At 43.6% G+C, this 72,089-nt stretch overlaps 1 long non-coding RNA gene across 2 annotated transcripts; it reads right to left on the reverse strand.

The window, feature by feature from the left end:
- Positions 1 to 6,637: 6,637 nt before the first annotated feature.
- LOC112237097 lies at positions 6,638 to 49,590 on the reverse strand. Of its 2 annotated transcripts, none has more exons than XR_006083279.1 (5): positions 49,363 to 49,590; positions 47,972 to 48,070; positions 36,840 to 36,977; positions 9,758 to 9,831; positions 6,638 to 8,816 (listed from the first exon to the last, which is right to left on the reverse strand). It is a non-coding gene; the product is annotated as an uncharacterized LOC112237097 (long non-coding RNA). The 2 variants fall into 2 exon arrangements; XR_006083278.1 differs by having other exon boundaries at positions 6,638 to 8,883.
- Positions 49,591 to 72,089: the final 22,499 nt, after the last annotated feature.

Consider the following 72,089-nt stretch of genomic DNA (forward strand, 5'->3'; position numbering starts at 1 on the left):
GGAAGAATGATGACAGGGTATTGTCGTTTTACAGTGATGGTTTATACATACACATGTATATAAATATAAAGTCAAGAGAGAGAGAGAGAGAGAAAGGGAGAGAGAGAGAGAGAGAGAGGGAGTGTGGTGGGAAAGGAGAGAGAACGAGAACACATCAGTCAGGGATAAGACACATGATGAGAGGGCGGGCCTCAAATAGGTAAACAACTCAATCATGTGTGATAAGTGTGGGCTTTATCAGGGTTGGGCAAGGCCAGACTAAAGAGTCCCTGTGAAGCCCATGGCGAAATACTGGAACACATGGCTGCTGTTCCACAGGCCTCCACACACAGTGCTGCTCAGGTTAATGGTAGTCTGGCTGGTTCCTAGCCAGGCATTTATATTAACTCTATAAACCAGGCTAGGACCACTGAAACACAACGTACCCATGGACATGGAACGGATCTGGATGATCCCACCATGATACAACAGCAAAGACTATTGTATTCCCCATCAAAGAGTCCTATACAGCAGATGAGAGTGGTGGTTGTTTACCAGGAATGGAGGAAGGGAAATTATATCATTAGAGAGAGAGAGTGCAGCCTGGCTGTCTTTGTGCAGTGTGCTTTTACTTGGACTGCCTCCATCATTCATGGATGGGCCCATTTGTGTCTGTGTGATTTCAGGTGCTGTTACTCAGTGCGCTAAAACCTTCATGCCGCTAGAGCAAGATTGCCACTTTTATGAGAGAACATGTTGTTTTGAAATAAACGCTCGGCATCTGATACGTACCGCAGTGTCAAAGGGCGCAATGAATGTGAAGGGGCTTTTCAATAGGGCAGCAATCTAGCCGCATTTCCCATTCATACGCCTCCATTAAAAGAGATCCACACTGGAGTGTCTCTTCCAACAGCGTCTCCATTTTCCATTCAATCACCCAGCGCCTGTCTCTTTTCCCCATTTCTAGAGACAGGTTTATCCTTGTTGAACACTCACCATGCAACACTTGACATTACATATCTATTATGGAATAACTATAAGGGAATAGCCTATGTAATTACATTGTGCCATGTATTTGAGTACAGGTGTTTTATAATAGAACCAATGTTACTTCTGTTTTCCAAGAAATACAAAATGGTGATTGCTAAAAATGGAAGGCTAATTCCACCCTACAAAGGTTTCAGTAAGTCAACCACTTATTCACAATCACAGGGGAAATGTATTATGGCATATTCTTAAGAAAACAACAAGGAGAAGTTCAGAAACAAGACAGTCATAGGAAGAGCAGAAAGGAGATTGAGAATGTGACAGGGAGAAGAACATTCTGTTTACGTCTGCTGAGAGACTGAGCTCTTACACAATGAAATATACACTGGCTATACCAAACATTAGGAACAACGTCCTAATATTGAGTTGCACCCCCCCTCTTGCCCTCAGAACAGCCTCAATTCGTCGGGGCATTGCTCTACAAGTTGTCAAAAGCATTCCACAGGGATTCCCCCATTCGTGTCAAGTTGGCTGGATGTCCTTTGGGTGGTGGACCATTCTTGATACACACAGGAAACTTGAGTGTGAAAAACCCAGCAGCATTGCAGTTCTTGACACAAACTGGTGCGCCTGGCTCCTACTACCATGCCCTGTTCCTAGGCAATTAAATATTTTGACTTGCCCATTCACCCTCTGAATGCCACACAATCCATGTCTCAATGTCTCACAATCCATGTCTCCATGTCTCACAATCCTTCATCTACACTGAATGAAGTGGATTTAACAAGTGACATCAATAAGGAATCACAGCTTTCACCTGGATTCACCTGATCAGTCTATGTCATGCACTTACACAGTATTAAGCTCTTGAAACTCATGTATGTTCAAACATTCATCAGACACCTTAACAAAGAGCATCACCGGCCTGAACACCCGCTTGTAGCCAAGACACTCATTATTGTTCCATTCACATAACTAGAGGCCAGAGATACAATGCTGACTGACTGAGGGGATCGAATAACATGGCTTCTATACTGAAGAGAAATCTAATTAACTCAACAAATGAACTGATGGTATAACACTCTATTGAGCACTTCTGAAGTGCTCAATGGCTCTACTCATCTTACGAGGAGCTATATTCATATATTCATTAGCAGGTTCATTTAAACTGCCGCTACTGCAGTAGTACAGGCACTGAGCCCTGCTAACGAAACACTAATTACAACCTCTTGCATAGTCAACACTATGAAAGAGACTGACATATAATGTCATCCTGCTTAAATGAGTCACCAGAAGAGGCCATTTATGTGTCTTTGTACTGGCAAAGTGCTCAAAGACACATCCATATCACAAGGAAAACAAAAGCCATCGTGGTAAATAATGCTTTGGTCATTTATTTTTTCGAACACACCTCTTTGATACAACATTGTGCACGTAAGTAACTTGAAAACATGATGAACACCACTGAACCATTCACAGTTAATTAGGCCTACACCTTATTGGAATTGTGGGAGTCTGAATGCTGTATACATTGATATGCTGCATCACAATACTGCTGGTTAGGATACTGTGAAATTATCTACTACATTGTTCGGGATAGAATTACAGCCCAAAACTATTTTGGGGTTTCAACAGGAAGTGTGTATTCAACAAGCCAAAGTAAACATCTGCTGTTTGTATTATGCAGTTACTAGGTTTTAGGATTTTATTTGTATACTTATTCTTTTTATTTTATTTAACCTTTATTTAACCAGGAAGGGCTCATTGAGATTTGAAATCTCTTTTTCAAGAGCATCCTGGCCAAGGTAGGCAGCACCAAGTCATTACACAATTACAGACAGACAACATGCAAAACTACAGGCAGTAAAAAAACATAGAATTCACAGGAGTATCACAAAATCCTAAAACAGCAAATTAAAAACATTGACAGGTCAGGAAATCAGCCTCAAAATCCTTCATCGATGATTTAAAAACACCAATCGGGACAAGTTCTGTTGCAAAAGCAGCAGCTACTCTTCCAGGAGTCCACACAAAAACACGAAACATGACATAATACAGAACATTAATAGACAACAGCTCAAGGACAGAACTACATACATTTTAATATACTTGCAAGCACAAAACCTAAGCAAACTGCAATCATACATTATTTTGAGTCTCGTTGGTCCGTTCGTGCATTGTTATTCGTATCAAGTGTGCTTATGAAATAGTTGAGAAACTTGGTGATCAAGACCTCCAAACAGTTTGAATCTAAAGCAAAGGTGGGCCTATTTCCGAAACAAAGTATCCTTTTGGAAGCCCAATGTCATGTCTTTCCGTTTCTGTCTCTCCCATTTCCCTTTAAATGCAGTTTTCTTTGCTTTCCCAAATGCCCTGAGTTTTTTATTTCAGTCTGTGGATATATACAAGTGGCAATGGCAGGCCGCTCAGCTGTCCTGTACAGACCTCCAATAGAACTTCAAACCAAAGTTAAATCAGATTTTAAATTGCTTTTCTTTGGCTTTTTCAGAGAATGAAATGAAATGCTATTCCTGTTTGATGAGAGCACAAGAAGTGTGGAGGTATTTTCAGGGCTTTAAATCTCCTTTCCCACTTATGCCAGAATAGCTCCTCACTTCAGTTTAACACACAAATAAAAACAAGAGCAACAATTTCACTGACAGGGGCCAGGTGAAAGTAATGTGCCACATAAAATAATGAGCAATGTGACTGTGACAGATTTTAAAAAACAGGGCAACTAAACTGTGAATTAACAATTGCTGGTCTCGTTAGAGAAAATGAGTGGGAAATGGATATAAAAATACAGACCTAGTTATATTTGACATTGCTAATTTAGCCAATGACTAATACTAGTTTGCTTTGTCAATTATAGTCTCAATTGCACTTTGCAATTTCACTTCATGAACACTTGGGAAATGTAATGAAAAAAACAAACACTGCAAATTCCATTTGTTATACATTGTTCTTGATGACCTGCAGCTGATATTCAGAACATGTGTGTTGGTGTGAATATTCAACATTTCATTGAGAATCTCATTATCATGCATGTGAATAATGAAAGAGCGGCATAATTAAACCAGCAGTTAAACGCTAATTCCTGATATAATTGCGATTGCAAAAAACACATACGTACACACACACAGAAAATCTTTCCAATCACACTGCGCCAATATACACAAAACAAACGAATGTGAATCAGAAATGACAATTGAGAGCAGCGATGAATTAAATGGATACGGATAATGATCACGGCGCTCTAATTAACAGTGGCTGTAGCAGGATCCGAAGGCTGTAAGTACAGTATAGCCTAGCGAGTGACAGTCCAAGCCCGAGCCATGGGCACACACAGCACGGATACAGAGAAGCAAAGCCAATATTCCCACGGAAGAATCTTCTGTCCTTCCCATACTGAGATCTGATCACTGCAATGGAGAATCCTGCACTGCCTGGAGTCAAGGTGACACACCCTGTGTGAGTGTGTATTTGAGCTGTATACCAGAAAGCCATCACACACTCACAGACACACACACACACACACACAGACACACACACACAGAGACACAGACACACACACTGCGGTGCCCGCACTATCTCTGAACTGTAAAATGCTTAGCTGCTACCAGGAAAGCAGAGAGGAGTAGGCAGCAGATGCCCCTGGGCTCAGTGGGAGGCGGGCACACTGGTCCTGTGTGTAATGGGGGGTTCTGTCCTGGCACACATACACACAGCCTCCCCAGCCGCCATCCAACCATCCGTGTGAGGGACACATACAAAGAGAGGAAAAGCCACCAAGTCGCCAGCAAAAAGACGAGGACAGAAAAAGATGAAGGAGTAAAAAAAAGAGAGGTCTGGAGGCCCTGAGGAGGAATGTCTTTCTCAAAAACAGCGCAACCGTCCAAAGTTTGTCTCTCTCCGCCAAACTCCACACTACACTGTAATGCAGAAATGGGCGTGTTTTTCTCCAACGCATGTCGTCTGTGCCTTTCTGTCTCTTCAACAATGTGGTATTGTCACTTCAGACATTAGCCACAGATCAAGTATGCAAAACAGGCCGGTGATTACAATAACCCGGGGTGAGGAAAAAAACAGAGACAGAAGCCTGAGGAGGAAAAGGCTCAAATAAAACAAAACTGTTGGGTTCGGATCAGACAACATGGATGCCTCTGGGTTTTCTCCTAGTTCTGGTCCGGGTTGTAGCAGCGCTGAGGTGAGGAGGACTTGGTTGGGCTGGGTTGACATGTTGCAGCCTCGGGTACTGGAGGCTGTGTGGAGGGGAGCCCACACACATGCCTACAGATACAGCCTGTCTCTCCCTCTCCTCTCCTCTCCATCCCGGCAGACGCTGTTCTGCCTTCTTCAGACTGACTCCTGAGGAAACCCTCCAGATGAGGATTAGCTACCAGCTCCTGTGACGGGCAGAAATCTCCAAAAGCGGGCATCAAAGAAAAGCCAGAAAAGGCAGGACCATATTCTCTCGCAAAGACAAAACAAGTCAAAAAGCACAGGGGCTCCCCTCAACCGGCCCCGCATTAGTGTCCCTTAATTTATTATAGAAAATGTGCTTCTGCTACTGTTCCTTTGTAAAGGGGGTTTATGTGCCCCTCTCACCACGTCTTCCATCACACCAACCCTCCCCTCCCCTTCCTTAGCCTGCCTCCTTATCCCCCATCAGTCTGCCAGACAAGTTGTTTCCCACCCAGCCATGGTACACACAGCCACCAACCCTTTTGTGAGAATAGAGTGTGTGCTTGTTTGTATGGGTATGGTGTGTGTGAGACTGTGTGTGTCTGTGCCAGTCTGGAGAGGAGGGGAGAAGAGAGGGTGTAGAACAAAAATGATCCTCTCTGTAAGTTATGGGAACACTGAGACAGACGCAAGCGCTCATAAATTATACGCTTAATTTGCATATTCCTGTCGTAAGACATTATGCAAATAACAGAGCATTTGCATAATGGATTCCTCTTGTTGCCTCAGTTGCCTCATGCTCCTTTTTACTTAATAATGACACACAAAAAATGAAAGGGTGTGAAAGAGGAGAGAATAGCGTGATTCAGCCCTGTGGAGTGGTGTGCCAGCACCCTGTCTCACCATCCTATCGCAGCCTCCCCAAAACGCCAGCGCCAGACGGAGCCGCTGCGAGGAATCTCACTGCCCCACCAAAAGACAGAACAGGGAAAGAGTCAACACTAAGAACATCAGCAATTAAACAGCTTATGACCAGACCCATATCAAATCTAAACACAGGCAGGGAGAGAGAGGGAAATGATAGATTACAGCTAGCCTCTATCCTGAGGCACCTGGTAACCTGGCTCTGTGTGTGTGTGTGTGTGTGTGTGTGTGTGTGCGATTTATCTACACATTGCTGTGTCTTAATGAGTCTGTTCTACCTTGACTATTAATGCGAGCAGCAGCCTGGTTAATTAACGGCACTTGGCAGACCCCTTTCAGAGGGAGGGGGGCATATTATTTAATAATTAAAACCTGCCGTCTCTCGTTTTTAACCTCATCAGTTCCGTTCGGAACGACCAGAAAAAATAAAAGACAGAAAACGGTGTGGCCAAGATAATTACCTAATCAAATATGACAGACATAGCTAATTCAGGCTAATTCTCAGCAAGGCTCCCGAAATCGCTAATGACAAGAGAGAAAAGATCATTACCGCAAGGTACATAAGGAGCGCTATTAGAAAAATGACCAAAAACATGGCAATTTATTTACAACTTTGATTCGTTATCCATTTAATCCTAGAAGTTCTTTAATAAAAATGGTAAAAGGCTAAACAGATGGTCATAGAAAAGAGTGGAAAGGCAAGACAGGACAGGAGAGTTGGTATCTGCTGGTGTGAAAGTGTGTTAGTTTAGAGAGAGAAAGAGAGAAAGGGACAGAGAGGGTGGAGAGAGAGAGGGAGGGTGAAAAGGGGAGGAGAAGGGTAGATAGAAAAAGGGGTGGGAGGTGGTTGCAGGAGGACTTTGATTATTTATAACAAAATGCCATTGCAACATCCTGCGGTGGGATCAGACAGCAAAACGTCAACTGCGATCAGCTATAGTCCAATAAGCAGCCTGAGATCCTTCCCAGCGTACAGTGGGGTAGGGGCACTGCTCACTCACGTCTATAACACTACACTACACCAGAGCTGCTGGCTGCAGGGCTGGCTATCTCTCTGCTCCTCTACTAGCGCTAGCCAACGTGGAGGCTAGCTAGGGCAAGGTAGAGGCACAGGCGGTGCCAGGCAGAAGGGGGCGCGGGCGCAGGGCGCGACACACAGCTAGCCAGCCTATGGGAGATCTAAAGAGCAATTCATCAGCTTTTAGAGTCAATTAACCCGTATGTTAATTAATGTCAAGCCTATAGAACAAAAGGGGGCTCGGGGGTGTGGGGCTAAGAGAGTAGAACGAGGGGAGGGTAAGAGAGGAAGAGACAGAAGAGAGGGGGCGGGCGAGTGAGAGAAACAAGCAGCGAATGCAGATGATGGCAGAGAGAAGCTGGCACAGTGCCATCCATTCAGTGGTAGCGCCAGGGCGGACTCGCGTTCGCTCTCGGGGGTAGGTGGCTAGATGTAGACAGGGAGACAGAAGGACCCCCGCCTGATTTGGCAGCTAGTGCCATGCCAGGGGAGGGACTTTTTTGGGGGAGTGTGGGTGTTTTACAAATAGTAGAAGTTTGAGTGCGGATGCGGATGGGGTTCTGGAGACAAGGCTCAATGTCAAGTCAATGCCACCGCAGAGGAGAAGAGGAGAACATCTGCTGCCCCAGATTACAGAAGAAAGGAGCCTTCTGACGATGGGAAGAGAAGAGCGGTGCACCTGGAGGAATTTCAGGGGACACCTTGGGGGTTGTGATGGAGCGCTTGGCATAGCATGGTGGCAAGGAGTGGGGGGAGGAGGTATCGGTTTGAAAACAAAAAACAAAAGATGATAGGTGGCCCACAGCGCAGGATGCTAGGGGGATGGCGAAGGAGCCAGGGACAAGGGGAGATGAAGGAAATGGGCTCTGCCACAAGGGACTGGTGGGGTAAGTCGAAATTCGAGAACAACCAACACAGAGAAACTTGCAGCTTGTGGTGTTGTCCTAGAGACGACTGAGGGGTGGGACAAAAAGAAGCGCCCCCCTCTCTCTCTCTCTCTCTCTCTCTCTCGCTCTCCCTTCTCAAGCACAACCCCTGTGCCAGGCAACCAGCCAGGCAGCGTACGCCATGCCAACCTGCTCATCGACAGTCGCGGCGCACCCTAGGAAAACACAGGAGATGAAAAGGCACCATGTCTTTTTCATATGGAAGGTGGCGTTTACGGATTTGCGGGAAAGTCACCGCTTCTGAGGATGCCCGAGGAGCGCGGTGATTCGATACCCACGATCTTCGAGAGGTGTACCAGCGGGAACGCGGTGGCATCTGTCGCGGAAAAATGGAAGGGGGCGAGAGATGGTACACAACGATCAAGAGCAAATCAACACGATTGGGCATCCGTCGCGGGTTGCTTGGCAAATATGAAGAAAGCCAAGTGCAAACAAAGACCATCAAGTGCTTCAAATGACCAATTAGAACAACAAAAGTTTGCTCTGTTAATTAGCGCGACGGACGAAATGAAAGGAACGGGAAAGATTACAAACAAAACAAAGAGGGGAAAAACAAGACAAAACAAATCAAGCTGTTCTGTGGGGAGGGGAGGGTGTGAAGCTGGTGCCTGTTTTTGTGCCAACCCCCCCACCCCCCTCCTCCTCCTCTAACACACCATTTTCATCCAGCTCTCATCAATCCGGCCGGCAGCCACTGCGATGAGGAATGTCTACCATGGGCACTGCTGCCTGCCTCCATGCCGCAGACCCTGCCATTCTGCCAATCGCCTGCCTGCCTGCCAGCCACAAGAGAGGAGGGAGGAAGAAAGGACCTGAGGGACTGTGCCAACGTCTCAACAGCAGCTGTTTACAAAGACACACACACAAAAAGAAAAAAACGGAAAACATGAGGACGCATACTAATGAACCGCCAACACATTATAATCAGCGGACAGACAGGAATTAATTTACTTTTCTCTCTGCGTTCGTTTAAATAGTTTTTGTTTTCGCGAGAGAAAAACTTATCGCACATCATGGTTTCCTCCAGGTGTGTGGGATTTATGCGTGACAGGAACAACTTCTTGAAAAAAGGAAAAAAGAAAAGGCAAAAACAGAAAGCATGAAAATCTACTTCAGCAGCAAGCTAAGCTATGCCAGAGAGGCAGGCAGGCGTGTGTGTGTGTGTGTGTGTGTGTGTGTGTGTGTGTGTGTGTGTGTGTGTGTGTGTGTGTGTGTGTGTGTGTGTGTGTGTGTGTGTGTGTGTGTGTGTGTGAGATTTATCTACATTCACAGCAATCACCAGGGAGATGAATGGCTCAGGCTGTAGGCTCTATACAGCATCCACCAGTATGGGAACCAGACTGAGGCGAGGGGATGCCACACAGACAACAGACATGCTGGAACTCAGTGGAGGGGGCAGGGGCACAGGAGGCAGGGGGACAGGAGCAGCAGTCCCGGCCACAGACACACACACTGGTGGGGTGGGGAGGGGAGGAGATACCCTACCCCAGCCAGCCTGCCTGCAGCTCCGCCAGGCGGGGGTAGGGGGGCCGTGGGAACACTTTCGGCACCCCCTCACCCACGCTTTTTAGTTTGCCCCCTCCTTGCCAACCAACCAAAGGAACTACAAAACTCCACCCTTCCAGTGTTTTTATTGGTGTAAAGTGGAAGGGTAAACTATGAGGAACCGATGCAGAAGGGGTACCAAACAGTTCGGGTCACGGGTCTTGGTACTTACGGGGACCGGAAAAACGTTGCCGTGGTTCCCACGAGGTCCACTGGCATCAGGCACAGAGCCAAGGATCGGCGCCGCTGCAAACAGACAGGTTGGAGGGTTTCGTTAAGTTCACTAATTGCACCGGAGTAATTATAACAATTAGCAAGGAAGAAATCAACATCAGCCATTGGTCATCACAAATGGATATCCCAAACTTTTTTTTCCCTCTTGCTGGATTTTTGTTGGACAACAGGGCACGGTTGTGGAATATGAATAATTGAAGAAGCCATCCAAAGGGAGGGATTATAAGATCTTTGTGCTTCATACATTGCCTTGGCATACACCACCAAGATGTCAGAGCCAGGCTGCCACCAGTAAGGAAAGGCTGGTATGGATGGTGGCATCTTTTTGGGCATCTAAGCTGCGGTCGCTTAAACCTGCGATCCAAATACACACAATTAACGGTTTAATTCGTAATTCTGTTGTGTTTTTTCCCGTAACCTTCACGGCGGAACGCGTGTGGATATTATAATCTTTTGGAGCTAATGAGGTTTGGATGATCGGCCTTTTATTTAATTCCAAGGGGGATGTTAATTGCGCCACGTCTTCATTACACAAATGGATTACCAAAAAAAGAGAGCTCGCAGCAGAGCAGGAGAGAGAAAGGGGGGAAATTGAGAGAGAGGGAGAGATTGAGAAAGGGGGGATATTTTCCTTCCTTCTATAATAAGACAGCATTCAAATAATGCAACACTACTCGCAAACAAGCAGAGAAAAGCTCCTGCAATGCTTGGCAATGCTAGTCTCTTCAAGTGCTATCCTGGAAAACCTGGTCTCTGCCTCCTCTCCTTTCCTCTCTGCTCTCTACAGCTCCAGTCCTCAGCTCTGGGGACTTTGCCTTCACTTCTCTGGATGTGGATCTTACAAAACAGGAGTGAGAATATACCCTGCCTGGAATTTAATTTCTCTCAATTGGATATTATTAGTGTTCTCCTATAATTAGTATTGAGCTTTGTTCCAGTGGTGTCTGTCGTTGGCGCCGGGCGAAGCGGAATGGAGAGGAGACAACAGACACTGTGGCGGGCACAGGCTAATGTCCTCTGTGCTTAATCATCCTTCAGCAGAATGGTTTTATGCATATTTCATTTGCATATCATTAAATCGCTAAGGCACATTGGCAACTGGCAGCGGAGAGCGAGGGAGTGGAAATGGAGGAGCCCAAAGTGTAAAAAAAGGAAAGAGCGACTCATTATGCGATGGCAATCTTCAAAGCCGTGTGCCTGCTATTCCAGCAACCTGCCAATTGGTTTTAATTGAACGTTAATTAAAAAAGTGGGCGCGCTCAACCTTTCCAACTCGGATTAATTGAGTGTCTTCCAATCTGTGCAGCAAGGACTCGTCATACATACAGTATATGTGTGTGTGTATGTAAATTATGTGGATATCTATGGTTATAGTAAATTATTACAGGGCGACTTGAAAAAAAAATGTAATCCCTGTAATTACAGCACCTTTTCACGGAATGGATTTTTCCCCCACTTTTTTTCGCAGACGACTTAGTGGAGAACAAATCGCAAATATGTATTCTGTGATCTCTGGATATCATTAATACAACAAAATCATGTTGACGAGGAAGCGGGCATTTTACTCTTAATTATAGTTGACCTGCTGTAATGGTTTAACATTCTCTACTTGGGAAGGTGGCAGCTGCTGCTGGCAGCGGGCGGGCAGCGCCAGCGAGTCGGGTTGTGGGACCAGGGACCAGGGGAGCTGAAACCTGGTGACTCGGGGCACAGAGATAAGCAGGGAAATCGCTGGGGGCATTCTGTCGCAACCCTTCACCATGTCCTTGGGAAAAGACAAAACCAACCCAACTGCCCAAATATGCCCCCCCCCCGTCTGAAAAATAAATGTTGTGTAATTTATGCGCAAATTAATATGCTTGCCTGGACTCTGATTGCCTGTATTGAATCATTACAGGCGATTAATCCATTGTTTCTGATTCCAGAATGTCCCCTCCTCCCACCCCCCCTCTGTCTGGTGCACTGTCCTTTTGTGATTGGACACAAGGGGTGCATTGTTGGCTCCCAAAATACACACACACACACACACAATTAATTAAGGCGTACAGATTGTGGACCGTTTCTGTTTCCCCCACCGTCTGTTTCAGTTCAACATAAAAAACAATCGTGGGACTTTGCTAAAGATGTTTATTTGTATTATTTTTTATTTCACACACTCTCCTGTCAATTTTCAGCATGATAATCTTTTTTTTTAAACTAATAATAAAATATATATCTCTTTTTTTTTTTTTTAATTTTATCATAAATCCAGTTAAAGTTACAAAGAATGTTGAGGCCTTTAAACCTAAATAAAGGAGGATCTGATCGTCGCTGCGTCGTTTAATTCAAAAGAAACGGCGTAACTCCAGGTAAAATAAGCCCCGTGCAGAGAGAGCAGCGCCCGCCTGGCTCGGCTAATTGTGGATGCCCATATTTCCAGACTTCCTGGCTAGGTCCGTCCCCTTGCGAGGCAAATCCCCTCAGGCCATATGCAGGAATATTAAAATGAAGCGAGCTTCACGCGCCGCACAATTAGCCATGTTTAGTAATTTGAGTAATGAGAGCCGGAGGGGTAGTATGGGCGGAGGGGCGGTACGGCGGGGAGCAAGCTGGCAGGAGAAGCCCGGCGCAGCATAGCGGGTATCAGCCTGGCGCTCTGCAGCCGCAGCACATGCAGATGTCGCTGTAGTTCTTCCAAAAGCTTTCCACCAGCCAGCCAAGAGGGAGGGGAGGTAACGAGGTTCTCGTTTGGCATCACACACACCTCCGCCGTATGTTTTAAGGAGTCATGAGTGTGTGTGAGGGAGGAGTGTGTGGGAATGAGGCTGGCAGCTGGGGGCGGAGGAGTTAAGATGAGTGAGGGTGGGGCTGATGAGTAAGAGGTAGGGGATCCCTGTATGGAGGAATGTGGACATAAATAATAGTGGTGAAACGTGGGCAAGGTAAAAACCGAACCGACAGGATGACTGTGTGCTACTGAGCGTGTCACATGGTGTAGGCATTATGCAGAGTGCTCATATTAATATGCATAAGGGGCCTCTTTATTATGCAGCAGGCGCGGTGCGACAAGGGGGTAATATTGGTACGCTGTGTAGAGCAGCTATTCTCTGGTTACAGTCTGGGAATGTTATCTTTCTCTGAACAAACATAGCCCTCACTTCCAAATGTGTAATTATCACGCATATCCATGGCGTTCCATCTGAAAAGAAAACAAAACTCAAGTGGTGGTGATTTCTACCGCAGTGTCCGATTGACTGGCATGTTATGACCTGCCCCCGCCCACCCATACCCTCCTCCTACAACCCCCCCCCACCCCTTACTAGTCCTTCCATTTCATCATTTGGGAGGCACATAATTTGGGAGGCACACGCATCTCAGTGCTAGAGGCGTCATTACAGACCGTGGTTTAATCCCGGGCTGTATCACAACTGGCCGTGATCGAGAGTCCCATAGGACGGCGCACAATTGGCCCAGTGTCGTCCGGGTTAGGGGAGGGTTTGGTCGGGGTAGGTCATCATTGTAAAATAAGAATTTGTTCTTAACTGACTTGCCTAGTAATTTTTTTTTTTTTTTAAGTGAGGTGGTAGGGTCCAGATTTCATGAGACTGGTTTCCCTGGCAAACAACATCAAACAAAACAAACCAAGCAACCTCATGGGACCCCATAAAATATGGAGCAATAACCCATGAGAAAGACTGATAGTCAGACAGAAAAGCCTTCTTACACAGGGGGACGGCACATACAGCCTGGCACAACAAGCCAGTGTGGTCACCATAGTGGGTGCAGAATGATGGGGTAGTGCCAGTGGCTGGCAGGCAGGCAGGGTTTAGGGAGCTTTTAGTCATTCTACCCTCCAACATCACTTGACCTTGAGAGAGGAGGTCATCTTGCTGTAAAAGTACCACCAGAGCAGAGCAGCCAGTCCCCCTATCCCAGAGCCCCTTGGTCATTAGTCACCTGCTGCAGCACAGAGAGGCCAGGCATGGCACAGTGCATGGGGACGGGGACAGAGACACTACAGCCTGGTTTCAGTGGTACGTACAGTGGGGCAAAAAAGTATTTAGTCAGCCACCAATTGTGCAGGTTCTCGTACTTAAAAAGATGAGAGAGGCCTGTAATTTTCATCATAGGTACACTTCAACTATGACAGACAAAATGAGAAAAGAAATCCAGAAAATCACATTGTAGGATTTTTAATGAATTTATTTGCAAATTATGGTGGAAAATAAGTATTTGGTCAATAACTAAAGTTTATCTCAATACTTTGTTATATACCCTTTGTTGGCAATGACAGAGGTCAAACGTTTTCTGTAAATCTTCACAAGGTTTTCACACACTGTTGTTGGTATTTTGACCCATTCCTCCATGCAGATCTCCTCTAGAGCAGTGATGTTTTGGGGCTGTTGCTGGGCAACATGGACTTTCAACTCCCTCCAAAGATTTTCTATGGGGTTGAGATCTGGAGACTGGCTAGGCCACTCCAGGACCTTGAAATGCTTCTTACGAAGCCACTCCTTCGTTGCATGGGCGGTGTGTTTGGGATCATTGTCATGCTCATAGACCCAGCCACGTTTCATTTTCAATGCCCTTGCTGATGGAAGGAGGTTTTCACTCAAAATCTCACAATACATGGCCCCATTCATTCTTTCCTTTACACGGATCAGTCGTCCTGGTCCCTTTGCAGAAAAACAGCCCCAAAGCATGATGTTTCCACCCCCATGCTTCACAGTAGGTATGGTGTTCTTTGGATGCAACGCAGCATTCTTTGTCCTCCAAACACGACGAGTTGAGTTTTTAACAAAAAGTTATATTTTGGTTTCACCTGACCATATGACATTCTCCCAATCTTCTTCTGGATCATCCAAATAATCTCTAGCAAACTTCAGACGGGCCTGGACATGTACTGGCTTAAGCAGGGGGACACGTCTGGCACTGCAGGATTTGAGTCCCTGGCGGCGTAGTGTGTTACTGATGGTAGGCTTTGTTACTTTGGTCCCAGCTCTCTGCAGGTCATTCACTAGGTCCCCCCGTGTGGTTCTGGGATTTTTGCTCACCGTTCTTGTGATCATTTTGACCCCACGGGGTGAGATCTTGCGTGGAGCCCCAGATCGAGGGAGATTATCAGTGGTCTTGTATGTCTTCCATTTCCTAATAATTGCTCCCACAGTTGATTTCTTCAAACCAAGCTGCTTACCTATTGCAGATTCAGTCTTCCCAGCCTGGTGCAGGTCTACAATTTTGTTTCTGGTGTCCTTTGACAGCTCTTTGGTCTTGGCCATAGTGGAGTTTGGAGTATGACTGTTTGAGGTTGTGGACAGGTGTCCTTTATACTGATAACTAGTTCAAACAGGTGCCATTAATACAGGTAACGAGTGGAGGACAGAGGAGCCTCTTAAAGAAGAAGTTACAGGTCTGTGAGAGCCAGAAATCTTGCTTGTTTGTAGTTGACCAAATACTTATTTTCCACCATAATTTGCGAATAAATTCATTAAATATCCTACAATGTGATTTTCTGGATTTTTTTCTCATTTTGTCTGCCATAGTTGAAGTGTACCTATGATGAAAATTACAGGCCTCTCTCATCTTTTTACGTCGGAGAACTTGCACAATTGGTGGCTGACTAAATACTTTTTTGCCCCACTGTATATACTGTACCAAACTTTAGATGAAAAGTCTAGAAGATTCTATCATTGGTAAATAACTTAGTTAGCAGATGGCTTGTGTTCACCTGGGATGTGGCCAAAGTGACCAGAGAGACATACTGCTGCCTGGTCACTTCAAATACAACTATCAGATGACCTAACCTATAATGAAGAGTAGTTTCCTCCTCCTCTACCAGATTTAATAAAGCCTAATAAATTATTTATTAATGAATTAAATAACTATTATATATGAGACATGGGTAGGCAGGCATAGTCTCTAAATAGCCTAGCTATCATGTGCTTAAATCCATCCAGTGCACTATTGTTCCATTGTGAATAGGGTTGACACACTGACACCTAAAGCACATTTCAGGTGACTTGCACCGTGGGGCTCGTCACCATGTGTAGCCCAGTCAGCCGGCCACAGAGGTTTACAGCCTCAAGGCCTCTACAGTAAACGTACAGCTGCATGTATCTGTGCTACCATTAAAGAAGTGACAATGTGACTATATCCTCCCAGTGACTGATGACCATTCACAACCAGACAGGCCTTCTCAGGTATCAGGCTCTGTCCCTGGCTCAACACTGTTACTTCAGGACTCTCACTCTTCTTCAGGCTAACCTTGTTCAACACTGTTAATAATGGCTGTAGAGGTTGTTGGGATCAGTGGGCCTTAGCAGGGTCAAATGTTACGTGGTCAGTCTGCCTTACATCCAGGGGAGTCCCCCCACAACAACCCACAGCCTCTAGCCTCCTAGACCTGGATTTCCCAGAATACGTTGTGGGAATCATTGGGACAGAGTCACTGTGTCACCATCTGTAATTCAATGCCATCTGTAATTCACAGGGGCTGAAAGAGAAATCGGTGGATATTAAAATAAGCAAATTAGCATGAGCATTAGGCAGCAGGTAAGCATGCTTGATGTTATTGAGTGAGAGTGTCTGCACCTCAAATAGACTGATACACTCAGATGCTCTCCAGCACAACCCAAAGAGCCCTCGACAACCCTCCTCCACCATGCCTGTAGTGTTAATACACACAGCTAAACGGAACTCCTGGTTTACTAACCACTCTTCTCTTCTCCCTCATTTTCTCTCTGACTAATGAGTGTTCGTTAGGCCAAACAGGGGCACTGGAACCTCACCTAAACATTTCCTCAGCAGCACCGCTTCACCTTGTGGCCTCTCACACTATGCCGTGCGGCTACGGGGAACGCTGCCTACTGTTAAATCTGCACCCCTGTGTGTCTGCTGCAGCTCAGGCCCAGCTGAGAGCTAACACTATCTCTTGAACCGCTGCCCAGTCCAGGTCTGCACATTACTTGGTTCCTGGTAATTCTATCAGATTAGTATTAATACGGTGTCACTGAGGCGATCGAGGTGACCCGCACTGTCTCACTGGCTTAATATAAACTAGCGTGAAGGTCAACTGTCAATCATCTGGCACAATATGATAATAAGCCTTTAAAGTTGGGTAGAGGATGTTATTAGCAGAACGACCAAATGACTGTCATAACCGTGGAGCTGCATAGGGGTGCATTTACAGATGAGGCTGGGGAGGGTCTGATTCAGACTCCATTCCTCTGCTAGAACAGTATGAGAAATTATCCTGAAATGCATGTTGCATCCTCAACATCAACAGAGAGCAATAGATATCCCTGAACTGGGCCCTCATACAGTACAAGCTAGTATTCATACTGGAAGTTGTAACTCGTACAGTAGACTATCTATACTTAGCAACATCTCAACTCCCCATCTGGTCTTAATGAGTGACTGGGAGGGAGGCCTAGTGAAAATGATCTTGGACTAGCAGGAGGTGGTGTACAGTAGTAGTCAGCTGACCATGGACGTGCTACAGCAGCAGAGCAGTGCTTACAGCAGAGTGGTTGTCAGAGAGAGATATAAATATAGACACCGTGACATCACAGCTTGACTATACTGGCTGGCCCCATGTGAAGCTGCTGCCTGCCCTCTTCACTGGGAATAGACTCCCTGAGAGGAGGTGTACAGTACACACAGGCTGACTGAAGGGGAGGAAGAAAGGAGAGCCTGGTAGAAGTACTACCTGAATGTCCATCCTCTGTCTGTGTGCCCAGTGAGAAGGTGACAGAGAGATAGTGTGTGTGTGTGTGTGTGTGTGTGTGTGTGTGTGTGTGTGTGTGTGTGTGTGTGTGTGTGTGTGTGTGTGTGTGTGTGTGTGTGAGAGCTAAGAAGACAGCAGCTGGGAGGATATGAGAGGCCTGACATGGTCTCTGATCAGGCCTAAGAGAGAGAGCAAGGGAGAGAGAGAGAGAAACTGAGTGTCTGTGCTGAATCCCATAGGGCCTGAACCGGGCGGCTGGCAGGGGAGCCATTACACGCGTGTCTCTGACAGCTCACTCTCTCATTACAGCAGCAGGCTGCCTGTAGTCCCCATGCTGCTGCTGCTACTGTACTGTACAATCTCATCTACCACTACTACTGTCTCCTCCTATACATACTCATCATCACAGCTTCAGCCACCACTACTAATCCCACTGTCTACTACGGACTCCCCAACTCACCTCCACCACAGCTTTTACAACCACCACAACCCCATGCCATGGATTCTTTCTATGGTGTCTATGATCTCTCTCTGGTATAAAGCTGCCAAATAGAATCTACCTCACCCCCTGACTACGTGTGCCTTGGCTCATAGACACACCTAGGCTACATCCTCCCATCATGGCTGTTTCAGTCAATGGAAATGCTGATTTTACTTGGCCATATTCTCTCTGTCATTGACACCCAACAGCTGCCAGAGGCCCAGTGCAGCGCTGCATGCTGGCCAGCCAGAGTCCATCCCAGAGGTGAGCCTAACCCTGGCCTAATGGATCTACTGCAGCCCTGATCTAATAAGACCTAATAATAATGGAGTCCTGCCGAAATACTCAGCCGCTCAAACCGACACGGGAAGCACTCCAAGTTACGTGTTGCACAGATTTTACAGTTCCTGTCAGGAGAACCCTGTCGGCAGAGAACTCCCCATGAGATGAGAAAAAGGCAAGAGGGCCGCTCATAAGAATAGACTTAGGCTGGGAGACGCATAGCAATATGACCTCTGCTGGCTGAGAAAAAAATTTGCTGCCTCCACAGTTTACTGCTAAAGGGCAATGACAGACTTAATTGGATCGAAAGAGACATTTCTTCCGGTTTTTTTTGGCAAATCCCGCGGCTGAGGTTAGAGAAACTGCTCAAAAGAGGTAGCCAACTTAAACAAAGGCTCTCTGAGGCACACAGACCTGCATCTGTAGCTGTTTAAGCACTATACGCATGAGGCCCTGGTTGAACACTGCTCGAATCATTCATACAAGGCCACAGCGCAAATAAAACTAACATGTACTACTCCGAGCTGTCCTCCGTCCAACCCAAACCTTTTTAAACTCGGCATTGTAATGAAAAAAAAAAATTGCACGCATATAAAATTCCTCAATATAAAGCCAAACACCAAAGATAAGAACCACACACAATCCCTACAGCTGTGGCAGTCTACAGGCCAGCCATGTTGAACTTGAGAATCCGACCTAGAATAACACTTTCACGCCACAGTGAAATATATGGCCACCTTTACTGGGAAACACTGCTTTTACAGCAGTGTAGCCTACCTGACACCTGAGTGGGTGTGAGTGCATGTGTGTGCGTGCAAGTAATGTCCTTCCTACTGCAGGGAATCATGTTCATATGCACTCATAAAGAGAGTAGCATAGCTGGGTGAAGCTGCAGTAACTTAGCTACTAACCCTCCCCTTGCTAGTGGAGTTGGACTGTAACTCCAGCAGTTGTTCCTCTCTCATGTCCAGTCTTTTATACTGACTGGCACAAAAGATGCCATAGAGGACCTTGAAGACCTCTTTCCTCATTCCTCGTCCCAAAGGCCAAAAGCATGAACCCTTTTTTCAGTGCCAATCTGGAGCATTACGCCGATGGCAGCGAGAACAAACAGAAGAAATGTGCCTTTTACAACTAACACCGCTATTATTCCATTTTGATTTCTCCATACTTTATGGATTTGCCTTCTTTGCGTCCCGGCTCAGAGGAAACGGTTCATTAAAAAGGAATGTCTATTTTTCCTATTCTTTTTTTTAATGTGGTGGACAGGGATATTAGCCAATCCCTCTGTTCAGCAAGTGAAAGGCCAGACATCCTCCTGGTTGACTGCTGCTGCTCTCTGGTCATGCTGGCTTCATTAGAGCCAGATTCCTGCCATCACAAAGAGACCATGCATATCACAGAGACCAGCAGACCAGGAGGATCGGGAGGCAGGGGAGACTGAGGGGGAGACAGGATAGAAAGATGGGGGAGTAAGGAGAGAAAGAGGGATGAAGGGTGGAGGTTTACGAGAGAGTAATAGTGGGTACCAAAGTGGGTGATGGAGAATGAGAGGTAACTAATTGAACTTGAGGGGGTGGAGAGATGAATGAGAGAAATAAACAGGAATGAAGTCTGTGGAAAGATAGAGTTAAGAAGAGAGATAACAAATGGTTAATGACCAGATCCACAGGCTTTCCCAAGCATTGATCCACGTCCTAACGCCCGTCCCCTCACAAGCACAGACACACACACACTGAATCATGTTCCTCCACCCCAATGTGATGATGAGTATGGTCTATAAATCAATACGTAGTGAGGAAAGACAAAGGCCACCGACAACTTGTTGAGAGCCCCACCACATCCACTCTGGGTGGGGCCTAGTTGATTTGTTAATGGTACATAATAAAGCCCATTTTCACCAGGCATGTTAAATCATACACCAGCGGCCCCTTTGTGGGCATTGAAGCAAAACAAAGACCTTTAATACAGAAGTCCACTGCTTATTCTTTAAGCCCTCCTTCCAAAGCTCGCCACTGAATTGGATTTTCTCAGCACTGTTTTCTAATTTGAAACATCCATCATTCATTATTAAAGAAAGAGAAGAAAGAGAAGGCTTGCCTTCGGCAGCTCTAGCAACCCCAACACCTCCCCCCATGCAACACTTTTCAGCAGCCTTAGCCCTTCACTGCAGTTAACTTTACTTTCTCCATCTCTGCAGAGCTGGTCAAGGTAATGACACGTAAATATGGTGTGGCTGTTTGACTGGTGAGCAGCGGGTGCTGAAACGGTGATTCAGGCAGTGTGTGTGTGTTGTGATGGATATGCCACGGCTGCCAGACAGTAGGTGAGTGGTAGCTGTGAATGGCTCATACAGAAACAGAAGGCGGTGGTGCGTTTCTCCAAAACCCCAGGAAATCCTTGGCGTTAATAAAAGCCCCTCTGTGTCCTTCAGTAATCCTGTTCTGTATTATCACCACGCTGCAGCTAAATGTTGCAATTAGCCCACCCTTTTTCATGCAAATCAACTTGACAGCCCCACAATCAGTCGGTTACGCCAGCTCTCGCTCTCCCTCCTCTCTCCCTTGCTCCTCTCTCCCTGCTCCCTCGCTCTCTCCCACCTCTCTCCTCTCTCCCTGCTCCCTCGCTCTCTCCCTCCTCTCTCCCTGCTCCCTCGCTCTCTCCCTGCTCCCTCGCTCTCTCCCTGCTCCCTCGCTCTCTCCCTCCCTGCTCCCTCGCTCTCTCCCTACTCCCCGCTCTATCCCTCCTCTATCCCTGCTCACTCGCTCTCTCCCACCTCTCTCCCTGTTCCCTCCTCTCTCCCTGCTCCCTCGCTCTCTCCCTCCTCTCTCGCTCTCACTGCTCCCTCGCTCTCTCCCTGCTCCCTCGCTCTCTCCCTGGTCCCTCGCTCTCTCCCTGCTCCCTCGCTCTCTCCCTGCTCCCTCGCTCTCTGTTACCTCCTCTCTCCCTGCTCTCTCGCTCTCTCTCTGCTCGCTCGCTCTCTCTCTGCTCGCTCTCTCCCTCTCTCCCGGCTCCCTTGCTCTCTTTGGCATTTGCGGCGGTCGCCACATTTCCATTATGTATAATATCAGTTTGGAATATGCATGGCTCAACGCCGGGCCGCGTGTTGATTAGTGCAACATTACATATGTTAAGTCCAAAAGGGAGTCATTTTCCTCACTCATGCTCCAGTGCACCTCTATGGTCAGCCCGAAAATACAACTGGGCTCATGTTAATAAGCATAAGCTGCTCCCAACAAACATGGGAGAGGGGGGGTGAAGAAGGGGGGCGTTGGGGTGCTTTGGGGCTTTCAATGGTTCATGTGAGCATTGGGCTACATGCTGTGTGGCCTGCACAAAACAAACAGTGCTCAACATTAGTGTTTTACAAGTGCAGCCAGTTCTCTATTGTATATCCTCTATTGTATATGTTCCTGTGTGGGGTCTGAGCTGCACAATGGATCCCAGGGCCCCCCCATCCAACCCCCCATTTCTAAGAGCCACCATTTAGGAGCTATGCAGCAGCCCTGCTAGTAGTGACAGGTGGCTACTCCCTCCTGGCGCTGAGGCTATGGATCTAACGCACGCGCAGGCACGCGCACACACACACGTCAGTTCAGCGCCCTGCTTTCCATAAGCTTCAATGTTGTAAATATACGTATACATGTCCCCATAAACAATGATGCATGTACTGTTGTAAAGGCACCATGCTTTGTTGCAATTTGGTCATTGGAGGAGTCCCATCACAGAACTGCATGGGTGTGTGCTGGCATGATGGATGGATGCGGTTTGATTATCATTAAAAAGTAATTTACAAGACAAATAGGGACTAGCTTTTCAAATTATGGTTACTTTATTGCTCATTTGGGTTTGGAGACAAAATGTAGTGTGAACAACCGGCCGTTAGCTTGCCTTGGAGATTACTACAGAGCTGTACAGGATGATAGGTCAGCACCGTGAGCAGGTGGGCTGAGGTTCTGGGAGGTGGAGGAAGTGGGCAGGGAGGTCAGTGGGGCCGTCTCTAGCTAGCACCAGGGACGCTGTGCCCTTGTGTGCAAGGCCAGAAAAGGCCATTTAGTCTCATGGTGGTGCTGCTTCATTAACATGCTGCCCTTCTAAGAAAACTCTCAAAATTCATCTCTTCAAGTCCTTAACAAAGTACAGAGGTGGATGGGGAGCCAGCCGGCAGAATAACAGGGAAATAACCAAGTGATCTTTTTTTTTCTGAGGGTCAAGTAAATTAAAGCTGACAGAAATAACATCGGGGAGAATTTAAAAGAAGATGGGGGAAAACGAAGGATGGATGAGAGAGACAGAGAGGGAGGGAGAAGTGCTGCAAGATGGGTCTCTGTGCCTTTAAGCAGAAGTCTCAATCTCATGTAGTTTTGTTCCTTAAAAGGAAATCAGAAGGCTTAGCTGAGGCATTGCCTTGAAAGTCATGAATAAACATCAGATTGCTTTTCTGCGCATACATCACAAGAAGACACTACCTAATGGAGGACTCCTCCTCACCCTCCGACACATGAAAAGGCAGTGAAATTACCCACCAAACCATGCCGCGTGGCTCTAAAATGGACCGCTGAGGGAGGGAGGGAGGGAGGGAGGGAGGGAGGGAGGGAGGGAGGGAGGGAGGGAGGGAGGGAGGGAGGGGGCAGAAGAGTGGAGAGGAATCCTTTAATAAAATGGCTCCCCAAGATAACCATCTTTCTAAGCTTCGGAGCGCTCTATGTTCGTGACAGAAAATAAATCAAATAATATATACTTGCTACAAAAATCATTTACAATGAGAAGAATTCAGAACTGCTTTGCATCTCGGGCCAAAGCCATTTCTCCATTTCTCCACTCTCCTTTGTCATCAATGTTCCGTCCTCATCATTTCTGCTTGTGTTGATTCTGCCGCCACATTAAGGAGCAGTTGCCATTTCAGAGCGGCCATTTAACAAAGCAAAAGAGTATTATTCTGGGCCTCTAAAGGAAATTAAATTGCATTTATCAGTGTGTCTCTACTCTGAGAGGGAGAGTGAACGTGTTATGAGGAGCGGAGCGGTTGACTGGCTGCAGTAAAATGTCATCTCTCTCCACACTGGGCCCACTGATAAGAGCAGGTGCCTGGTTCACACTGTGTAGCCACACAAAATGGACACGCTGCAGAGGAGAGAGACCTGCCTGGGAGAGAGGGACAGACAGAGAGAGAGGAGGAGGAAAGAGGAGGAGAGGGAGATAGACAGAGAGAGAGAGGAGAGAGGAGGAGAGGGAGATAGACAGAGAGAGAGAGGAGGAGAGAGGAGGAGAGGGAGAAAGACAGAGAGAGAGGAGAGCGAGAAAGACAGAGAGAGGAGGAGAGAGGAGGAGAGGGAGAAAGACAGAGACAGAGGAGGAGAGGGAGAAAGACAGAGAGAGAGAGGAGGAGAGGGAGAAAGACAGAGAGAGGAGAGAGGAGGAGAGGGAGATAGACAGAGAGAGAGAGGAGGAGAGGGAGATAGACAGAGAGAGAGAGGAGGAGAGAGGAGGAGAGGGAGATAGACAGAGAGAGAGAGGAGGAGAGAGGAGGAGAGGGAGATAGACAGAGAGAGAGAGGAGGAGAGAGGAGGAGAGGGAGATAGACAGAGAGAGAGAGGAGGAGAGAGGAGGAGAGGGAGATAGACAGAGAGAGAGAGGAGGAGAGAGGAGGAGAGGGAGATAGACAGAGAGAGAGAGGAGGAGAGAGGAGGAGAGGGAGATAGACAGAGAGAGAGAGAGGAGGAGAGAGGAGGAGAGGGAGATAGACAGAGAGAGAGAGGAGGAGAGAGGAGGAGAGGGAGATAGACAGAGAGAGAGAGGAGGAGAGGGAGAAAGACAGAGAGAGAGGAGAGGGAGAAAGACAGAGAGAGAGGAGAGGGAGAAAGACAGAGAGAGGAGGAGAGAGGAGAGGGAGAAAGACAGAGACAGAGGAGGAGAGGGAGAAAGACAGAGAGAGAGAGGAGGAGAGGGAGAAAGACAGAGAGAGAGAGGAGGAGAGGGGAGGAGAGGGAGAAAGACAGAGAGAGGAGGAGAGAGGGGGAGAGAGGAGGAGAGGAAGAAAAGACAGAGAGAGGAGGGAGCAGGTAAGAGAGGAGGGGGGTAATGGAGGAGACAGATAAATACAGTGACAGAGACAGACACAGCGGTAGTACAATGAAAAAGTGATAATGAGAGAGAGAACAAGAAAGATAGATGGACTGACACCAGACATGAAGAGAAGGAATATAGACTCTACACAGCTCAGCTATGACCTATAGGCCCCATGAGTGTCATTGACAGTCTACACATGATATCAGGCTCTGACTAGCAACTCTATACAAGCAGATTCACTGAAGTTCACATCAGCAGTAGATAAGCCAGCATTAGTATTTTGTAAAAGGATAGGCTTACCTCACTATCATTCAGCTCTAATAACATCTTAACACAATTCAATTATCATGATAGAAACAAATACCTATTCAGATGAATAAATATTCAAACCATATGTTGAAATACAGTTGAAGTCAGAAATGTACATACACTTAACTTGTTTTTCAACCACTCCACACATTTCTTGTTAACAAACTATAGTTTTGGCAAGTCGGTTAGGACATCTACTTTGTGCATGAAACAAGCAATTTTTCCAACAACTGTTTAAAAACAGATTATTACACTTATAATTCACTGTATCACAATTCCAGTGGGTCAGAAGTTTACAGACACTAAGTTGACTGTACCTTTAAACAACTTGGAAAATTCCAGAAAATGATGTCATGGCTTTAGAATCTTCTGCTAGGCTAATTGACATCATTTGAGTAAATTGGAGTTGTACCTGTGGATGTATTTCAAGACCTACCTTCAAAATCACTGCCTCTTTGCTTGACATCATGGGAAAATCAAAAGAAAAATCAGCCAAGACATCAGAAAACAAATTGTAGACCTCCACAAGTCTTGTTCATCCTTGGGAGCAATTTCCTAAACGCCTGAAGGTACCATGTTCATCTGTACAAACAATAATACGCAAGTATAAACACCATGGGACCACGCAGCCGTCGTACCGCTCAGGAAGGAGACGCGTTCTGTCTCCTAGAGATAAACGTACTTTGGTGCAAAAAGTGCAAATCAATCCCAGAACAACAGCAAAGGACCTTGTGAAGATGCTTGAGGAAACAGGTACAAAAGTACAGTGGGGCAAAAAAGTATTTAGCCAGCCACCAATTGTGCAAGTTCTCCCACTTAAAAAGATGAGAGAGGCCTGTAATTTTCATCTTAGGTACACTTCAACTATGACAGGCAAAATGAGGGAAAAAAATCCAGAAAATCACATTGTAGGATTTTTAATGACTTTATTTGCAAATTATGGTGGAAAATAAGTATTTGGTCACCTACAAACAAGCAAGATTTCTGGCTCTCACAGACCTGTAACTTCTTCTTTAAGAGGCTCCTCTGTCCTCCACTCGTTACCTGTATTAATGGCACCTGTTTGAACTTATTACCAGTATAAAAGACACCTGTCCACAACCTCAAACAGTCACACTCCAAAGGCAATGCTACCAAATACTAATTGAGTGCATGTAAACTTCTGACCCACTGGGAATGTGATGAAATAAATAAAATCACTCTACTATTATTCTGACATTTCACATTCTTAAATAAAGTGGTGATCCTAACTGACCTAAAAAATATTTTAAAAATTAGTAGGATTAAATGTCAGGAATTGTGAAAAACTGAGTTTAAATGTATTTGGCTACGGTGTATGTAAACTTCCGACTTAAACTGTAACAAGTGGCTACTTGATAAAGAAAAGCGCTAATAAATATTAAATTGGGAAACTGTTGAAATGATGTGTCATGAATAATCTGTGGTAGAGGTATGAAAAACTCTTGAGCGTATGCATGTCCACCATTTCCTCCTATATGCAAGTGTGGGTGTATCAGTGTCTGTAGAAAGCCTAGGGCAACTTAAGAGTTAGGACATTTCCACAGAGATCACATGGAAAAGATCCATCAGACAAAGATACTAATTGGTGTGTGTGTGTGTGTGTGTGTACGGACAGGCACAGGGATGTACACCTGGCCAGGCGTGAGAGCAGTGTTGTGCGGCAGAGTGCTGTAATTTCTTTGATCATTTTTAATGGCCGCTCTTTCATGTGGGGCTGCGGCTCACACACAACTCCCTGCAGGTGTCATCTCATTCCTTCAGTTGTGGGATTAGTATGCGGCAGGCAATAAAAAGCCGGGCCATTACATTGTGCAGCGCACATACATAATCTCAACACACCAGGATCATTACCTTTTCAAAGGAGGATATCAGCTCAGGATTCAGAGAGAAAGAAAGAGAGAACAAGAGAAATGGAGAGAGGCAGCAAGAGAGAGAGAGAGAGCTATCAATCAGCATTGGTGATAGGTAGTGTCAGTGTGCACTCACAGAGTGAGTTCCTTCCAAAGCCATGTTGATATTACAGATGGGTAAACTGCTCGGTGTCTGAGAGGAACCTCTGTGGAATAATAACACACTCCTCAATCCACTGTGTGGAGATTCATACATAAATTATTCAGCCATTTCACCTTTGCCTCCATCTTGAATGTGTGTGGGTGACAACTGGAGCTAATCTGATATGATTCTGACAGGGAGACAGAGGCCTACCGCAACCCACCACCATAAAACTGAAACAGAATTAGTCAAACCAACAAAACCATCCATCGCCCCCGACTTCTGAAACTTACCGCAGCACATATGCTTTAGCAATACACAGTAAAACACATTCATACACTGAAATGTAATTCCTACAGTAGGCTCAAAGATGGCCGCCGTCTGTCTTAGCTTGCTGTGGGTGTCCTAACAGGCCTTAGCCCACCATCTCCTCCCATACAAGACCCAGTTTCCTTCGGTTACTGGAAAGCTGTCTATGAGGCATGAGGGAGCGTTCCCTGTGAGCCCCTCACAAACACCCAAACCTGTGTAAGCCTAGCAGACAGGTAAGAGGTCTAACAGCAACTAAAAAGCCATTTTTATGACATGTGAAATCTGTACAGAGCAGTCAACTGTTTCATTATTCATAGTGCTCAGGAGGCCTTCCTTCTCTCTGCTTGTAGAGAAACACAGCCAGCTCCTTTTACCTCAGCAAGCTCATTCAGCTCTATCCTCCAAGGCAGCCCACTGAAACCAGGTGTAATTTACACTCCATCTTTATCTATTTATTTGGATCTCTATAAACCCTGGTCTGTTATGACCATTGGGCAGAGGCAGAGCTTCTCTCCAGGCCTCAGAGTGTCTAGGAGGATAAGCAGGGTTGAACCTGTGAGGCCACAAGGGTTACAGTGAATAGAAAGTGAATGTCTTATCACTTTTTGCTACCTCTAAACATGATGCAATACAACAAAGATCCCATTGTAATGGTCTTCCTCAGATACACTACATCAGATATTCCCTAGGGGTACGTGCAATGTCGTCAGGGGTAGGCCAAAAAATATATATATTCACATTTTCAAACAGTCCATTTATATTTTCCAACGGGGCTATACATTTGGGTTTATTTCTCGACTGAATAGCCTCGTTTCACTGCCAAAAATAAAATCTAGTGTTCAGCGAAATAACAACACAATGTCAAATATAGGTGGCCTAGTCAAATAATTAACATCCAATCACATGAACCGTTGCTCTCTCGCGGGAATTCCACTAACGGTCCGTATGTAGCCAAATGTAGCTGCTGCTCATGTTGATGTCTGTACTGATGGAGAAAAAAAACATGACAGGGAGACATAGTGGAGTGGTAACGCCCGTGCAAGCAGTTGCTCCCGACGCCACTTGGGTACACTGCAGCATCCACCGAGAGGCTCTTGCTGCCAAGGGAATGCCTGACAGCTTGAAAGACGTTTTGGACACTACACTGAAAATGGTTAAATTTATTAAAGCAAGACCCCTGAACTGCAAATGAGAACTTGTTCTCAACTAGCCTACCTGGTTAAATAAAGGTGAAATAAAATGTAAAAAAAATGAACTTGTGTGTATTTTCTGCACTATGCAATGATTAGGGCAGCGACCATGTAACCCTTTTACAACATACAGAAGTGCACTGGTTATCAAGGGGCAAAGTATTGACATGTTTTTTTAAATTGAGAAATGAGCTGAGTGTTCTTCATTGACCATCATTTTCACTTCTCTGACCGCTTGCTTGATGACGAGCTTCTCAGACGACTGACCTATCAGGGTGATGTTTTTCTTGCCTGAATGATCTGAATCTAGGATTACAGGGACTCTCCGCAACTATATTCAATGTGCAGGACAAAATTGAAGCTATGATTAAGAAGTTGGAGCTCTTCTCTGTCTGCATAACAAGGACAACACACAGGTCTTTCCATCATTGTATGATTTTTTTCTGTGCAAATAAACTCAAGCTTACGGACAATGTCAAATGTGATATAGCGAAGCACCTGAGTGAGTTGGGTGCGCAATTACGCAGGTACTTTCCCAAAACAGATGACACAAACAACTGGATTCATTATCCCATCCATGCCCTGCCTCCAGTCCACTTACCGATATCTGAACAAGAGAGCCTCATCGAAATTGCAACAAGCAGTTCTGTGAAAATTCTATTTAATCAGAAGCCACTGCCAGATTTCGGGATTGGGCTGCACTCAAGAGTATCCTGCCTTGGAAAATTGCGCTGTTAAGACACTGATGCCCTTTGCAACCATGTACAGTGGGGCAAAAAAGTATATAGTCAGCCACCAATTGTGCAAGTTCTCCCACTTAAAAAGATGAGAGAGGCCTGTAATTTTCATCATAGGTACACTTCAACTATGACAAACAAAATGAGAATTTTTTTTCCAGAAAATCATATTGTAGGATTTTTAATGCATTTATTTACAAATTATGGTGGAAAATAAGTATTTGGTCAATAACAAAAGTTTATCTCAATACTTTGTTATATACCCTTTGTTGGCAATGACAGAGGTCAAACGTTTTCTGTAAGTTTTCACAAGGTTTTCACACACTGTTGCTGGTATTTTGGCCCATTCCTCCATGCAGATCTCCTCTAGAGCAGTGATGTTTTGGGGCTGTTGCTGGGCAACAGGGACTTTCAACTCCCTCCAAAGATTTTCTATGGGGTTGAGATCTGGAGACTGGCTAGGCCACTCCAGGACCTTGAAATGCTTCTTACGAAGCCACTCCTTCGTTGCCCGGGCGGTGTGTTTGGGATCATTGTCATGCTGAAAGACCCAGCCACGTTTCATCTTCAATGCCCTTGCTGATGGAAGGAGGTTTTCACTCAAAATCTCACGATACATGGCCCCATTCATTCTTTCCTTTACACGGATCAGTCGTCCTGGGCCCTTTGCAGAAAAACAGCCCCAAAGCATGATGTTTCCACCCCCATGCTTCACAGTAGGTATGGTGTTCTTTGGATGCAACGCAGCATTCTTTGTCCTCCAAACACGACAAGTTGAGTTTTTACCAAAAAGTTATATTTTGGTTTCATCTGACCATATGACATTCTCCCAATCTTCTTCTGGATCATCCAAATGCTCTCTAGCGAACTTCAGACGGGCCTGGACATGTACTGGCTTAAGCAGGGGGACACGTCTGGCACTGCAGAATTGCAGAGTCCCTGGCGGCGTAGTGTGTTACTGATGGTAGGCTTTGTTACTTTGGTCCCAGCTCTCTGCAGGTCATTCACTAGGTCCCCCCGTGTGGTTCTGGGATTTTTGTGTGATTTTCATTTTGACCCCACGGGGTGAGATCTTACGTGGAGCCCCAGATCGAGGGAGATTATCAGTGGTCTTGTATGTCTTCCATTTCCTAATAATTGCTCCCACAGTTGATTTCTTCAAACCAAGCTGCTTACCTATTGCAGATTCAGTCTTCCCAGCCTGGTGCAGGTCTACAATTTTGTTTCTGGTGTTCTTTGACAGCTCTTTGGTCTTGGCCATAGTGGAGTTTGGAGTGTGACTGTTTGAGGTTGTGGACAGGTGTCTTTTATACTGATAACAAGTTCAAACAGGTGCCATTAATACAGGTAACGAGTGGAGGACAGAGAAGCCTCATAAAGAAGAAGTTACAGGTCTGTGAGTGCCAGAAATCTTGCTTGTTTGTAGGTGACCAAATACTTATTTTCCACCATAATTTGCAAATAAATTCATTAAAAATCCTACAATGTGATTTTCTAGAGAAAAAAATCTAATTTTGTCTGTCATAGTTGAAGTGTACCTATGATGAACATTACAGGCCTCTCTCATCTTTTAAGTGGGAGAACTTGCACAATTGGTGGCTGACTAAATACTTTTTTGCCCCACTGTAGCTGTAGTCCAAGAATTTGACCAAAATGGTTGCACAATATGACAACCCTACGAAGCCCATTAATAGCCTCTTTCACTACAGTAGATAGAGACCTGAGCTGTAAAATGTCTTACAAATCTCCTTGGACGTGCAAAATGCTGTGTAATGTAGATTTCTGTGTTCTTTGATAGGCGGAGCAGAGGTCTGAAAACGTCTCCAAGTCTACTTAGTGAGAAAGTCTAATGGGTAGTCTACAAAAACTCAGCGCTCCTGTGAACAAGAGCAGAATATTCTCCATATGGAATGAGAGTGAAACTAAATGAAGACTAATATGTCTAAAATAAATGGGAAAATAGGCCCAGGCCAAGGTTTGGATTCTCTATCATGATGACCTTTGGTTATACCTTGTGTGTGTATGTGTTTGTACGTGGGTGTTGAACACAGGTGATCTGCTGGTTGGAAGAGGACCGACCTGACTGCTTTTCCTGTCACAGGTACAACTGCTGGGCCTGAGAGGAGACACTGTAGGGCCAACTGCTGCTATAATCTACACACACATACAAAAACCCACACACAACCAATCCATAACACACACACACACAATGGAGAGTTGTAGACAGTTCCAATGCCTCTTCATGTTCCATGCTGCTTACAATAACTTATAAAATACCCAAACACCTTGTCTTAGAACAGCACAAACATAAGATATCAACAACCATACTACTTGACCTCTCTCCACCTCACATAGTTTAACTGCTCTTCACAGACAAGACCTATCACAGCCTATTGAAATCCTACTTCATCCCTCAGAGCCCCATTTTACTCCGATTAGCTGCAACATCCATCTGTGTGTTGAATTAATACAGAGAGCATGTGAGGGACAACTCAACATCCTGTTTACCTCAACAGAATGAATATGCTCTAGTTCTGGGGGATTCTAAGTACTGTATGATGAATCAGATGAACTCATCTGAAAACGAAAGTGATCTCCCTCAACCCTGCTTCACCCGCCCTACCCAGCCCTGTGGTCAGTCAGTCAGCAGGTACTGGGCAGGGCTGGTCTAGGCTAGGCTACACACAGCTAGGGAGCAGCTGGGTCCAGTTGTTCTGAAGTCCGGGAGGAGAGGAGGGAGTTTGGGATGAACAGATGAATAGATGTTCAGGGGTTTCAGTAAACATCGCCTGATGGTACTCTGGCAGCGTTTACTCTGTTCACTTTGTTTTACAATGGCTTTTTGTCACTGTGGCTCTCCTGAGCCCTGGGTTATTCACTCTCTCTCTGTTATCAGGGCTGATTAGGAGGACTAGGCTGGGCCTGCAGGTTCTCTAACATCCACAGGCAGTAGTCCACAGCAGCCATTACTGTACGGTAAGATAGATGAACAAATGAGTAACATCTAACCAAAAACATTCCAGTAGCATTACAACTCCCAGCTCCAGCCCTAATGTCCAGTACATTTACATTGGAACAACACCTCTCTCCATAAAAACGAGAATGATAAAACAAAGAAAAGTAAACAACAATTGACAGCCTAATGTCACCATACAAGATAAATACATGGTTATTTTAAATGTTTAAAATAAGCTACACTATGCTAGTTTAATGGGGCTGTATTGAAGCTCCATTGCCATAAGCTAGGGTAAAAATGAGTTCATGTATTTCAGTTGTAAAAACATCTTGTCCATACTGACTGATACTGGGATTGTTGGCAGGCAGGCAGTTGATATGATTCCCAAGGTGTACTGGGGAGAGATCCCACTGGTCCGATAAAAGGCCTGCAAACGCTGCTTTCCTCCAGACGTAGGTCTACACTCAACTTTAATTGGCTCCTGGATTGAAGTCTCTCTCTCTCTCTCTCTCTCTCTCTCTCTCTCTCTCTCTCTCTCTCTTTCTCTCTCTCCCTCTCTCCCTCTCTCCCTCTCTCCTGCTGCTCCTCTTGGCAGCTATGCACACACCTTTGTTTCCACACATAAAACCTTTTCTTTGAGGTTAAAGTCTAAGTGTTTTTCTCTCCAAAAGGTTAGGGAGGACAAGGTATGTATCACTCCTGAATAATTTCTCTAGTTTTTCTCTCCTTTTGCCCCCATAGTGCTTTCTCTCCATTGTAGCTATCTTAGCAACATCAGCCACGATCCATTCATTTCTGACAGAGAGGTGAGAAACAGAAAAAACACTCATGGAGGTGAACCAGTGAACCAAACTTCTCAGGATACTAGGGCTGAGAATTTCCAGGGACTTCATGATACGACATTATCACGATACAATATGTACTGCGATTCTCACAATTCGATATGTATTGCATTGCGATTCGATGTTCCAAACATATTGCTCACCTGCAGCTGCAGAGGGAAAGGAGAGAGACATGAGAAAAAAATGCTGAAAACAAATATAATACTGCAATACTGTCAAAACTATACAATATATCGTCAAAAATTATAACCCGATATGCAACCGTATAGATTTTTCCCCCATCACTACAGGATACAAAGCAGGCCTTGGCTTTACAGATCCTACAGAACAACAAGGTGTGGAGAAAATATATTGTCTACATTACCTAATGTGTTGTATAATTGACTAACCTAATTTAAATTAGGTTAATTCCATTCATGAATTTGTGCTGGCAGAACAAAGCAAAACAGCACAGTTTGTCCATTCTCCATCAGCTCTCTTCATTGTCTACTCACTACATTGTTGTAAAGCCCATTGTAGTGTTGTCACATTACTAGAATTGACTTGGATACCGTTACCAGGTTTAGTATAACAATACTCCATACCAAAACGAGACCAAGACTATAACACGGCACAAAGAAGGGATATTAGCCAGGAGTCACAGAACTTGATCCAGACAGATTAACTTAGCTACTGCTCGGTTCAAGCGTTGGGCATCTTTTGAGTTCAATATCATTACATTACAGCCATGTATGCATTAATGAATCAATTATACTATCAATATGAGTTTTTAGCAATCTAACTACATAACATAATGGTAATAATTTAATCTCTATGAATAAACTGGGTAAATCAAGATGTAGCCTAGGCTTATCCACAATATAGGTGAATTGATATTCGACAGGAGTGTGTGCATGCATTGAGTTATTGCACATGTTTTGGCTAATTTCATGGGGCTACAGACAATCGTATTGTTTTGTACTCAACAACATTTGCATAGAAGTTGATTATTCTATAAAAATGTGCGCTGTCTCTTTAACCAGTAATGACCTCATTCATTCATGAGCCAAAAGGCAATAGATAATCTTTGCAAGAGACGTGAGAGACCGAATAAGTGAATGAATAAAGTTTTTAGTGGCAATCAGCTTTGAAATCAGCATATTTTACGTTGTGATTCGCATATTATCACAAACAAAGTGCTAGGGTAGTGAATTGATGTTATCTTTAGTTGTTATCTAGTAAGGAAAGCTAGTCTACAAAGCTTGAAGCTACCGGTACCTTCTTGCATTGTAAAGTGTTCTTGCCTGTTTGGACATTGTTTTGAGAACAATAATGAACCATTTCTACTTTTCTACATGCTTTATCACATTATTCAAGTGTTAACTTCTGTGCAGCATGAGTGGGGACCTAACATGATGCAGCTCAGACTGCCAGTGCAGGCTAAGTGGAACAGGCACGGTGGGGTGCACGCCTCCCGCTATAACGGGATATTGGCTGCCGCTGATAGTTGATCTGTGAGACACATTTTGACAGAAGTACCGAAAGTAACAACACCATTTTTCATGAGTTAGTATTGAAAAAGTACTAAAGTTTCGGTATTCGGGCAACACTAGCCTCTTGCCTTGAAGAGTGTGAGATGGAAGAAACTCAAAGCTATGTGCAACTGAAAACCCATTATGAGGGATAAATGCAAGAAGGGTCAATGTCTCCAGTGTAAAAACTTACTACTCTCAAAGACAATAACAAACCCTTTTTAATGGATTTCTACTGTACCAGCATACCTTTATGTGTGAAAAAGCATAAGATGCACAAAGGCTACTGGACACTGTACTCTGTACCTACATTGTATTACACATTTTTTTATCTATGTTTGAGCTTCAATAGATTTGAAAGATTGCCACAAGCATATTATTCTTCTAGCATGAAAGCAAAAAAAGTTTGCAACTTCAAGGCTGTCCATCTTCATGAAAAATATTTTTTTTTTTTTTTTTTTATTTTGTGTGTGTGTGTGTGTGTGTGTGTGTGTGTGTGTGTGTGTGTGTGTGTGTGTGTGTGTGTGTGTGTGGCCCCTGTCCTTCAGAGCAGCAGTGTGTTTCTTCCCTGCCAGCTGCCCTGGTCTGGCCAGCATGGAGCGGAGTGCTGAGTGATAGACTGATCGATGGGCAGTCTAATCAGCCAGCTTAACTCTAATACCATGGACAGGTCTACATCATTATCATATCAGGCTCCACACGTTTCGAGGTGACAAGGAAGAGGCAAAAGATTAAAGCCAATCTTGTAAAGAGGCGCCACAACTTTTAATGCGCTGACCAAGACAGGCTAGGTTTTATCTGGAAGCAGAGAAAGGAGACTGAAGGAAGAGACAAAACAACACAGTGAAAACAGATGAGAAACTCATCAGTTAAAATTATTCTGTGCTTGGGGAGTTCTAGTGGCTTTGTTGTGGCACGAGCTCTAACTGTACCTCAAACCACTTCCGTCAGCCAGCTCTCCCCCAAGCCCACAGCCTGGTCCTAGACTCCTAGCAGCCCCATTACTGGCTGTCTATTAAGGTAAGAGTTTGTTTAACTCCACACACATTTGGGGGAGCTGGGGGAACTCTTAGAAATCATCTATAAACTCCTTTAAACAAACTGTTTACAGGCCATAAATGACATAAAAGAGGAAACAGGTTTGAGGTTGGAGCTGAGGCTTGTGGTGGTGGTGTCTGCACACACTTCATACGATTAGCTTCAACACACACACACACACCCGATCTGTGAGTGATTCACAAAGGAGGACCACAATACATGCATTCCACACTTTAAAACCAGCCAAAATGACAGACACATTCATGAGAAATGTTGACTAACTGAGCAAAAACAAAAAAACATTCCAATGCCAAGAACAACCTGGCACCAATTAAGCTCTAGCTTTAGAAAGCACTGCCAATTCAAACCCAACAGGCAAACACAGTATGTGCTACATTCAGTATTGTGTAATGGCATTGAGTTTCTTTCCAGCATGTTCAAATAATATACAACAGTGCATGTAGGCTCTATGCGCTTATCTTCAGTGTGCTGCTATAATGAATGAGCAGATTAGTTTTGGGTTTCATAATTAATGCTGCCTGTTGAAGGTCAACCACATTCCATTCCTGTGAATATGAAATGACTGAAAGGTCTGGGGCAGTCAGCTACACAGAGAGACAAAGAGAACGTTGACTTGGCCAACAGGCACACCCTTTCCCAAACTCTGCCTGGGCTTATTTTAACAATCCAATACAAACACATTTATCCTTTTTCTTATTGTCTTAGTTCATAATTCACCGTTACTCAATTACTGTCAGCTTCCTTTACAGCGCAGGATAGAGTCTACAGGGAAATGGAGGGGATACCAATTTCTACAAAAGCAACTTTCTGTTCACCAAAATTGCCGCTCTCATTATAGTGTTCACGGGAGAAATGCCAAGGTGCTCAAACCAAAGGTTTTGAGGCATGAAACCTGATTAATAAGCTGTGATACAGATGTCTCCATGACAATTTCACCTGTAATGAAGACCATGTGGTTAGCAGCTCCAGTGTCGACCCCGAGGCCCAGCTACAGTGAATACGGCTGATTTTGCATGAAAATCCCAGTTAATAACATTAGGGGGAAATCTTAACAATGGTTCAGTGCAGGAACAAGTTCAACCATACATGGGCCTGAGAGTAAATCAATCTTAAATTGATTAGCTGTTCCCAGTGAAAGACTCAGATGAGGTTGTTTCCCCCTATCTTGTTCTGAACTCACCTGCAAGCCCACTGACGGCCTAGCTCCAGGCTTATTCTATGAGCCTTGACAATCCATAACACACACACAGTCAGCTGTCTATACAGTTATGAATGTGAATGTGACTTTCCCCATAGTCAGAGTATAACCCTGAACTTAGCGGCCAACACTCCCCATCATCATTAATGCTTAAGATGGCTAACAAGCCCACTGTCAACAGCTTCCAGGCTAATCGACATGTCAATCAATGGCGGGCGTGAGGCGGGCTTTTAGAGGGTCCCTGGGGTGGCTGCTTAGAGCACGCTCAGTTTAACACAGCAGCGCACTGAGGGTGTAAACAGAGAGGGATATAGACTGCTGGATTGACTAGCTGATCAATGCCATTGATCACTCACCTCCAGCTCTTTGTGAAGGCTGACTGTTCTCCCCTCCACTGCCCGGCCCTCCGCCTCCTCAGCCTCCAGCGCCTGGATCAGAACCTCATTCTGCTCACTCAGGTCCCGCACAAACGACTGCAGCACACCCACCTTGCTCTAGAGGGAGACAGAGAAGAGGGGCACAGCAGACATGACCTTTGTTAGGTGTTTATTGGAATATCAACACTGAAATGGATTGCTGCTACCCACCACTGTTATGGAGGGAGGACGGAGTGACCAGTTGGGATTTTAAAAATCCAAAATCCAGAAAAACACAGCACATTCTCAAACACCACTTTGTATGAACACAGCAAAAAAAAAAGCAGTGATGGTCAGAGAAAGTTTGAAAGTGGTAGGCATCAGGTAGGTATTTGAGGGAGACAGAACCAACTCTTCTAGCTTGCTGTTGTGTCCTTTCCTGTCCCGCCCCCATCCCCTCTCTGACAGCCAGCCCCTCTGATCATCAAGCAGACATGTAGGGGTGTTCGGGCAAAACCTGTCACATGACATCCAACCCCCTCCCATATTAGAGCTCTGCTAACACCAGGGGTACTATTAGTCATATGCCACCTCTGATCTGGCACGGCATCTTCACAGCCCAGACACATGGATGCTCTGACACTAATTCCTATGCAGGAACATGCCGACTATCTGCAGAACAGCCCAGACAGTTTGGACCCAGATTATAATTTAGTGCGGGATGGACACATAGGAATTATTATGGCTCTGTCGGCCGTCAGGTAGAAATGGAGATAAATGCTCCATCAGACTGAAGGGTATTTGCTTTTCAAAGCCTCTTTTATAGGAGTGGAGATGGAGGTGAAGTGGAAGTGACAAGTGCCCCGCCTCACTTAAACAGAACACAAACAGGTGGGTTTGATGCTGCCCTGATGCAAAGCCCAGCCCACCAGCTCAAACAGCCCGTGGTGATGGGCACTGGCAGCACACACCCGGTGAACTGGGGACCGTACATGGAAAGGCCCTCCCCCTTCAAGGGCTAATTCTCTAGCCCCAAAGATGCTTGTGGGAGTCCTTACTGTGACTAATAGATAAGAGGAGCAGCATTAGGTTCCTTGAGAGTACCAACATGGGTCCTGCCAACATCAAAGGTTCCCCTTTCTGTTAAGTAATTCTGCCCTCAGTTTGAAAGAATGAGCAGGTGAGAGGGAAAAGAGGATGGAGAGGGGGAGCGAGTTAGGAAACGTCTGGCAAGGGGGAGAAGGGAGAGAGTGTGAGGAAAGGTAGGGCAGGAGGGATGAGAAAGAGGGGGAGAAAATCAGAGAGAGAGAGAGAGAGAGAGAGAGACAGAGAGAGAGAGAGAGAGAGAGAGACACACACAGAGAGAGAGAAAGTGGGAAAGAGAGAGAACACAGAATACTATATTTTAGGTGTATAATCCTGCCTCCCAGCTGTGAGCAATTTTATAAAACAAATATCCTGGCCATGAGGAAGATAATGCAAACTTCATAATGACAAATAATAATCCAATAACACCAATAGCCAGCCACCCAGCTGCATCCAGGACAGCGGCTGGCTATCTCGGCCACCACACAGCCTCCCCACATTCAAATTCATATTGGATTTTTATTCTTTCACCTTTCTCAAAGCATCCATTTCAGACGGCATGAAAAAGTAATATTCCAGCAATAAAGCTTGATTTACACCCCTTCCATGTTCCCCCTCTTCCTTTTTTATTTGATCATTTAGCCAGGATCGTATAACTGTATATCAGACACAAATGAAATCAGCTCCCTTGCACATTAAGGCCATGTCTTGCTGAAGCTAACATCCCCTGCAACCCAGCCGCCCAGCTCCACAGCAAGCCAAGGGCAGTGTCCCATTCATTTTCAAGCCCATTTCCTGCTATGATTAGGCGATCAATCAATCGCAGCCTTCAATCTCATCAGGCAGACGGGATTATCTGCCCATCTCCCCTCTCTCCCTCTCTCCACTCAGTCAAACACTCACTCCCTCCCTCCCTCCCTCACACACGGCAGCACATTAACATCAGATCAAGTATCACCCAACGCACGCTGTCTGCCACATCAGCCAACCACAAACAGACAGTTCTTCATCGCACCCTTCTCTCAACATCTCCTCTGTCTCCTAAGGAGCACACACACATACACACACAGTTCATAGTTAGAAGCATCAAGCATTAGGATTCCTGTGGATTGACAGAGTGCAGCCTTTGCTAAAGCAGTCTTTTCAAGGCTTTTATATACAGTGGGGCAAAAAAGTATTTAGTCAGCCACCAATAGTGCAAGTTCTCCCACTTAAAAAGATGAGAGAGGCCTGTAATTTTCATCATAGGTACACTTCAACTATGACAGACAAAATGAGAAAAGAAATTCCAGAAAATCACATTGTAGGATTTTTAATGAATTTATTTGCAAATTATGGTGGAAAATAAGTATTTGGTCACCTACAAACAAGCAAGATTTCTGGCTCTCACAGACCTGTAACTTCTTCTTTAAGAGGCTCCTCTGTCCTCCACTCGTTACCTGTATTAAGGCACCTGTTTGAACTTGTTATCAGTATAAAGGACACCTGTCCACAACCTCAAATATGGGGACCTTGTAGTTGGGTGTGTTATTTACAGATGAGCTATGTACAGGTGCAATAATCTGTAAACTGCTCTGTCAGCTGATGCTTAAAGCTAGTGAGGGAGATATGAGTCTCCAGCTTCAGTGATTTTTGCAATTCGTTCCAGTCATTGCCAGCAGAGAACTGGAAGGAAAGGCAGCCAAAGGTGGAGTTGGCTTTGGGGGTGACCAGTGAAATATACCTGCTGGAGCTCGTGCTACGGGTGGGTGCTGCTATGGTGACCAGTGAGCTGAGATAAGGCAGGACTTTACCTAGCAAAGACTAATAGATTTTTTCAAGGCTTTTATTGTTTTCACTATATATTTTACCTCTTGGGGATGTCATTCGAAAACATGTTAACTTTCACTGCTATGCGGATGACACACAGCTGTACATTTCAATGAAACATGGTGAAGCCCCAAAATTGCCCTCGCTAGAAGCCTGTATTTCAGACATAAGGAAGTGGATGGCTGCAAACGTTCTACTTTTAAACTCAGACAAAACAGAGATGCTTGTTCTAGGTCTCAAGAAACAAAGAGATCTTCTGTTGAATCTGACAATTAATCTTGATGGTTGTACCGTCGTCTCAAATAAAACTGAAGGACCTCGGCGTTACTCTGGACCCTGATCTCCCTTTTGACGAACATATCAAGACTGTTTCGAGGACAGCTTTTTTCCATCTACGTAACATTGCAAAAATCAGAAACTTTCTGTCCAAAAATGATGCAGAAAAATGAATCCATGCTTTTTTTACTTCTAGATTAGACTACTGCAAGGCTCTACTTTCCGGCTACCCGGATAAAGCACTAAATAAACTTAAGTTAGTGCTAAATACGCCTGCTAGAATCCTGACTAGAACCAAAAGAATTTATCATATTACTCCAGTGCTAGCCTCCCTACACTGGCTTCCTGTTAAGGCAAGGGCTGATTAAGGTTTTACTGCTAACCTACAAAGCATTACATGGGCTTGCTCCTACCTATCTCTCTGATTTGGTCCTGCCGTACATACCTACACGTACGCTACGGTCACAAGACACAGGCCTCCTAATTGTCCCTAGAATTTCTAAGCAAACAGCTGGAGGTAGGGCTTTCTCCTATAGAGTTGCATTTTTATGGAATGGTCTGCCTACCCATGTCAGAGACGCAGACTCGGTCTCAACCTTTAAGTCTTTACTGAAGACTCATCTCTTCAGTGGGTCATATGATTGAGTGTAGTCTGGCCCAGGAGTGTGAACGGAAAGGCTCTGGAGCAACGAACCGCCCTTGCTGTCTCTGCCTGGCCGGTTCCCCTCTCTCCACTGGGATTCTCTGCCCCTAACCCTATTACAGGGGCTGAGTCACTGGCTTTACTGGTGCTCTTTCATGCCGTCCCTAGGAGGGGTGAGTCACTTGAGTCACTGACGTGATCTTCCTGTCTGGGTTGCCCCCCCTTGGGTTGTGCCATGGCGGAGATCTTTGTGGGCTATACTCGGCCTTGTCTCAAGATGGTAAGTTGGTGGTTGAGGATATCCCTCTAGTGGTGTGCGGGCTGTGCTTTGGCAAAGTGGGTGGGGTTATATCCTTCCTGTTTGGCCCTGTCCGGGGGTGTCCTCGGATGGGGCCACAGTGTCTCCTGACCCCTCCTGTCTCAGCCTCCAGTATTTATGCTGCAGTAGTTTATGTGTGGGGGGCTAGGGTCAGTTTGTTATATCTGAAGTACTTCTCCTGTCTTATCCGGTGTCCTGTGTGAATTTAAGTATGATCTCTCTAATTCTCTCTTTCTCTCTGAGGACCTGAGCCCTAGGACCATGCCTCAGGACTACCTGGCATGATGACTCCTTGCTGTCCCCAGTCCACCTGGCAGTGCTGCTGCTCCAGTTTTAACTGTTCTGCCTAGGGCTATGGAATCCTGACCTGTTCACCGGACGTGCTACCTGTCCCAGACCTGCTGTTTTCAACTCTCCAGAGACAGCAGGAGTGGTAGGGATACTCTTAGTGATCGGCTATGAAAAGCCAACGGACATTTACTCCTGAGGTGCTGACTTGCTGCACCCTTGACAACTACTGTGATTATTATTATTTGACAATGCTGGTCATTTATGAACATTTGAACATCTTGGCCATGTTCTGTTATAATCTCCACCCGGCACAGCCAGAAGAGGACTGGCCACCCCTCAGAGCATGGTTCCTCTCTACATTTCTTCCTAGGTTTTGGCCTTTCTAGGGACTTTTTCCTGCTACACCTGCATTGCTTGCTGTTTGGGGTTTTAGGCTAGGTTTCTGTACAGCACTTTGAGATATCAGTTGATGTACGAAGGGCTATATAAATAAATTTGATTTGATAGATGACCTGGAGCCAGTGGGTATGGTGACGAATAAGAAGCGAGGGCCTCCCAACAAGAGCATACAGTCGTGGCCAAAAGTTTTGAGAATGACACAAACTTCCACATGACGTAAACTTCCACAAAGCTTGCTGCTTAAGTGTCTTTAGATATTTTTGTCAGACGTTACGACGGAATACTAAAGTATAATTACAAGCATTTCATAAGTGTCAAAGGCTTTTATTGACAATTACATGAAGTTCATGCAAAGAGTCAATTTTTGCAGTGTTGACCCTTCTTTTCAAGACCTCTGAAATCCACCCGAGCATGCTGTCAATTAACTTCTGGCCCACCTCCTGACTGATGGCAGCCCATTCTTGGTGCAGCAGGGTAGCCTAGTGGTTAGAGCATTGGACTAGTAACCAAAAGATTGCAAGTTCATTTCCCCGAGCTGACAAGGTAAAAATCTGTCGTTCTACCCCTGAACAGGCAGTTAACCCACTGTTCCTAGGCTGTCATTAAAAATAAGAATTTGTTCTTAACTGACTTGCCTAGTTAAATAAAGGTAAAAAATAAAATTCTTGCATAATCAATGCTTGGAGTTTGTCAGAATTTGTGGGTTTTTGTTTGTCCACACGCCTCTTGAGGATTGACCACAAGTTCTCAATGGGATTAAGGTCTGATGAGTTTCCTGGCCATGGACCAAACATATCGATGCTCCAACATGCCGGAAAAGGCATTGTTCGCCACCAAACTGTTCCTGGATGGTTGGGAGAAGTTGCTCTTGGAGGATGTGTTGGTACCATTCTTTATTCATGGCTGTGTTCTTAGGCAAAATTGTGAGTGAGCCCACTCCCTTGGCTGAGAAGCAACCCCACACATGAATGGTCTCAGGATGCTTTATGTTGGCATGACACAGGACTGATGGTAGAGCTCACCTTGTCTTCTCCGGACAAGCTTTTTTCCAGATGCCCCAAACAATCAGAAAAGGGATTCATCAGAGAAAATGATCATCAGAGAAAATGACTTTACCCCAGTCCTCAGCAGTCCAATCCCTGTACCTTTTGCAGAATATCAGTCTGTCCCTGATGTTTTTCCTGGAGAGAAGTGGCTTCTTTGCTGCCCTTCTTTACACCAGGCCATCCTCCAAAAGTCTTCACCTCTCTATGCGTGCAGGTGCACTCACACCTGCCTGCTGCCATTCCTGAGCAAGCTCTGTACTGGTGGTGCCACGATCCCGCAGCTGAATCAACTTTAGGAGACGGTCCTGGCACTTGCTGGACTTTCTTGGGCGCCCTGAAGCCTTCTTCACAACATTTGAACCACTCTCCTTGAAGTTCTTGATGATCCGAAAAATGGTTGATTTAGGTGCAATCTTACTGGCAGCAATATCCTTGCCTGTGAAGCCCTTTTTGTGCAGTGCGATGATGATGGCACGTTTCCTTGCAGGTAACCATGGTTGACAGCGGAAGAACAATGTTTCCAAGCCCCACCCTCCTTTTGAAGCTTCCAGTCTGTTATTCGAACTCAATCAGCATGACAGAGTGATCTTCAGCCTTGTCCTCGTCAACACTCACACCTGGGTTAACGAGAGAATCACTGACATGATGTCAGCTGGTCCTTTTGTGGCAAGGCTGAAATGCAGGGGAAATGTTTTTGGGGGATTAATTTGCATGGCAAAGAGGGACTTTGCAATTAATTGCAATTCATCTGATCACTCTTCATAACATTCTGGAGTATATGCAAATTGCCATCATACAACTGAGGCAGCAGACTTTATGAAAATTAATATTTGTGTCATTCTCAAAACTTTTGGCTTCGACTGTACAGGTCGCAGTGGTGGGTAGTATATGGGGCTTTGGTGACAAAACGGATGGCACTGTGATAGACTGCATCCAATTTGCTGAGTAGAGTGTTGGAGGCTATTTTGTTAATGACATCGCCGAAGTCAAGGATCAGTAGGATAGTCAGTTTTACGAGGGTATGTTTGGCAACATGAGTGAAGAATGCTTTGTTGCGAAATAGGAAGCCGATTCTAGATTTCATTTTGGATTGGAAATGCTTAATGTGAGTCTGGAAGTTGAGTTGACAGTCTAACCAGACAGCTCGGTATTTGTAGTTGTCCACATATTCTAAGTCAGAACCTTCCAGAGTAGTGAAGCTAGACGGGCGGGCAGGTGCGGGCAGCGATCGGTTGAAGAGCATGCATTTAGTTTTACTTGCATTTAAGAGCAGTTGGAGGCCACGGAAGGAGAGTTGTATGCCATTGAAGCTCGTCTGGAGGTTTGTTAACACAGTGTCCAATGAAGGGCCAGAAGTATACAGAATGGTGTCGTCTGTGTAAAGGTGGATCAGAGAATCACCAGCAGCAAGAGCGACTTCATTGATATACACAGAGAAAAGAGTCGGCCCGAGAATTGAACCTTGTGGCACCCCCACAGAGACTGCCAGAGGTCCGGACAACAGGCCCTCCGATTTGACACACTGAACTCTGTCTGAGTAGTGAACCAGGCGAGGCAGTCATTTGAGAAACCAAGGTTGTTGAGTCTGCCAATAAGAATGAGGTGATTGACAGAAAGCCTTGGCCAGGTCGATGAATACGGCTGCACAGTATTTTCTTATATCGATGGCGGTTATATCGTTTAGGACCTTGAGCGTGGCTGAGGTGCACCCATGACCAGCTCGGAAACTAGATTGCATAGTGGAGAAAGTACGATTGGTTTCGAAATGGTCGGGGATCTGTTTGTTAACTTGGCTTTCGAAGACCTTGGAAAGGCAGGGTGGGATAGATATAGGTCTGTAACAGTTTGGGTCTAGAGTGTCTCCCCCTTTGAAGAGGGGGATGACCGCTTTCACTTACACACTCCCTCTCCAAGCCCCCATCTTCCTTGAGAAGATATTGAAGGGATGGCATCCCTCAACACCACTGGATCATAACTGCACTTGTGAGAGATAGTAGTCAATCATTTATTTTCTTAAATGTGGAAGAAGTCACATCACACATTGTCCAGTAAAGCCAAAGACCTCACATAGCTTCTCTCTGTTATTCACTGCAGATACTGATTAGGACTAGCTGTGAGGTTCGGAGTGTTAGAATACATTGATCAAGCCTGGGCTTGTCCTTCCATTGGTCAAAGAGAAACCTCATATCGCCAACATGCTTGTGTACCCACAATGCACTGGGGAGCAGCTCGACTCTTCAGTCTCTGTCAGGTTAAGAGATGTTACTCTATAAAAGCATGGTAGCTGAAGTCTTTGTGGTAGGAAAGGGGGAGGAGGGAATCTTTTTTACAATGTGGACCACTGTTTACACTCCCTAAATGATGGCTAAAATGGTCACTTGGAAACAACAGACACTTGGAAACAAAGGCTGTTGGGGCTTCTCAATATGGCCAGATAAATGGCCCACTGAGACCAGGGACTGAGAGGAGATATAGGGTCCAAGAGACACCTCTACACACATACTGGTACTGAGGCAGAGAGCAGAAAGCAGGGGACAGTCTACAAGCCATCAATAAAGGTCCTTACAGGCCATGGGTCTACTCTACGCTTACAGAGCATTCAGACAGTATTCAGACCCCTTGACTTTTTCCACATTTTGGAAATATTACAGCCTTATTCTAAAATCCATTCTAAAATTGATTAAATAATCTACACACAATACCCCATAACGACAAAGCAAAAACAGTTTTTTTTATAAAAAAAAAATGTTTTATGGAAATATCACATTTACATAAGTACTCAGAGCCTTTACTCAGTAATTTGTTGAAGCACCTTTGGCAGCGATTACACCCTTGAGTCTTCTTGGATATGACGATACAAGTTTGGTACACTTGTATTTGGGGATTTTCTTCCATTCCTCTCTGCAGATCCTCTCAAGCTCGGTCAGGTTGGATGGAGAGTGCCGCTGGACAGCTATTTTCAAGTCTCTCCAGAGACTTCGATTGGGTTCAAGTCCAGGCTCTGGTTGGGCCACACAAGGACATACAGAGACTTCTCCCGAAGCCACTCCTGCTTTGTCTTGGCTGTGTGCTTAGGGTCGTTGTCCTGTTGGAAGGTGAATCTTCGCCCCAGTCTGAGGTCCTGAGCAGGTTTTCAAGGTTCTCTCTGTACTTTGCTCCATTCATCTTTCACTCGATCCTGACTAGTCTACCAGTCCCTGCCACTGAAAAACATCCCCACAGCATGATGCTGCCACCACCATGCTTCACCGTAGGGATGGTGCCAGGTTTCCTCCAGACATGACGCTTGGCATGGGGAGAAGATTCAGGCCAAAGAGTTCAATATTGGTTTCATCAGACCAGAGAATCTTGTTTCTCATGGTCTGCGAGTCCTTTAGGTGCCTTTTGGCAAACACCAAGCATGCTGTCATGTGCGTTTTACTGAGGAGTGGATTCTGTCTGGCCACTCTAGCATAAAGGCCTGATTGGTGGAGTGCTGCAGAGATGGTTGTCCTTCTGGAAGGTTTGGCCGGGCAGCCAGCTCTAGGAAGAGTCTTGGTGCTTCCAAACGTCTTCCATTTAAGAATGATGGAGACCACTGTGTCCTTGGGGACCTAGCCTTCCCCAGGTCTGTGCCTCGACACTGTCTCTGAGCTCTACAGACAGTTCCTTCGACCTAATGGCTTGGATTTTGCTCTGACATGCACTGTCAACTGTGGGACCTTACATAGACAGGTGTGTGCCTTTCCAAATCATGTCCAATCAATTGAATTTACCACAAGTGGACTCAATCAAGTTGTAGAAACATCTCAAGGATGATCAATGGAAACAGAATGCATCTGAGCTCAATTTCAAGACTCATAGCAAAGGCTCTGAATACTTAGCTAAATAAGGTTTTTGTGTTTTTTATTTTTAATAAATGTGCATTAATGTCTATAAACCTGTTTTCACTTTCATTATAGGGTACTGTGTGTAGATTGATGAGGGAAAAACATAATTAAATACATTTTAGAATAAGGCTGTAACGTAACAAAATGTGGAAAAGGTCAAGGGGTCTGAATACTTTTCCCGAATGCATTGTACGTACTACAGAATAAGTTAAACATTTTTGAACTTACAGAACAGGATAGAGATCATTTTGAAAATGCCTAAATGAGTTTGACATACCCCTCTGGTGGTAATTATCAAGTAAATTAGATAGTGTATGCTATGTAATCTAATTAAACTCTTAGCTCACTGCTTTCAAAACAGCACTATTATAGGACAGGCAATAGAGATGTTAATATACTGTACTAGTCCTTCTTTGAATCCTTGACAAGAGTTCTAAAAGGCTTGTTTTGTGTTTCCAGAGCCGAGGCTGTCAGAGGCCGTGTGAATCAAACAGGATTTCCCCAAACCAAAGATAAATGCAGTTGAAATGAGAGGCTGTTTTGTTTCCAAACTCCGCCATTGCTTCGACCATGGAGAGGATACTTCTAAGAGAAGGAGCTTTCCTCTGGTGATTAGAGTCAAATAGACAGGCTTGGCTCACTAAAACTTTCATCAGCCGTCATCAAGCCCAGTCCTCAAGGTGTGCAGCCAACCCCCACCCACACAGCCAACCCCATCCCATAGCCACTGACATGACATGCAAAGAGGGAGAGAGAGAGCAGCGGAATTGGCTCATCCTCATCACTTTCCTCATTCTTTAGTGGAGATGAATATGAAAAATCTTTAAATGTTGAGAAGGAAAATAAATTAGTAATAGACTTACAAGGACTAAGAGCATGCACAGGTAGGGAAATTACTTTTTACGTCATAACAAATATTTTATTCCACTTTTACTGATGAGCATCGGCTAAAAGGTACATTTTCCCGAGATGTAAAGAGTAAAGGCCACTTAACGGGATAGTTAAAAAATAACCCGAAAAGCTTTTTGATGTAAAGACAGTAATTCTCTTAACAACATTGATCAACCTGTCATGCTTTCATTATGGCACTATACCTTTTAGCAGCCATGCACTAGGCTAATAGCATTACAAGTCTCTAAAACACCAAGTTTCCTCCCTGCCCTTGTCAGGTCCAGTCTGTTGTCCCTCCTCAGACTTCACATGCAGGGCCAGCAGTTACAGTTGCCATAAAAGGCCTGTCACTAAGTGTCTGTATCATAACGTAGGCCTAACCATTTTCTAGCTTATTCTCACACATATGCATCACATTGCAAGATCGGTTCATTAGTGGAAATAACACACTTTCTCCAGCACATCCAAACATCCAAGGAGAGTCACCGCCATTACCAGTTTACCTGCAGAGCCTCCTCCCGGCTGTGATATGATTGGTCAATGCGTCGAAGGCGCTCGTGGTAAAGGGTCCGGAATTCCACCAGGAGTTTCTGACTGGTAATCTATCAACACAAATAAACACATATTACCATCAACACAACTGATGCATGGACACAATGACAAACCTTTAACAAAAACAGAAAATTGTGACATTGCCTACAGTACCATGTTAAGAGAGACGCCGTAAAAAAAAACAGGGATGGGATTTCAGTGCGGGCATCAGTGTCTGAGCTGGCCACTGATGCTCGTCAGCTACTCTCATAGGGACTGTGACTGTCGAGAAGTGCAGCAGCCCACACAATAAATGGCTTTAATAACATACCTGAATCCTCAGGTGCGTAAAGCCCTTGTTTTTCACTTCATCATTTTTAATTATGTGCTGCAAAACTTACCCAGAGTCCCTTGCTTCAGACCACAATGCCTTGATATATTCTCTCTAACAGCAGTAATTAATCTAGGGAGCATAGCCTCTCTTTGAGGAGCGGCCTATAAAACACATTTCACTCCGACAACTAATAAGTTATAACAATGGCAGATGAAGAGAAACTGTGCACCAAAGGAGCAGGTGAAATTTGGGGAAAGAACAAATGAAAATGCCCAAAACTCAGAGGTTTAAAACAACTCTATTTGTGGATATGTGTGAGTGAGCTGCATCAAAATCTTCTGAAATCATGGAAATGAAAATAAGTAATGAAAAGGGAAATGAGAATAAATCATATCTTGCTGCAGAGTAGCCTTGACCTGGAGAATGATCTTGATAGTGGTGGTGCTGTCCATTTAATTCATATTGATGTTTACACAACACCACCCCCAGTCTTTCTTATCTCACTTCTGACCAAGTCATATTCTGGATTAGATTGAACCAACTCCAGATCGAGATGGAGAGAGAAAGCAAGAGGAGAGCAAGAGAGTGAGAAAGAGATAAAATATCTCTTTAACGGGAGGTTTAGCCATAAATTTGTATAACATGTTTAGTTCATTAACAAATCAGGCTAAAGCATTTAAATTACATTTAGAACTAGCTAACTTCACAAACTGCAAACAGCACGCACCTATCTGAGGCACAACCTTCATTACAAATATTTGTGGCAGTGTTTTGCATCACGAGCCTCAGCAAGATCTCCTGAGGGAAATGGATAGATAGGAGCAGCAACCCAGCTAGCTACTTTGACAAACAGTGACAAAAGTGTTTTCCAGGATATGGCTATAAACCCACAGGCAGTATCAACTTCTTGAAAGACCACGAGGTCGCCTAACGTTGGCAGCCAAATAGGTAACGTTAGCTTATAGCTATATCATTATGTGGCTAATTCCGTTAGCTGGCTAGCTAACATGGTTGTGTTGTCTTCATTACCTGTTGCACTCCGGCTGCTTATCATTTCATTCGGTTTCGGATATGCCAAGTGGCTTTATGAGGCGCCTTGCACAGATTTAATCAACTTTCAGCAAGTGAAAGTCTCCATTCTACTTTGCATTATAAATGCAGTGGTAAACTTATTATGTTCCGTTTTTAACCGCTGTCACCACATTCTAACGTTACCCGCCTGGAAGCCTCCATCTCCCGCTTCTGCACCTGCACATCCTGTCAGTTCCACTTCCAAAACAGATACTAGCCAATCGGGCAATGATTTTGTGAAGTGCGTTGTCTTTAGAACCAATCACAGTGTAAACATTGCCACGAGGAGGCGTGAACCAATTTTGTTTTGAGAGTGAAAGTTTCCATGGAAACTTGCACAGCTAACTAGCGGTTGGGTTATGAAGAGCGTGCATAACTGTCCGTTGGACTGTCCCATTTGTTGTCCTTTGTCGTTTGGGACTGGCAGATGCAAATATTGTTTGAGTGTGACAACCTTTTTAGGCAGTGATGAATTAAAGTAGAACTATTTGTTTTAGTGACAGTCACACATGTATAATGCTAAATGCAATATTAAAATCAACAAAAAACGAAGTTATTATCTATTCCAGATTTCTCTATAGACTACCACTGTACCTGTACAGATCAGAAAATGGAATGTCCAGATTGTGTGTTATTATAATTGTTTTACTTGCACCTTATTCCAGGTATGGTCAGTGATATCACACTTTGCCTTTTATGTCTGGCCCTTACAACTGAAAATAGCCCATGTGGTCTGATGTTTTCATAACATTCTGCCTGCACAGTGGTTTCATCTCCTTGGAACCTCTTTCCCTTGCAAATATAGGACACTTTATTGAAATTGAATTTCCAAAGGTCCTTTGTTTCATGAAGAATAGAAAGTAATGGGCAGAATATATTGATAGTTATATGCTGCTCCTCTCTGCCCAGTAAGCTTGGAATGTGTTCATGTTGAGAATCATAAGGCAAAGCGTGCTGAAAGCCGCATGATTGCTATATTACTAGATTATTGACTTGAAAATTGCCTTCCCTCTATTCCTGTTTATTATGAGCATATTTGTTTCCTGCCTTAAACTCCCTGGCCTTAAACGGCTATCAGGGTGCATGATGAATAAGAGATACTGAAACTGATTGCTAACAATATTATTTCTTATAATGTGCTGTGAACTGCAGAGCTTCTGAGCCTCATAAACATTTATAAGACCCTGCGTCACAACGGGAACTAGACAAATTGTTAAAATCTGCTTGCCCAGAGGAAACTGTTTAATTCACAAAGACAATATTGCATGCCTGTGAGATCTCTGTTTTGCTAATGCAGTGCAACACAAACCAATAAAAAGCTGCTTGCAAATCACATTCATCCATAACCTTTCCTGATAATCTCAAAGGATATTTTACACACACCTTGTTGTTCTCCCTATTCTGTGCATATCATGCCACTATCCATTGTAGTTATCAATTTCCAGTTCTTATTAATTTTCTGCATATGCAGTAAATGTTCTGGTTGGATAAATAGTCAACGTATGAAGGTTAGATTGATTATCACCAGTCCAGGAGAGACAGGCTTTAATCACTTCACAGTAGACCATTGAATGCTGTGCAACATAATCACCTGCAGAGTTTAGTGGATTGTGTAACAACAAGTTCGGATTAGGCTGATGCCTATGAGGCTGGAATTTGTGCAAATTTGTGGGATTCAATAAAAACCTTTCCTTATTTTTCACGTTTTGAAATAATCACCTTTGACATTGCAATGTCTTGTCAATATTCTTGAGCAGGAATCTAGTGGAAGCACTGCATGCAAATAGGTCTATGTGTTGACAGATTTAGTTAAAAGTGTCTTCTGTTTTTAGGTTGACGTACTGTTGTTTACCTTGTGACGTTGCCTTGTGCCATCTCTGCTCTTGGTGATAATAGCGTCATGTCTCTCATTTTGGATATCACCAGGGGTTGAATGGGAATTCAAAGGTGGAGGAGCCATATTTGGCTTATGCCAAGATTAGGGTTAGGGTTATGCTACACAGTTAGGAAAAAAGGTGCTATCTAGAACCTAAAAGTGTTATTTGGCAGCCCCCATAGGAGAACCCTTTGAAGAACCCTTGATGGTTCCAGGTAGAACCCCTTTGTTTCTAAGTAGAACCGTTTTGGGTTCCATGTAGAACCCTTTCCACAGAGGGTTCTACCTGGAACCAAAAAATGGTTCTCCTATGAGGACAGCCGAAGAGCCCATTTGGAACTCTTTTTTCTAAGAGTGTAGGCCTGACCCTAGCCTTATGTTCAACCCTAATCCTAACAGTAGCTTAATGTTCACATCCCAGTCAGTGGAGGCTCCTCGGAGCAGGAAGGGGAGGACCATCCTCCTCAGTGAATTTCATAAAAATGTAAATTTTAAAACATTAAAAAAGTTATCCTTCTTAGATTAAACTATAGTGGGGCAAAAAAGTATTTATTCAGCCACCAATTGTACAAGTTCTCCCACTTAAAAATATGAGATAGGCCTGTAATTTTAATCTTAAGTACACTTCAACTATGACAGACAAAATGAGAAAAAGAAATCCAGAAAATCACATTGTAGGATTTTTTATGAATTTATTTGCAAATTATGGTGGAAAATAAGTATTTGGTCACCTACAAACAAGCAAGATTTCTGGCTCTCACAGACCTGTAACTTCTTCTTTAAGAGGCTCCTCTGTCCTCCACTCGTTACCTGTATTAATGGCACCTGTTTGAACTTGTTATCAGTATAAAAGACACCTGTCCACAACCTCAAACAGTCACACTCCAAACTCCACTATGGCCAAGACCAAAGAGCTGTCAAAGGACACCAGAAACAAAATTGTAGACCTGCACCAGGCTGGGAAGACTGAATCTGCAATAGGTAAGCAGCTTGGTTTGAATAAATCAACTGTGGGAGCAATTATTAGGAAATGGAAGACATACAAGACCACTGATAATCTCCCCCGATCTGGGGCTCCACGCAAGATCTCACCCCGTGGGTTCAAAATGATCACAAGAACGGTGTGCAAAAATCCCAGAACCACACGGGGGGACCTAGTGAATGACCTGCAGAGAGCTGGGACCAAAGTAACAAAGCCTACCATCAGTAACACACTACGCCGCCAGGGACTCAAATTCTGCAGTGCCAGACGTGTCCCCCTGCTTAAGCCAGTACATGTCCAGGCCCATCTGAAGTTTGCTAGAGAGTATTTGGATGATCCAGAAGAAGATTGGGAGAATGTCATATGGTCAGATGAAACCAAAATATAACTTTTTGGTAAAAACTCAACTCGTTGTGTTTGGAGGACAAAGAATGCTGCGTTGCATCCAAAGAACACCATACCTACTGTGAAGCATGGGGGTGGAAACATAATGCTTTGGGACTGTTTTTCTGCAAAGGGACCAGGACGACTGATCCGTGTAAAGGAAAGAATGAATGGGGCCATGTATCGTGAGATTTTGAGTGAAAACCTCCTTCCATCAGCAAGGGCATTGAAGATGAAACGTGGCTGGGTCTTTCAGCATGACAATGATCCCAAACACACCGCCATACGACGAAGGAGTGGCTTCGTAAGAAGCATTTTAAGGTCCTGGAGTCCAGATCTCAACCCCATAGAAAATCTTTGGAGGGAGTTGAAAGTCTGTGTTGCCCCGCAACAGCCCCAAAACATCACTGCTCTAGAGGAGATCTGCATGGAGGAATGGGCCAAAATACCAGCAACAGTGTGTGAAAACCTTGTGAAGACAAACAGAAAATGTTTGACCTCTGTCATTGCCAACAAAGGGTATATAACAAAGTATTGAGATAAACTTTTGTTATTGACCAAATACTTATATTCCAACATAATTTACAAATAAATTAATTTAAAAATCCTACAATGTGATTTTCTGGATTTTGTTTTCTCATTTTGTCTGTCATAGTTGAAGTGTACCTATGATGAAGATTACAGGCCTCTCTCATCTTTTTAAGTGGGAGAACTTTTAGTTCAATTAGTGACTGACTAAATACTTTTTTGCCCCACTGTATATTAAACATAATCACGGAACCAAATCATTTATTAAAACACTCTATTTTTGTCTAAGGCACTGCATCACAGTGCTTGAGGTATCACTACAGACCCGGGTTCAATCCCAGGCTGTGTCGTGACCGGGAGACCCATGAGGTGGTTCACAATTGGCCAGCGCTGTCTGGATTAGGGCAGAGTTTGGCCGGCTGGGATTACCTTGTCCCATCGTGCTGTGACTCCTTGTGGCTGGCCGGGCACCTGCAAGGTGACTTCGGTCAACAGTTGGACAGTGTTTCCTCCGACACATTGGTGCAGCTGGCTTCCGGGTTAAGCGAGCAGTGTGTCAACAAGCAGTGCGGCTTGGCAGGGTCGTGTTTTGGAGGATGCATGGCTCTCGACCTTCACCTCTCCCGAGTCCGTAGGGGAGTTGCAGTGATGGGACAAGACTGTAACTACTAATTAGGGGAAAAAAGGGGTAAAAATAAATAACACACTATTTTGCAAAGAATGTCAACAGTAGCCTCAACAGCAGAGTAGCACCATGGTGTAGTCCGAGGACAGCTAGCTTCCATACTCCTCTGTGTACATTGACTTCAATACAAAACCTAGGAGGCTCATGGTTCTCACCCCCTTCCATAGACTTACACATTAATTATGACAACTTTCGGAGGACGTCCTCCAGCCTATCAGAGCTCTTGCAGCATGAATTGATATGTTGTCCACCCAATTAACTTGTTATGGCTGGGGGCATTATTGAGTAGCTTGGATGAATAAGGTGCCCAGAGTAAACTGTCTACTACTCAGGCCCAGTTGCTAATATAGCATATAATTTGGATAGAAAATACTCTGAACTTTCTAAATATGTTTGAATCATGTCTGTGAGTATAACAGAACTCATATGGCAGGCAAAAACCTGAGAAAAAATCCAACCAGATAGTGTGAAATCTGAGGTTTGTAATTTTTCAACTCATTCCCTATCGAATGTACAGTGTCTATGGGGTCAAATGCACTTCCTAAGGCTTCCACTAGATATCAACAGTCTTTAGAACCTTGTTTGATGCTTCTACTGTGAAGTGGGGGCGAATTAGAGGGGAATGAGTCAGAGGTCTGCCAGAGAGCCACGAGCTTGCCACGCGCGTTCACTTGAGAGTTAGCTTGAGTTCTATTGCATTTCTGAAGACAAATGAATTCTCCGGTTGGAACATTATTAAAAATTTATGTTAAAAACATCCTAAAGATTGGTTCTATACATCGTTTGACATGTTTCTACGGACTGTAACGGAACTTTTTGACTTTTCGTCTGCACCTAGTGACCGCGCGTCATGAATTTGGATTACTGGGCTAAACACACAAACAAAAAGGAGGTATTTGGACATAAATGATGGACATTATCGAACAAAACAAACATTTATTGTGGTACTGGGATTCCTGGGAGTGCATTCTGATGAAGATCATCAAAGGTAAGTGAATGTTTATAATGCTATTTCTGACTTCTGTTGACTACACAACATGGCAGATATCTGTTTGGGTTGTTTTCTTATCTGAGCGCTGTACTCAGATTATTGCATGGTGTGCTTTTTCGGTAAAGCTTTTTTGAAATCTGACACAGCGGTTGCATTAAGGAGAAGTGTATCTATAATTCCGTGCATAATAGATGTATCTTTTTTCAATGTTTATTATGAGTATTTCTTTAAATTGATGTGGCTCTCTGCAAAATCACCGGATATTTTGGAACTACTGAACGTAACGCGCCAATGTATACTGAGATTTTTTGACATAAATATGAACTTTATCGAACAAAACATACATGTATTTTGTAACATGAATTCCTATGAGTGTCATCTGATGAAGATCTTCAAAGGTTAGTGATTAATTTATCTCTATTTCTGCTTTTTGTGACTCCTCTCTTTGGCTGGAAAATGCCTGTGTTTTTCTGTGACTTGGCTCTGACCTAACATAATCGTTTGGTTTCGTAAAGCCTTTTTGAAATCGGACACTGTGGTGGGACAAGAAGTGTATCTTTAAAATGATGTAAAATACTTGTATGTTTGAGAAATTTTAATTGTAGGATTTCTGTTGTTTTGAATTTGGCACCCTGCACTTTCACTGGCTGTTGTCATATCGATCCCGTTAGCGGGATCTCAGCCCAAAGAGGATCAGAGAATTAATCTAGTATTAAAAGCATAAGCTACAGCTAGCTAGGACTGCCGTGTATAAAATGTGGTGAGTAGTTGAACTGTTTTGAACAAATTAATTTCTTCCAAAATGAAGGAAAAGCAAAAGGGAAATAGAGAGAGAGAGATTTCCTCATTTTTTTCAGTTTCAGTTTCACTTACTTAGCTAGCAAATGCAGCTAGCTAGTTTAGCCTACTGAAACACCCTGCTCAGAGGGATGCTATGTTAGCTAGCTGGCTATGACTTTCCAACACAACACTGGAACTCTTCCAAATCAATGTAAGCTTTTGGTATTACCAATTTAATGCCACTGGGGCGTTGCATGAATGTACCTAACCATAAACATCAATGCCTTTCTTAAAATCAATATACAGATGTATATTTTTTTTTACCTGCATATTTAGTGCAAATAAATTAAAGTTAGCAGGCAATATTAACTAGGGAAATTGTGTCACTTCTCTTGCGTTCATTGCACGCAGAGACAGGGTATATGCAACAGTTTGGGCCTCCTGGCTCGTTGCAAATTAATTTGCCAAAAATTAACACAATTATGACATAACATTGAAGGCTGTGCAATGTAACAGTAATATTTAGACTTAGGGTTGCCGCCCATTCGATGAAATACGAAACGTTTTGTTTTTGAAATTATTGTTTCCGGTTTTGACCATATTAATGGACAACGGCTCGTATTTCTGTCTTTATTATATTATAATTAAGTCTATGATTTGATAGAGCAGTCTGACTGAGCAGTGGTAGGCGGCAGCAGGCTCGTAAGCATTCATTCAAACTTCACTACGTTTGCCAGCAGCTCTTAGCAATGCTTGCTTCACAGGGCTGTTTATGACTTCAAGCCTATCAACTCCTGAGATTAGGCTGGCAATATGAAAGTGCCTATTAGAACATCCAATAGTCAAAGGTATATGAAATGCAAATGGTATAGAGATAAATAGTCGACGCGTCATAATTCCTATAACTTTAACTTCTTAACTGGGAACTGGGAATATTGAACCACCAGCTTTCATATGTTCTCATGTTCTGAGCAAGGAACTTAAACGTTAGCTTTTTTACATGGCACATATTGCACTTTTACTTTCTTCTCCAACACTGTGTTTTTGCATTATTTAAACCAAATTGAGCATGTTTCATTATTTATTTGAGACTAAATAGATAGACTGAATAGATTTATCTATGTATTATATTTTAAGTTAAATAAAAGTGTTAGTTGTTCATTTAGTATTGTTGTAATTGTCATTATTACATATATATATATATATATATTGGCTGTGTACAAATATATAACATTTAAAAAATCGTCTGATTAATCGGTATCGTCTTTTTTTGGTCCTCCAATAATCGGTATCGGTATCGGCGTTGAAAATCATAATCGGTTGACCTCTACTCTACACACACCCTCATATTATTATTCTTTAGTTGTATTGCCTCATTTGTGCGTCTTTAGTTGTAGTATAGAAAGTATTCACACCCCTTGACTTTTTCTACATTCTGTTGTGTGACAAAGATTGAGATGTTGTGTCACTGGCCTACACAATACCCCATAATGTCAGTGGAATTATGTTTTTAGATTTTTTTTAACCAATTAATAAAAAATGAAAAGCTGAAATGTCTTGAGTCAATAAGTAATTCAACCCCTTTGTTATGGCAAGTCAAAATACGTTCAGGAGTAAAAATGTCACATAATAAGTTGCATGGATTCTGTGTGCAATTATAGTGTTTAACATGATATTTTGAATTACTACCTCATCTCTGTAGCCCACGATTACAGACAATTGTCTGTAAGGTCTTCCAGTCAAGCAGTGAATTCCAAACTCAGATTCAACCACAAAGACCAGGGAGGTTTTCCAATGGCTCGCAAAGAAGGGCACCTATCGGCAGACACAGGTTATCCCTTTGAGCATGGTGAAGACTTTGGATAGTGTATCAATATTTTTATTTATTTCACCTTTATTTAACCAGGTAGGCCAGTTGAGAACAAGTTCTCATTTACAACTGCGACCTGGCCAAGATAAAGCAAAGCAGAGCAACAAAAACAACAACACAGAGTTACACATAAACAAACGTACAGCCAATAACACAAAAGAAAAGAAAAATAGAAAGATCTATGTACAGTGTGTGCAAATGTAGAAGAGTAGGGAGGTAAGCAATAAATAGGCCATAGAGGCGAAAATAATTACAATTTAGCATTAACACTGAAGTGATATATGTGCAGATGATGATGTGCAAGTAGAGATACTGGGGTGCAAAAGAACAAGAGGGTAAGTAATAATGGGGATGAGGTAGTTGGGTGTGTTATTTACAGATTGGCTGTGTACAGGTACAGTGATAAGTAAGCTGCTCTGACAGCTGATGCTTAAAGTTAGAGAGGGAGATATAAGACTCCAGCTTCAGAGATTTTTGCAATTCGTTCCAGTCATTTGCAGCAGAGAAGTGGAAGGAGAGGCGGCCAAAGGAAGTGTTGGCTTTGGGGATGACCAGTGCAGTATACCTGCTGGAGCGTGTGCTACGGGTGGGTGTTGCTATGGTGACCAGTGAGCTAAGATAAGGTGGGGCTTCACCTAGCAAAGACTTATAGATGACCTGGAGCCAGTGGGTTTGGCGGCGGAGGGCCAGCCAACGAGAGCCTAGAGGTCGCAGTGGTGGATAGTTTATGGGGCTTTGGTGATAAAACAGATGGCACTGTGATAGACTACATCCAGTTTGCTGAGTAGAGTGTTGGGGGCTATTTTGTAAATGACATCGCCGATGTCAAGGATCGGTAGGATAGTCAGTTTTACGAGGGTATGTTTGGCGGAATGAGTGAATGAGGCTTTGTTGCAAAATAGGAAGCCGATTCTAGATTTAATTTTGGATTGGAGAGGCTTAATAATGTGAGTCTGGAAGGAGATTTTACAGTCTAAACAGACACCTAGGTATTTGTAGTTGTCCACATGTTCTAAGTCAGAACCGTCCAGGGTAGTGAATCTAGTCGTGTGGGAGGGTGCGGCCAGCAATCGGGTGAAGACCATGCACTTAGTTTTACTTGCATTTAAGAGCAGTTGGAGGCCACGGAAAGAGTGTTGTATTTTTTAATTTAAAAAAAATAATAATGTGCAAATATTGTACAATTCAGGTGTGCAAAGCTCTTAGAGACTTACCCAGAAAGACTCACAGCTGTAATCACTACCGAAGGTGATTCTAACATGTATTGACACAGAGATGTGAATACTTAAGTAAATTAGATATTTCTGTATTTCATTTTCAAGAAATTTGCAAACATTTCAACCCTAACCCTAGCTTTATGTCAACCCAAACCCTAACCTTAGTTTATCATACTTTTTATCATACTTTTCTCCTTGGACCTGTAAGTGCTGGAGCCTAGCTCTCTCTTTGACCCAAGGTGCAGGAGCCTGGCTCCAGGTAGCTCCTGCACCATTTAAAAACTATAAATGATAAATGATAAATAAATGAAGATATTTATTATAAAGATAAATGAGACGTTGTCAAATGACGAATGTTGTGATTTCACTTTCTTCTGAATTTCCTGTTGTCGATTAGGGCTGAGAGCTAAAATGAAGTACAGTAATCAGTTCAATCTGAAAATTATGTAAAAAGGAATGCAGTCCTAAGGGTCGGTGGGATTTTTATGGGCAATGGATGTAGCCACGCAGGCCCAGTGACTCACAAGCAAACCACGACTTGGCAACATCTTTGTTACAAACTGAGATTATTACAAAGATGTCCCTTGGCAACTCATTATACCATCAGCTCAGGCCATTTTCTCCCCCAGCCTTTAATTAAATTTGAATGATTACAAAAATAAAGAAGAATCAACAGCTACATGGCTGCCAGCTAGTCTTGTATTGCGCCAGAAGGCAGGTGCCTTATCTTTTTAATTTGTCCGTTTTTTTCTGTCCATCTTTACAGCTCATTTTTATGCTCGGTATCATTTGCCATGCCTCTCCACACTTTCCTCTTGTCCGAAGCCCATAAACCTGCCCTTTGCTTGTTTCTTTGGATGTGGGGTTGGTGGAATCTAGTAGGAGCTCACACAAACCTCTCAATACATCACTCATATGTCTCTAATCACGCAGTCTCTCGATTTCAGACTGTCAAACGAGAAACAGGACAAATAAGTCCTTTTGAAGAGGCATCCTTACAAAAGAACCAAGCCTACACTGCTAACTGGTGACACTTTTGCACTATTGTATACAGAACATTACTCAAGATAGTTGATTATAGTGGTGCTTTGAATGTAATATATTCTTGTCTTGTAAAACATCTCATTCCACATTGTGGAAAGAAAACAATGCATTTGACTCATTAGGATGAAAAAAAATGACATTGTATTTAATTGAGAAATAAATAATTGTTACAACTTGTCATCACACTGATAAGAAAAGCAGCCAGACAAAGGTTTGAATGTTCCAAAGCAAAACAAGATGTTGTCAATAAGACGTCTCTCTCTTTACCTTCCTAAGCATCAGCAGTGTGGAAACACTGGCTGTCAGGCTTTGTTCCACAACGAACCCTTTTGTGAATGGCTCTTTACTCTAATAAAAGACAGTAATTGCTGCAATGGTTGAAAATGTTGAAAACCATGTAATGTCAAGGTTGCATTTGAATGGTTGTTGATTAAGTTCTTCTTTTGTGTGTCAAGCTCGTTATGAAAGCTGGAGATTGAAGGAGGGAAAGTACACAGTCTTCTATCTCTCTCTCTATCTATCTCTCTCTCTCTCTCTCTCGCTCTCTATCTCTCTCTCAAGGATGTTGGGTGCACATGCTTTCCACTGTGGTACACAATAACCAATAGCACAATGTCCTAGAAAAAGGGAAAAGGATGGACAATTAAAGATTTCAATTTACTCCAATAGAAATAGACAACCATAAAATACCCTTTCTGTTTTATTTCCCCTGTCATTTCATTTCAACCTGAGTTTTCGTGAAATAAGTTTTAGAGAGTCATGGTAAGGGATGAGGAGCTCCACACATGACAAGTTGCCATCTCTACACAATACCTAGTAGCATAGATATGTTGACTAATCAGACATTTTAATAGTGAATGAATATGATTTATATACAGCAGTTTGTTCAATAGTAGTAATGTAGGCTACAATAATGTCAGGATAGAACATTCGAGAGAATTACTGTAAAATGTGCATTGGTCAAAAGCTAAGCAGACATTTGACAGAATGTGTGTGTATATTCCAACGGTTATAAAGGAATCCTATAGGCCTACACAACACATATTTTTATACAAAGAAACCCCATTTCAAAATCTATATGCTTATTGTAGGAGTGATCTCGACCGCATAGCCAGGGTGAAAGCCAAGCTTATGAGCTCACTGGGGGGCAGACCTTTCCTAGGCCTAGCCCATACTATAAAACCATCCCAGTGACACCCAGGATAGCAGAAACACTATTCATTATACTGATGAACAGGAACCTGTGATTTATTCATTAAATCTACATCTGGAGCAAAGATAGCAGGGGTTCACCTCAGACAAAACAGCAATATAGTGATACATAGCATATGAAACACACTGAATATAAGAAAAGCATGCATATTGTATCAGGGCAACCATTTTATATTCTTACCATCATTAATAATTTCTTTATTACTCTGTATCCTGACCTATTCATGACATTATGTGTGTTTCATCTCTACTATGTTAGTAAAGCATGAATAACCTGCTCAGGTTGCAGAAAACACAGCTACAATTATAATGTTGGTGTACTGCACTACTCGCTGCAGAAAAGGAGATGCAATCGTCAAGGTCAAGGAATGCATTGAAATGTTAGAACTACAAATGAATGGAAAAGTTGCGGCCTCACCAGTCAGGGGCCCTCTCCCTGAGCAGGGCACTGTGCTGCAGTCAGAATAGGAAGCAGAGAGCAGAGACAAGGCTGTGTGTGTGGGAGAGTGAATTATCAATCTGCTTTACATTTGAAGGTAATTCAAATTCTTAATTTCTTTTCAACAGGCCCCGCAGAAAGACGTGGGACATGGTGGGGTGACAGGTTAATTGAGGAATAATACCCTTCAGAATGATGGATTTTGGTGACTTGAGATGTCAGAATCCATTATAGGAAATTCAAATTTGCAATTAAAGTGGGAGGTGGGGTGCAGAACTCCTTCATTTTAATTTCCCCCTGCTCCTCCCCTGTTATTATTAATGTTCTGCATTAAATGTCCGGCCCCTCTCACCCATTTTGTGTCCCTCCCAACACGTTGCGTTCAAATGGGACTTAATTAATATTCTAATGCATAAGTACAACAGCTTTTACAGAACAGGGACATTGGACAAGAGGGACAGGCAAGAGGTAATTTAACACATTTTACATGAGTAAAAACACATGGCTACCATTCCCTACTCTCATTCTGGGTCACACTGTAAGTTTTGTGTTGATATGAAAAGCCTTTATTTCCCATGTTATATACAGTAGTGTGGGGGACTGATACTGTGTGATATTTGATCTCCAACCTGAGTGGAATCTTCTCAGGCCCTCTGTACATTGGCGAGTGGTTAGGGAATTGCTGTCATTGGGCAGATTTTTGTGGTTAGGAGCTGGCATATGACATGTACAGATGTAAAATCTTAATTTGATCACCTTGTTGCAGGAGAACTTTCCTGAAATGCTTGATTTTCCCCTACAAAAATGTCCATTAATTATAATCTACATCATAATTCACATTTCCTGTTGCTGCAGGATTATTTTTCTGCTATAGCAAGGTGACTCAAATTAAGATCCTACATCTGTAGTGTAATGTGATGCTGGTTGACAGGATCATATCTCATCAGAGCTCACCTGTTTACATATCTCATACCCAGAGAATGTTGAGCTCATGGAACAAGTGACTGATGTCAACAGTTGTGTCAGTAAATTCTTCTATAAAACGATCTCCGCTCAACACACTCTGAGAGTAGGATTAGTTTTAGACATGATTGATGGTTAATGAATAGCATTATAAAATGTTTCATCCTGAATTGCATAATTTCAAGCATGTAATGAGCATGTTAAAAACAGACATGTAAGCTATTATTGACATAGAGTTGCTGAGGTTTGGAGTGATAAGTCTTAAATCGAACTGATCAGCTTATCAAATAACAATATAGCTAGTCTTACTTTGTGTCATCACATGCTTTCCTCCCCTCCACTGGTAAGAACTAATGGTGGACTAGTAACCGATACACACTTTTGCAGCAGTTAGATTCAACCAAAGATGTTGTTAGAGTTATCTCAAATATGATTATTGTTCATCCAGATAAATGCACTATATTGCCTCTTCTGTTATCTGTATACATATTCTTTTCACAGAGCACCATACAATTGGAAAGTGCTGCAGAGATGATTTTCCTTATGTGTGTTTTAATCGCCTGGAGAGGAAAAGGACTGATGATGCACAATATTTGGGTGACTGCTCTCCAAAAAGAGGAGTGGGGTGAATAAATGCAGAATGTCTCCTGCAAAGGCAATCTCCAGCAGCAGCACACTAACGCAACGGCTAGTGTCAGCTACTATATCACTAGTCAAGATGACGAATGGGAGACAAGAACCTCTCAAATATTCAGGGTACACAGCAGCTGAGGGTGGGGGACTGTTCAAATGAGATAGAAGATGGATACATGCACTTTGTTTTCCTCATTTTGAAGGGAGCTGGTGGGAAGAGGAGAGATGGAGTGAATAACAAAGACAAAATATATTTTGTGTGTGTTTTGGTAAGTGTATGTTAACATGACAGTGTTTTTGGATCGGGAACAAATACATATTTTATTGTCTCACCCCTTCCCTGCCCATCCCTTAGCCAACCTCCCTGCTGCTGCTGGACCCCAACACACATCACCCCCCAACCCCTCCCCCCACCCCCATTCAGACAGCTGGAAACAGAATTCATCCGATTCGTTCTGCTGCTTCTCTCTCTCCCAACTGCCCCTTCTCCCCCAACCCCTTCCAACCCCCTCCACCCCCTCCTCACTGTCGTAATAGGATCTGCAGGAATCATTCAAAGGCTAGATATAATTTACTGCTCGCCGTGCACAATGCCCCCTCCCCTCTCACCCCCTTTCTCAATCGCACAAGGTGCCCTGCGGATGAACTAATCATACTTGAAATATTATTTCTGCTTCTTATTCCTCCATTTTATGAACAGCTCCGGTTTTATGGTGCAATGGATTTAACCCCTGCATGGTTACACTCATACCAGTCTGTGCAGGGGGGGATGACAGAGGGGACCTATTTAAAAAAGATCTTTGTTTATATGTATCTCTTCCGCTTGTTTTGACAGTAAGGTCTTCTCTCTAATTTTTGTTTCACCTAAACCACGGTTTCCCCAGATGATGCTTCTATCTGTAATGAAAGCACAGGCATTACACAGTGAACATGGAAATACATAGTCCCACAGCCAGGAACCATAAAACACAACTCCTCAGGGCTCTTTACCCACAATCCCCATTCTCTCTTTATACAATCCACATATTTAGACTGTTAACCTTTCTTCATATATAATATATAACAGCTTTCATGTGAAAAAGCTAGTATTAACATATGTACTCCTCTTTAAAAAAAACATGAAAGTAATACCCAAAACACATTTGTAAAGAAAAATATAGCAAAGTATTCCATATTTCATGTGCAATATGATTTAATGTTGTATTTTGTATGCAAACCTTTTCTTTTCCTTCTATGTTTTCTGGTTGTCCCTCTCATTAACTAAGACAGAAGTATGTATGTGTTTTCCATTGTGTGTCTATTGGAGTCAGCTAGCCTGCTTTGCCCTGCAGTGGAAGTCGGCTTGGCAGCTGGCAGGGAGATAGATCATGTGCCAGCACAGTTTGGTGGGAAAGTGACATAGATTTGTATGTAATGCTATTGATCTGGCACCACCCCCATTGATCTCCTGTGGGACAACGGAGGTCTGGATTAAGAATAAAGTCTTCTAAACCTGTATGGAGCATTACATCATCAAAGCGCTCCCGGGGCCTCATTCTCCAAACATGGTAAATGGATTTGGAGAGAATTGACTCGATTACAGGAACATCATTTAGAGAAGTATAAATCAGCTTTATTGTTTTGATTCTGCCTCCAACGTATGCTTCCTTCGCTTTGGCACATTCACAACTACGCCCACATGCCCATTTCCTGTCCACACTCTCTTAGTTGTTATATTTCCTCTCTGTTGCAAAAGGTGCCTTGCTGCTGACTCTAAATGATACGTTTGAAAATAATTGATATCTGTATGTGGCCCTTTCCTACTGAAGGGGAGAGGAAAGTAACACAAACAGGCTCTAGGGCTCCTCTCCCAGATTGAACAAAACCATTGGATGTATACTTTTAATTGTAGGCTATATTACGTTTTGTGCTGTAAATGGTCATTTTAAGTATACTGCAATTGTACACTGCTGAAAACACCCTAGTTTCCTTGATCCTTATTATTCTATAAGATTCTACTCCCTTCTGTTTTGTTACATTCTATTCTGAACCATTATTTTATATCCAATTAAATCTGTGGTTTTGATGGTTCATCTGAGTGGTTGTATAAATTATCCAGCCCAACATTTGCCAGGAGCCTCGACAATAAAAGCCCATCAGAGCAGATGTCAAGTGCATACTCCCTGTGCCTCAGGCTAGGAGGTCCCCAGATGAAAGGGTTAAATGGCATTAGGGACTGCTATTCTCTTAACCATCTGGGATCCAGTGTTCAGAGACCAAGGTTGAACTGAACTAACCCAACACATCATGGCCGTAACGCCCCGTTCTCTGTCAGACAGATTCTTTGACTACCTGTACTGAGCATCTCCTCTAAGGTAAACCTTAAAGATGCACTCTCAAACTTTTGTATAATTTCAGCCAACAGTTTTGAATGTGGTGCTCATGAGCCAAAACGTGTCCCCATTTTTGTGTACTACATCTTCCAGTTGTGTACTACGTTTCGTGTGATATGTTATGAATTTTGCAATTTGTATGATATCATATGAATTTTGCAATTCGTGTGATATGTTACGAATCCAATTTGTGCAATATGTTAGAAATGTATTATGCTTAAGATCCCGGAGTGCATCTTTAAAGGAGATGGTTGGTAGGCCTACATGACCTATCCCTCATCACAGTAGCCAATCAGAGCAACATATGGCCAGGCACAGCCTGAAGTACTCCCTTGGCACTTCCTCTGCATCCTTTACAATGACCTGGCCTCCGCACTGGGGAATAGATTGTCTTTACTGCTCCATTTGGACACACACACACACACACACACACACACACACACACACACACACACACACACACACACACACACACACACACACACACACACACACACACACACACACACACACACATACACACTCCAGCCACTAACAAGCCGTATCAGCTATCTTTTCTCGACTGTGTACAGGTATTGACTCAGCCTGAGACAGAGATGGAGGGAGTGAGATAGGGAGTGTGTGTGTGAGAGAGGGAGAGAGGGAGAGAAAGGTAAAAAAAAGAAGAGAGGAAGGAAGAGATAGAGAGGGAGAGAGAGGGGTAGACATAAGGCCCCTCTCCGCTGTTCACTTGTACTTAAGGAGCGCATTTACTTTCCATTGATTTCCAATGTTTTAGTCAATTTCCTGTCACTTTTCATTGCAAGTACATGGGATCTCAGTTTAGTTCCTTACAGGAAAAGGGAGAATGTCCAGAGGGGAGATGTGGGAAAGGTTTAAGAGAGTTCTTTTCATTTTGACACACACACAAAACAGGATAATTCTGCCATACCCACAGACCTAATGTGTTTTTTAATCTGTCATTAATACTTACATTATTCAGATGAAGTGTGATTTATTGGGTATGCAGTTGATCAAATTGATACATCAGTAACATTGTCTTTATAATCCAAGCAAAGTATTATAATTCTCTATGATTGTGTTGCTTGTGGTTTGTACCAGTACTACACAAGTCACAGAGTTTGTTTCTGCCAGTAGCAGCACTGTGAACAGAAACCTGAGATAGACATGTGTTGTATTCATGTAATAATGGTCTTCAATTGCGGAAGTTCTTATAGCAAATGCCAAAACTCAAGCCATATAGACGTTGCCGTACATACGTTGCCAAGACAACCACTTCATAGATCTCCTGTCCAAAACTAACATAGATGCTTCAATGGCCCTGGCTGTATGGCAAAATTATTTGACCTTGTCTGTTAATGTATCTCTCTCTATATATCTCTGTTTCTTTCACTCAATTTCTCTCAGCTAATTTTCTTTCTAGTTTTCTCTGTCTATTCAAGTCTTCAGAGAACAGAGCCAAGAGAATATTTCCTTTTGAAAAACAGCTCCAAACAAAGACCATTTTTTCCGAACACATCTGCCTGTGAGCGAGACAGGGCCTTAACACCTGGAAGAAATAAAGGAGCAACACAGAGAGAAAATAAGGTAGATGAATGTTTTGTGTGAGGAAGAGATTATGTTCAGAGAAGAAGACAGGGAGGAATGCTGCTACACTTTCACCCCGAGACAACAGGACTAGAAAGCAGTGCCTGATTAAAACGGAAATGAGGGGAAAGGGAACATCTGAAAACGCGGCACACACTTTCATCCCCAAGACAACCAGACTGAACAACAGTGTCTGATTAAACCTGAAGCAAAGAAGAGAGCATCTGAAAGCTCCTGCACTACTGGCACTATAACTACAGTATTATTACCTGTCCACAGCCAAAAATAATCTCAGTGCTGAAAAAACACCAGTAGATTTTTTCAATTTTGATAATATCCTTCTATTGCATTTCACTTCAGGATTTTTCTTGTTCAGTACCTTGCATATGAGTTATTGTTCAATTTACTTGGTTAGTATAATACAGTAGTTCATGTTCAGCATATCACCAACCAGAGCTCTTTCAACATTGAACACCAGAGGCAGACAGCACACCAGTTCAACAGTTCACTCAACGCTTATGAGCATCTTTCTCTGATGAATATGAACTAGTTATTGAACATTACAAACTCTTTTCACCGTCCCTGAACATTTATCCAGTCTTACTACTAGTCTACAGCAACTGGATTGCACAGTACACCTATATATTGTTTTTACTGTATGTACTATGCAATACATCCTACACAATTGTATGTAACGGGAACAATCCAAAATGTTTTATACAGAATTGTCTGCTACCATATGTTAAATTGTGGCAATGTCCTCTTGTTTGTATAGGTGCGTCTTGATTTCCTCGACCATCTCGAGAAAATGACCCCATTGTTCCTCAGAAGCAGAGACGGAAGAGACGGTGTAGAAAGGGAAGAAAAGGACTAGAGAATCACAGGAACAGGCAATTATTTCAAGACATCCTGACTCATCTGCAGTCCTACCTTGAATCATTGAAAGGTTAGAAGGAGACAGGGTAGGAGGTACACACTCCATTCTTGCTGTATATTCTTCCCAACTCCCCCGCCCTGAGCATACCAGAAAGGGAATGGAACCAAAACATTATACGCAGCCAGCCATTTTCTCACTGAGGAGCGGGAGAGAGATCCCAGCACACACACACACTCTCTCCCTTTCTCATCGCTCTCCCTCATGTTGACTGGAATGACATTAGATGCCAGTGCTTGTTTGTGCTCTAATGACAAGTAACAGGGGAATGGGGTCTCCATGGCAACAGCCAAAGCTCAATACATCATACCTCGTTACAGTAGTCAAGAGGGGACATTTGGTCAAAAATTCATATATCAAGGGAGGAGGGGAGGGAGGAAGGAGGGGAGGGAGGAGGAATTGCCCTGCATTTGTTTTATGAAGCTGATAACCCGGCATTTAAAAAGGTGGCCTTATTAATTTCAAACAGTGGCCATATACCAAAGTTAAATTAATGTGCAATAACCTTGGTTTGATTTTCCTGCATGTATGTGTGTGTGACTGTGCATGTGTGTGTGTACGCATGTACAGTATGTGTCTGTGACTGTGCATGTGTGTGTGTACGCATGTACAGTATGTGTGTGTGACTGTGCATGTGTGTGTGTATGCATGTACAGTATGTGTGTGTGTACGCATGTACAGTATGTGTGTGCATCAGTGGAGGGTGCTGAAGGGAGGATGGCTCATAATAATGGCTGGAACTGAGGGAAAGGAATGGCATCAAAGTTTGATGTATTTGATACCATTTCACTGATTCTGCTCCAGCCATTACCACAAGCTTGTCCTCCCCGATTAAGGTGCCACTAACCTCCTGTGGTGTGCATGTGACTGAGAGGTGTGCATGTGACCCAGAGTTGCACTTACAAAGAAGGTGATTGGCTGCTCAGCAGGGCCATAATATATTGGGTAAGAAGCAAGCCAAAGCAGTAGCAATAACAGGCCTTGCTAGGAAGCATGCTAAAAAACATAACAGCCGTGTTGCAACTAACATTCTAGAACAATAAATTCATCACATAGGTGGACGTGCTTCATGTTGGTGAAACAACATTTTGGCTCTGAGGAGATTTTCAATCTCTGTACAAAATAGGACTATGATCAGAGACACATCTAGAGGGTTACATTATTTTTTACATGATATAAACATCTATTTACTCATTATAATATTATCTTCAGATGAGTGTGAGCAAGATTGACTTACCACGCGCTCATCATGTCAGAAGAGAATACGTTTGTGTAGGAGTGTTTGCCTTTTAATTGTTTGAGCCCATATGGGGAGGAGGAGAGAGGACCAATATGCTTCTTATTTGAGTTGTGTTTAAATATCTCTCAACAGTATTAGTCAGAATGGAGACTGTAATGGGAAGGGCAGACAAGGCCAAGGTGGGTTCCTCCAGCAAGGAGACAGAGAGACAGACAGACAGACAGACAGACAGACAGACAGACAGACAGACAGACAGACAGACAGACAGACAGACAGACAGACAGACAGACAGACAGACAGACAGACAGAGACGTTGGGACAGACAGGGGCCTGGGAGGAGGCCCTGACTCCTGGCAGCACAGAGCCAGACCCACAGACCTCGACCTCCTAATCTGCCTGCACCAGTCAATATTTATTCTATCAGTGCCAGTCAGGTGCACCAAGAGCAAGGGAGGAACAAAGAAAAAAATGTAATATCAGCCACTCAATTGGCTAACAGAATAGCTCACTTTTCTACTGCAAACAACCTTATTCACAAAGTAATAGGGATCTGTCTCTGAAATCCTATTTGCCTGGGTTCAAACTCTCAGCATGGCTGCCCCTGTCAAAGTGCTTTTTGCAAGAATATCTCCAAATGTCTGTAAACAATTTCATGTCAAGATGATACTGTGCAGTGGACTTATTCAGAGTGGGTCTGTTCGCAGGGTGACAGTAATCTTTCATTAAAACAGAGAGACACCTACTGACAAGACCTCACCACCTCCCTTCTCTCCATTCTCCCTCTGTCTCCTAACCTTCTTTCTCTCTCTACCGTCTACTCTCTTCCCCCCATCTCTTGCCAACACATAGCCCCTTTTATGTTCTACTGTTCTGTATCGTTTCAAATGTTTTCTCATTTGGAGGAGAACCATGTTTCTCTCCTCTTTATAATTCTACAGTAACACAATGCCAATATTTGATTTATAAGGTATAAAAACTGACACGGCAAAAGTGGAATTCCATTTTACCGCACCAGATAAGCAACCCTGAGCGACAGGCCTTTCAATAACCAGACCAAATTAATCAAATAGAAATCTGCTTCTGCAATATTCCCATATTCTTCTGAACTGATTACTTCTGTATCGGTCAGCTCCTTGTCCATGTGACTGAGAAACTGACTGGTGCTTTTCCTCTTGGAATAATCAAACTGTCTCCCTCTTAAATGTAAGGGCCTATTTGCCCTCCTATTTGAATGAATTATGAGATAATCTGGTGGAAACTATAGCCACTGATGATGATAAGGGTCATAATCAGTCTGATATTTATACATAATCAGAATGTAATATTTATCTGAGATGGATTGGGCTCTTATGGAGAGGTCCTAATGAGGACTCATTTTCAGACGAGTCCCTCTTTAGGAATTTTAACTCTCACCAATTGACATTTACTGACCTTATATGGAAAAAAAAGGAGGTAGGGGATATCCAATGTGTTCACTCTAGCATCTGCTTCTCTTTGGGCTGTGGAGCACATGTTCTTTGTAGAGCGCCTGTGAAGGGTTAAATTATTGATGTTAAATGGCATGCTGGATTCTGTCTGCTGCCTGTTAATTAGATTGTAATTACAGCGGAGCTTTGCAAGCCTGTCTGCTCTGATTAGAAACACTTTTGTGGCCGATCCGCATGACCTTCCCTTTAAAACTTCACTACTTCAGATTAACAATGGCTACAAGGGGTAAACGCTCAACAAGTAAACTTGTTCTGATTGAAAGATAATGCAAATGCTCTTCTTTATGGTACCGACACCCCACACACCCGCACACATGCACATCCATGCACTCTGACCAAAAATCACTGTGTTCCCATGCAATCTAAAGATCGGAGATTGCTTCCCACCAGTATTATAACTGCAAAACCAGATGTGGATTGAATTCATTGCATTAGCCCCCGCCTAACAAGACATAATTCCCAGTTTTAATCATTTACATGCTGGATTTAACACTTATTAAGTTAGACAGGGCTTCCTACTTCCAAATGAAGAAACAAAGGCATATCTACCAGCATTACACCACTGGGGACTGAGGAGGTGAGAATCATCTGTTGTAAGGTTTGTCATAATTCCCTTTGACTGGCTGGTCCTACAACCATGAGGAAGGAGCGGATAGCGATGCTCAGACAGGGGCAAAATCTACAGATACCGTATTCCTTCAGTGTCAATGTAATAGTGTATTAATGTTTCTTAAAGCAATGATGTATAGATTATACTGTACATTCGAAACGTGTAGTCCACTGGTCAGGTGGACACACACACAACAAATTATTACACTGCATTACTTTAAATACTGTGTGTGTGTGTGTGTGTGTGTGTGTGTGTGTGTGTGTGTGTGTGTGTGTGTGTGTGTGTGTGTGTGTGTGTGTGTGTGTGTGTGTGTGTGTGTGTGTGTCTGTGTCTGTGTGTGTGTGTGTGTGTGTGTGTGTGTGTGTGTGTGTGTGTGTGTGTGTGTGTGTGTGTGTGTGCCAGTGTGCCAGTGTGCCAGTGTGCCAGTGTGCCAGTGCCAAATACATTTAAACTCTGTTTTTCACAATTCCTGACATTTAATCCAAGTACAAATTGAACCTGTTTTAGGTCAGTTAGGATCAACACTTTATTTTAAGAATGTGAAATATCAGAATAATAGTAGAGATAATTATTTATTTCAGCTTTTATTTCTTTCATCACATTACCATTGGGTCAGAAGTTTACATACACTCAATTCGTATTTGGTAGCATTGCCTTTAAATTGTTTAACTTGGGTCAAACGTTTCGGGTAGCCTTCCACAAACTGGCCACAAAAAAAGATGGGTGAATTTTGGCCCATTCCTTCTGACAGAGCTGGTGTAACTGAATAAGATTTGTAGGCCTCCTTGCTCGCACACGCTTTTCAGTTCTGTCCACAAATTTTCTATAGGATTGAGGTCAGAGCTTTGTGA

Source organism: Oncorhynchus tshawytscha, linkage group LG04 (genome assembly GCF_018296145.1).
Source record: "Oncorhynchus tshawytscha isolate Ot180627B linkage group LG04, Otsh_v2.0, whole genome shotgun sequence".
NCBI lineage: Eukaryota > Metazoa > Chordata > Actinopteri > Salmoniformes > Salmonidae > Oncorhynchus > Oncorhynchus tshawytscha.